Source organism: Pseudophryne corroboree, unplaced genomic scaffold (genome assembly GCF_028390025.1).
Source record: "Pseudophryne corroboree isolate aPseCor3 unplaced genomic scaffold, aPseCor3.hap2 scaffold_2141, whole genome shotgun sequence".
In the NCBI taxonomy this organism is placed as follows: Eukaryota; Metazoa; Chordata; class Amphibia; order Anura; family Myobatrachidae; genus Pseudophryne; species Pseudophryne corroboree.
Genome location: NW_026968786.1, coordinates 9389 through 70000, shown reverse-complemented (window position 1 = coordinate 70000; position 60612 = coordinate 9389). Strand labels below are relative to the sequence as shown.

At 47.3% G+C, this 60612-nt stretch overlaps 1 protein-coding gene across 1 annotated transcript; it reads right to left on the bottom strand.

The window, feature by feature from the left end:
• Positions 1-10154: 10154 nt before the first annotated feature.
• LOC135006645 (gastrula zinc finger protein XlCGF17.1-like) lies at positions 10155-42412 on the bottom strand. Its single transcript, XM_063952037.1, has 2 exons — positions 42228-42412; positions 10155-12473 (listed from the first exon to the last, which is right to left on the bottom strand). Exon 2 carries the CDS (start codon positions 12433-12435, stop codon positions 11290-11292), a length of 1146 nt encoding a protein of 381 aa, XP_063808107.1. The 5' UTR covers positions 12436-12473; positions 42228-42412; the 3' UTR covers positions 10155-11289.
• Between the last annotated feature and the right edge of the window lie 18200 nt (positions 42413-60612).

The following is a 60612-nucleotide window of genomic DNA, read 5'->3' as shown; positions in this document are numbered from 1 at the left end:
AAATTAGAACTATAGAAACAGGGGAATGTGAATAGGATGGCGCGTCTGTGCCTATATAAATGGACGTGTGGTAAATGATACGGAAAATTATATTAAACACCTATCCTAAGTTAATTATGATAACTGGAATTCCTTGATCCAATAGACATCCTCTTTCTGTGCTGTCAGAGTGGACGCACAGGTACATAGAAGACATAATGGTACGGAAATTATGTGTAGAAACTTCCAATGAAATATGTGGATGTATCTACAGTGGGGCAAAAAAAGTATTTGGACAGCCACCGATTGTGCAAGTTGACCCACCTAAAAAGATGAGAGAGGTGTGTAATTTCCATCATAGGTCACTTCAACTGTGAGAGACAGAATCTGGAAAATAAACAGGAAAACATATTGTACATTTTTTAAACAATTTACTTGTATTTTCTTGAGGAAAATAAATATTTGGACACCTACGAAGCAGCAAGATTTCTGGCTCTCACAGACCTGTTACTTCTTCTATAAGAAGCTCTTCTATCCTCCACTCATTACCTGTATTAATGGCTCCTGTTTGAACTGGTTATCTGTATAAAAGACACTTGTCCACACCCTCAGTCAGACTTCTACCTCTCCACCATGGCCAAGACCAGAGAGCTGTCTAAGGACACCAGGGATAAAATTGTAGAGCTGCACAAGGCTGGGATGAGCTACTCGACAATAGGCAATCAGCTTGGTGAGAAGAGATCAACTGCTGGCACAATTATAAAAAAATGGAAGAAATACAAGATCACTGACAATCTCCCTCGACCTGGGGCTCCATGCAAGATCTCACCTCGTGGGGTATCAGTGATCTTGAGAGTGGTAAGGAATCAGCCAAGAACTACACGGGGGGACCTGGTCAATGACCTCAAGAGAGCTGGGACCACAGTCACAAAGGTTACCATTAGTAACACACTACGTCATCGTGGATTGAAATCCTGCAGTGCCCAAAAGGTCCCCCTGCTTAAGCCAGCACATGTCCAGGCCCATCTAAAGTTTACCAGTGACCATCTGGATGATCCAGAGCAGGCCTGGCCAACCTGTGGCTCTCCAGATGTTGTGAAACTACACATCCCAGCATGCCCTTCCACAGTTTTAGCCTCCCCTAATAGCAAAACTGTGGCAAAGCATGATGGGAACTGTAGTTTTACAACAGCTGGAGAGCCACAGGTTGGCCAGGCCTGATCCAGAGGATGACTGGGAGGATGTAATGTGGTCAGATGAGAGAAAAATCAAACTTTTTGGTATAAACTCCACTCGCCGTGTTTGGAGGGAGAATGATCAATAGCATCCCAAGAACACCATACCCACTGTGAAGCATGGGGGTGGAAACATCATGCTTTCGGGCTGCTTTTCTGCAAAGGGGATAGGACGACTGATCCGTATTAAGGAGAGGATGAATGGGGCCATGTATCATGAGATTTTGGGAAAAATCTCCTTCCCTAAGTAAGATCATTGAAGATGGAACGTGGCTGGGTCTTCCAGCATGACAATGACCCCAAACACACTGCCTGGGCAACTGAGTGGCTCCGTAAGAAGCATTTCAAGGTCCTGGAGTGGCCTAGCCAGTCTCCAGACCTCAACCCAGTAGAAAATCTGTGGAGGGAGTTGAAAGTCCGTGTTGCTTGCCCAGTGACAGCCTCAAAACATGACAGATCTAGAGAAGATCAGCATGGAAGAGTAGGCCAAAATACCTGCTACAATGTGTGCATACCTGGTCAAGAACTACAGGAAACGTTTGACCTCTGTAATTGCCAACCGAGGTTATATTACAAAGTATTGAGTTAAACTTTCTGATTGTCCAAATATTTATTTTCCGCAAGAATATACAAATACATTGTTTAATAATCATACAATGTGATTTCCAGATTCTGTCTCTCACAGTTGAAGTGTACCTATGATGGAAATTACAGACCTCGCTCATCGTTTTAAGTGAGTCAACTTGCACAAATGGTGGCTGTCCAAATACTTTTTTGCCCAACTGTATGTTCAAGATTATTCCATACACGAGATTATAATGCGGTACTCCTTATGAAAGTGAATGATCTTTTTTTAGTAGATTAGAGGTGGCGTACCTCACTTACACAATATAATGTGCGATAACCCTTATAATGGTTTCTTTATATCTTAACCCCACAAATAAGATATGCAGGTGATCTTAGAAACAGCATACCTCACTTACATAGTGAGGAACAGTATAACACACATCAAGGTATCGTTATCATAAGGTACGTCTCAAGCGTACCATTACTCACAATGAATACAGCATAACTCCACATATAAAGGTCTCTGCGTCAAATAGACTTGTACAGTGATGCAATAAAGGTACAATTTATTTAATAAATGGTTTAAAATGGTTGAAAAAATAAACATACAAGCCTTAGGGGGAGGGGGGTTGTGCGAGATCCCAGCAAGGAAGAATATATGATTTTGTTGAGCTGAGGTCCGGTAACGAAGCTCCAAATGCCAAATATAGAGAAATAAAATAGGTCTTACCTTACATGGGAGACACACACACATCCACCTCACCTGTGCAAAGACCTCCTTTGGGCAACGCGTTTCGAGTCTGGAGTGACTTTTTCAAGGCATGCCTTGAGTCACCCCAGACCCGAAACGCATACAGAAAGAGTCCCCCTCCCCCAATAATGTCATCCCACTATTCAAATGAGCTGTCAAAATCAGACATAGCCAAAATTGCAAGTACATAGTCACTATTGGTGGTTCTGGGCTCTGGATACTTCAAGGGAAATTGCATAGTCACAATGGCAGCGTGTGTACCCACCTTTATACACCAGACGGGATATTTATACACAGCAACACTGATATTATGTGGACACAAAAGTAACAACACAAGTGACACGTTAACAGGAAATTGTTTCTGTCACCATAGCAACAATTATCTGGAAATAAGATAATACAAAGACAAATAAAAAGACTCAACGGAAATCTTTTGTTTTTAAACAACTTTATTTCATATCTTTAATAGAGATTTTAGTCTATCTATATTTCTCTGACATCCTAGTGGATGCTGGGAACTCCGTAAGGACCATGGGGAATAGCAGGCTCCGAAGGAGGCTGGGCACTCTAGAAAGATCTTAGACTACCTGGTGTGCACTGGCTCCTCCCACTATGACCCTCCTCCAAGCCTCAGTTAGATTTCGTGCCCGGCCGAGGTTGGATGCACACTAGGGGCTCTCCTGAGCTCTTAGAAAGTAATAGTCTTAGATTTTTTTTATTTTCAGTGAGACCTGCTGGCAACAGGCTACTGCAGCGAGGGACTAAGGGGAGAAGAAGCGAACTCGCCTGCTTGCAGCTGGATTGGGCTTCTTAGGCTACTGGACACCATTAGCTCCAGAGGGATCGACCGCAGGCCCAGCCTTGATGTTCGGTCCCGGAGCCGCGCCGCCGTCCCCCTTACCGAGCCAGAAGCAAGAAGATGGTCCGGAAAATCGGCGGCATGAAGACTCAGTCTTCACCAAGGTAGCGCACAGCACTGCAGCTGTGCGCCATTGCTCCTCTCACACACTTCACACTCTGGTCACTGAGGGTGCAGGGCGCTGGGGCGCCCTGAGGCAGCAATAAAAACACCTTGGCTGGCTAAAATACCTCAATATATAGCCCCAGGGGCTATATATGAGGTAAATACCCCTGCCAGAAGTCCATAAAAAGCGGGAGAATAGGCCACAAAAAAGGGGTGGAGCCTATCTCCTCAGCACACTGGCGCCATATTTCCCTCACAACTCCGCTGGAAGGAAGCTCCCTGGCTCTTCCCTGCAATCTACAGTACCAGTAAGAGGGAAAAGAGAGGGGGGGGGCATTAAATTTGGCAGTATATATAATATATTTTATTGAAAAGCAGCTATTAGGGACATAACTCAGTTAGTCCCTGTGTATATATAGCGCTCTGGTGTGCTGGCATACTCTCACTCTGTCCCCCCAAAGGGCTTTTTGTGGGTCCTGTCCTCTGTTTGAGCATTCCCTGTGTGTGTGGAGTGTGTCGGTACGGCTGTGTCGACATGTTTGATGAGGATAATGATGTGGAGGCGGAGCAGATGCCTTTAGAAGGGATGTCACCCCCTGGGGGGCAGACACCTGAGTGGATGAGCTTATGGAAAGAAATGAGTGCACGTATAGACTCTTTACATAAAAAATTTGACGACATGCCAACTGTGGGACAGCCGAGTCTTCAGCTCGTGCCTGTCCAGGTGTCTCAAGGGGCATCAGGGGCTCTAAAACGCCCGCTATCTCAAGTGGCAAATGTAGATGTCGACACGGATACTGACACCAGTGTCGACGAGGATGAGTCGAATCTAATGCCAGTCAGGGCCATTCACTGCATGATTGAAGCAATGAAAGAGGTGCTAAACATTTCTGATTTACATCCAGGTACCACAAAAAAGGGTATTATGATTGGGGAGAAAAAAATACCCGTAGTTTTTCCCCCTTCAGATGAATTAAATGAGGTGTATGAGGAAGCGTGGCTTTCCCCTGATAAAAAATTAGTAATTTCTAAGAAGCTACTAATGGCGTTCCCTTTCCCGCCAGAGGATAGGTTACGCTGGGAAACACCCCCTAGGGTGGATAAAGCGCTCACACGTTTGTCTAAAAAGGTGGCACTACCGTCACAGGATACGGCCGCCCTTAAGGAGCCTGCTGATAGAAAGCAGGAGGCGATCCTGAAGTCTGTTTACACACACTCAGGCATTATACTTAGACCAGCTATTGCGTCAGCATGGATGTGCAGTGCTGCAGCTGCGTGGTCAGATAAACTGTCAGAAAAATATTGACACGTTAGACAGAGACACGATTCTGCTAACAATTGACCATATCAAAGATTCAGTCTTGTATATGAGAGATGCACAGAGGGAAATCTGCCGGCTGGCATCTAAAGTAAGTGCATTGTCCATTTCTGCTAGGAGATGCTTATGGACTCGCCAGTGGACAGGAGATGCAGATTCCAAAAGGCACATGGAAGTTTTGCCTTATAAGGGGGAGGAATTATTTGGGGATGGTCTCTCCGACCTAGTTGCCACAGCAACGTCTGGGAAGTCAGCATTTCTACCCCATGTCCCCTCACAGCCTAAGAAGGCGCCATTTTATCAGGTTCAGTCCTTTCGGACACAGAAAAGCAAGCGGGGAAAAGGAGGCTCTTTTCTGTCTAGGGGCAGAGGTAGGGGAAAAAGGCTGCAACAAACAGCAGGTTCCCAGGAGCAAAAGTCCTCCCCCGCTTCTTCTAAGTCCGCCGCATGACGGTGGGGCTCCACAGGCGGAGCCAGGTACGGTGGGGGCCCGCCTCAAAAATGTCAGCGATCAGTGGGCTCGCTCGCAAGTGGATCCCTGGATCCTTCAAGTAGTATCTCAGGAGTACAAGCTGGAATTCGAGGCGGCTCCACCCCACCGGTTCCTAAAATCTGCCTTGCCGATTGCTCCCTCAGACAGGGAGGCGGTGCTAGCGGCAATTCACAAGCTGTATTCCCAGCAGGTGATAATCAAGGTACCCCTACCTCAACGAGGTCGGGGTTACTATTCCACACTATTTGTGGTACCGAAACCAGATGGTTCGGTGAGACCCATTTTAAATTTGAAATCCTTGAACACATATATAATAAAATTCAAGTTCAAGATGGAATCGCTCAGGGCGGTTATTGCAAGCCTGGACGAGGGGGATTACATGGTATCTCTGGACATCAAGGATGCATACCTGCATGTCCCCATTTACCATCCTCACCAGGAGTACCTCAGATTTGTGGTACAGGACTGCCATTACCAATTCCAGACGTTGCCGTTTGGACTCTCCACGGCACCAAGGGTATTTACCAAGGTTATGGCGGAAATGATGATACTCCTTCGAAGAAAGGGAGTTTTAATTATCCCGTACTTGAACGATCTCCTAATAAAGGCACGGTCCAAGGAGCAGTTGTTGGTGGGAGTAGCACTATCTCAGGTAGTGCTGCGCCAGCACGGCTGGATTCTGAATATCCCAAAGTCACAGCTGGTACCGACGACACGTCTACTGTTCCTGGGGATGATTCTGGACACAGCCCAGAAAAAAGTGTTTCTCCCGGAGGAGAAAGCCAGGGAGCTGTCTTCTCTAGTCAGAGACCTCCTGAAACCAAAACAGGTATCGGTGCATCACTGCACGCGGGTCCTGGGAAAGATGGTAGCTTCGTACGAAGCAATTCCATTCGGCAGGTTCCATGCCAGAATTTTTCAGTGGGATCTGTTGGACAAGTGGTCCGGATCGCATCTTCAGATGCATCGCTTGATAACCCTGTCTCCAAGAACCAGGGTGTCTCTTCTATGGTGGCTGCAGAGTGCTCATCTTCTGGAGGGCCGCAGATTCGGCATACAGCACTGGGTCCTGGTGACCACGGATGCCAGCCTGAGAGGCTGGGGGGCAGTCACAAAGGGAAGAAACTTCCAAGGACTATGGTCAAGTCAGGAGACTTCTCTTCACATAAATATTCTGGACCTAAGGGCCATCTACAATGCCCTAAGTCAAGCAAAATCCCTGCTCCTACATCAGCCGGTGCTGATCCAGTCAGACAACATCACGGCAGTCGCCCATGTGAATCGACAGGGCGGCACAAGAAGCAGGATGGCAATGGCAGAAGCCACAAGAATTCTCCGATGGGCGGAAAATCATGTACTAGCACTGTCAGCAGTGTTCATTCCGGGTGTAGACAACTGGGAAGCAGACTTTCTCAGCAGGCACGACCTCCACCCGGGAGAGTGGGGACTTCATCCAGAAGTCTTCCAAATGATTGCAAATCAGTGGGGTCGTCCACAGGTGGACATGATGGCGTCCCGGCTAAACAAAAAAACTAGAGAGGTATTGCGCCAGGTCAAGAGACCCTCAGGGGATAGCGGTGGACGCTCTGGTAACACCGTGGGTGTACCAGTCAGTTTATGTGTTCCCTCCTCTGCCGCTCATACCAAAGGTATTGAGAATAATAAGAAAGTGAGGAGTAAACACAATTCTCGTGGATCCGGATTGGCCAAGAAGAGCGTGGTACCCAGAACTTCAAGAGATGATCTCAGAGGACCCGTGGCCTCTGCCGCTCAGACAAGACCTGCTCCAGCAGGGGCCCTGTCTGTTCCAAGACTTACTGCGGCTGCGTTTGACGGCATGGCGGTTGAACACCGGATCCTGAAGGAAAAGGGCATTCCGGAGGAAGTCCTTCCTACGCTTATTAAAGCCAGGAAAGAAGTTACAGCAAATCATCACCGCATATGGCGAAAATATGTTGCATGGTGTGAGGCCGCAAAGGCCCCAACAGAGGAATTTCAACTAGGTCGATTACTGCATTTCCTGCAAGCAGGAGTGAATATGGGCCTAAAACTGGGTTCCATTAAGGTACAGATCTCGGCTCTGTCGATTTTCTTTCAGAAAAAACTAGCTTCAGTACCTGAAGTTCAGACATTTGTAAAGGGAGTGCTGCATATTCAGCCCCCGTTTGTGCCTCCTGTGGCACCTTGGGATCTCAACGTGGTGTTGAGTTTCTTAAAATCACATTGGTTTGAACCACTAAAAACCGTGGATCTGAAATATATCACGTGGAAAGTGGTTAGTATCAGAATTGGCGGCTTTGTCTTGTAAAAGCCCTTATCTGATTTTCCATATGGATAGGGCAGAATTGAGGACCCGTCCCCAGTTTCTACCTAAGGTGGTGTCAGCGTTTCACCTGAATCAGCCTATTGTGGTGCCTGCGGCTACTTGGGACTTGGAGGACTCCAAGTTGTTAGACGTGGTCAGGGCCCTGAAAATTTATGTTTCCAGAACGGCTGGAGTCAGAAAATCTGACTCGTTGTTTATCCTATATGTGCCCAACAAGCTGGGTGTTCCTGCTTCTAAGCAGACTATTGCTCGTTGGATTTGTAGTACAATTCAGGCCTGCCACAGCCAAAATCTGTCAATGCCCATTCCACAAGGAAGGTGGGCTCATCTTGGGCGGCTGCCCGAGGGGTCTCGGCTTTACAACTTTGCCGAGCTGCTACTTGGTCAGGGGCAAACACATTTGCAGAATTCTATAAATTTGATACCCTGGCTGAGGAGGACCTGGAGTTCTCTCATTCGGTGTTGCAGAGTCATCCGCACTCTCCCGCCCGTTTGGGAGCTTTGGTATAATCCCCATGGTCCTTACGGAGTTCCCAGCATCCACTAGGACGTCAGAGAAAATAGGAATTTACTCACCGGTAATTCTATTTCTCATAGTCCGTAGTGGATGCTGGGCGCCCATCCCAAGTGCGGTTTATCTGCAATACTTGTAAATAGTTATTGTTAACTAAATCGGGTTATTGTTGAGCCATCTGTTGAGAGGCTCTATTGTTTCATACTGTTAACTGGGTTTCATATCACGAGTTGTACGGTGTGATTGGTGTGGCTGGTATGAGTCTTACCCGGGATTCAAAATCCTTCCTATATTGTGTACGCTCGTCCGGGCACAGTATCGTAACTGAGGCTTGGAGGAGGGTCATAGTGGGAGGAGCCAGTGCACACCAGGTAGTCTAAGATCTTTCTAGAGTGCCCAGCCTCCTTCGGAGCCCGCTATTCCCCATGGTCCTTACTGAGTTACCAGCATCCACTACGGACTACGAGAAATAGAATTACCGGTGAGTAAATTCTTATTTTTAAACTTAAAATATACTTTACTCTGCACATGGATAAAATATCCTTTAAAGCACAGAAACAATTCAAGTTACGTGTTAGTATTGCAGGTAAGTAAACAGATACATATCATTCAGACACAGCCGCAATAGTGGCCCGCAGCAGTTTGCTGGTGTTGGCAAAATGCACATGTGCAGCGACCGTGCGGACACGCACATTGTGGCCACATACCTGAGGGGCGAATGCCGGCGGGCCAGGACCATTTTCCGGAGGGCATCGTGATATTACATATGCGTTCCTCTTTAACCCCCTATAACCTTCCAGAGTGCACCTCATATCTCATCTTTTCCAAGTTACTACAAATGATATGAGATCAGTAGCAGCACTACTTTCAGGATTATTACACAGAACACACATAAAGGCTGACACAGCAAATAACAGTAACACATACAAGGGATTAATTAGAAATAAGGAAGCATAATAATCATTAAGTCTAATTATCAACTGGTTCTGTGCGGGACCCATACACCTCTTTACTGCCTCCAGCAGCCCCTGGTACTGTACTGTGACCATCCGCCCTGTCCCCCCCCCACTACTGCCACCACCCTGGCCCCCCAACCTCTTTCCCCTACTACTGCCACCACCCTGTCTCCCCCCTACTGCCACCACCCTGTCCCCCCAACCTCTTTCCCCCACTACTGCCACCACCCTGTTTCCCTCTCACTACTGCCACCTGCCCTGTCTCCCCCCCACTACTGCCACCCACCCTGTCTCCCCAGACTGCCACTGCCCTGTCTTCCCCCACTACTGCCACCGCCCTGTCTCCCCCCCAACTACTGCCACCCGCCCTGTCTCCCCCCACTAATGCCACCCGCCCTGTCTCCCCCACCACTGCCACCTGCCCTGTCTCCCCCCAACTACTGCCACCTGCTCTGTCTCCCCCCACTAATGCCACCTGACCTGTCTCCCCCCACTACTGCCACCCACCCTGTCTCCCCCCGCTACTGCCACCCCCCCGTCTCCCCCCGCTACTGCCACCCACCCCGCCTACCCCCACTACTGCCACCTGCCCTGTCTCCCCCACTACTGCCACCCACCCTGTCTCCCCCCACTAATGCCACCTGCCCTGTCTCCCCCCAACTACTGCCACCCGCCCTGTCTCCCCCCACTACTGCCACCCCCCCCCCGTCTCCCCCCGCTACTGCCACCCACCCCGCCTACCCCCGCTACTGCCACCCACCCCCACTACTGCCACCTGCCCTGTCTCCCCCACTACTGCCACCCGCCCTGTCTCCCCCCACTAATGCCACCTGCCGTCTCCCCCACTACTGCCACCTGCCCTGTCTCCCCCCAACTACTGCCACCCGCCCTGTCTCCCCCCACCTCCCCCCGTTACTGCCACCCACCCCGCCTACCCCCACTACTGCCACCTGCCCTGTCTCCCCCACTACTGCCACCCGCCCTCTCTCCTCCACTACTGCCACCTGCCCTGTCTCCCCTCACTACTGCCAACCTCCCTGTCTCCCCCTACTGCTCGCCACCCTGTGCCCCCCCTCTTCCACCTCAGCACTGCTTGGGGACAATATTACCTATAGACAGTGCCTCTGGCAGCCCCCGCTACAGCAATAGTGCCACCCACCCTGTGTCCCCCTGACATCTCAGAACTTCTTGTGGATTCTTGGTACTGCTGGTAACAGTCCTTCATCTGCAGGTGGAAGTAACCAGGGCAGAAAGGAGGCAGAAGCTGCTTCTGGTACCATGGACATTGGGACTCTGGTCATGTAGGGCTGGGAGAGTCAGTAAGATTATGTAATAGTCACCATCTTACAGGCAGCCGGTGAAGGGAGCAGAGAATGGGTGTTATGTGGCAGGAACGGGCTGGTTAGGTAACAGCCTGGCTGCTGCATTCTGTACAAGCTACAAGGGGTGCAATTCTTTTGCTGGGAGACCCAGGTAGAGGACATTGCAGTAGTCTTTGTATGATGATACAAGTACATGTATGACTGTAGGTAGATCTTCTGAGGGAAATAAGTGCTGGAGTCTGGCTATGTTCCTCAGATGAGGATCTGTTTGTGGCAGATACTAATGTCTAAGTGTCACTCCACCATCCAGGAGACCAAGATTCCGCACATGATCAGCATTTTGTGACTCTGAACCCCCAAGCGTTTGTATGGTTGGTAACAAAGCTGAGCTGTCACCCTGCCCTTTGTTGGTGAGCTTCTACCATATGGACCTGTTTCACCAGGACTGAGTCACAGCCAACTGGCATCACCCACACCTGGAGCTCACCTAGACAACCATTTAGGATTGGGACTGGGTTCTCAGTACCTGTAGCAAAAGACAGGTCATCTGTACAGCAGTGGTAGATGAGGTCATGACATCTGATTATTTCACCCAGTGGTAACATGTATATTGCAAAAAGCATAGCAAATAGAAGAACCTTGAAGAACAACGCATGGCATTGATGAGAAAACTCCAGAAGATTAAAATGGTTCCTCACCTGAGTGATGTCTATTGTGCTGATTTATTTCTCAGAGTATGGAAATGGCCTCTCACCTGTGACTTCGCTGAAGTGTAACAAGTTGTGATTTCTATGTAAAACATTTTGCACACTCAGAACATGGAAATGGCTTTTCCCGTCTGACTTCTCTGATGTGTAAAAAGATCTAATTTCCGTGTAAAACATTTCCCACATTCTGAGCAAAAAATGGCTTCTCACCTGTGTGACTTCTCTCATGTTTAATAAGATCTGATTTGTGTGCAAAACATTTCCCACACTCAGAACATGGAAATGGCCTCTCACCTGTGTGACTTCGCTGATGTGTAACAAGTTGTGATTTCCAGGTAAAACATTTCCCACACTCATAGCAAGAAAATGGCTTCTCGCCTATGTGACTTCTCTCATGTTTAATAAGATGTGATTTCTGGATAAAACATTTCCCACACTCATAGCAAGAAAATGGCTTCTCGCATGTGTGACTTATCTCATGTTTAATAAGATGTGATTTCTGTATAAAACATTTCCCACACTCAGAACAGGAATACGGCTTCTCACCTGTGTGACTTCTCTGATGTGTAACAAGAGCTGAGTTCTGTGCGAAACATTTCCCACACTCAGAACAGGAATATGGCTTCTCACCTGTGTGACTTCTCTGATGACAAACAAGATCTGGTTTCGATGAAAAACATTTCCCACACTCAGAACAGGAATACGGCTTCTCACCTGTGTGACTTCTCTGATGTCTAATAAGAACTAATTTGTATGCAAAACATTTCCCACACTCAAAACATGGAAATGGCTTCTCACCTGTGTGACTTCTCTGATGTCTAACAAGAACTGATTTCTGTGTGAAACATTTCCCACACTCAGAACATGGAAATGGCTTCTCATCTGTGTGACTTCTGTGATGTATAATAAGATCTGATTTGCGTGCAAAACATTTCCCACACTCAGGACATGGAAATGGCTTCTCACCTGTGTGACTTCTCTGATGTCTAATAAGAACTGAATTGTATGCAAAAGATTTCCCACACTCAGAACACAGAAATGGCCTCTCACCTGCCTTACCGGTCTGTGGGTTAATAGGCTTTGTGTTCTGTGTAAAACATTTGGCATCTATAGAACAGGGAAACACTGTATTTACTGTCAGAGCTGTAACAGATGCACCAATATCAGAGTGATCAGGAGAACATTTCCCAGGATCAGAGGGATCAGCTGATAGAGCTGGATGTATAATTGGGGTAATGGGGTTATCTCCTGGAGAATCTGGTCTACTGTCATTATCTTTTGTTTCACAATCCGAGGATAACATTAGATGTCCTTCTGTGATATTCCTGCTTGTGTGTCCATCTGCTGGAAATAAAATACATTATGGGAATGTGACATTTTCTGTAACAATATTAATCTTGTAAACAATAGGAGAAGACGACTCTCTGGGGCACTTAATTGTAAATGTGTGTGTATAATAAAACATAACTTTTAATGAAGGCTTTATAATATTGTGTCTCAGAGTATCATTGTGTCCACCCTCCTGAGAACACTCACAATAACAAATGTAATATTATAATAAGACTTAGATATATCTCTCTCTTGTACTGGTAACTAACCATGAAGTATAAATGGAGATGTAGTCACTCGCCAAGTCCTATGTCAGCACCAATGTAAAACAATGGATGGGGAATATATTGTATGAACTGGAGATTCTAGATGAACAATAATATCAGTCATATGAGCTGATGGATCAGAGAAATGTCTCCTAACATTACTCCTGGAAGCATTGGTAAGGTAGCATTCCTTTATGTGTGTGCTCATACGCTGGTAAGCCTGTACATGTGTTACTCACCCTTATATAAGGTATATTGCTACAGCAGAGTAGGTGTGGAACAAGGTACTTTACATGCAATACACCATATAATACACTGTAATCATCATCATCTGCTAGGCTAAAATCTACTTTCTCTTACGTCCTAGAGGATGCTGGGGTCCATTTAATACCATGGGGTATAGACGGGTCCTTTGGGAGCCACTGGCACTTTAAGAGTTTAATAGTGTGGGCTGGCCCCTCCCTCTATGCCCCTCCTACCAGACTCAGTTTAGAAAACGTGCCCAGAGGAGTCGGTCACAGCTAGAGGAGCTCCTAGGAGTTTTCTTAGTTTTTTATTTTCTACAGTTAGTTAGGTTACAGGAAGGCTGCTGGCAACAGTCTCCCTGCTTCGTGGGACTTGGGGGTGGGGGGGTCGGAATAGGAACCAACTTCCTAAAGAGTTAATGGTTCTCTACTCCGCTGACAGGACACTGAGCTCCTGAGGGTGCTGATCACAAGCCCATGAGGCGACTGCTCACTCCTGCAACACGGCCGCCACCCCCTAACAAAGCCAGAAGAAAGAAAAGTGGCAAGTATAGCTCCGGCGTCCCGGTTAGCGGCAGGGTATGGCGGCACAAGCGTGGGAGCGCAGCTCTGACAGGCTGCGCTCCAGGAAGGCTCAGCAACACACAGTGTAGGCGCTTTGAGGGGCGTCCTGAGCCAGCACGGATAAACCCTACACTGGTCACGCAGATAACAGGGGCTAATCCCCCTGTTAGCACTAAAATCCTCAGGCCAGTAAAAACAATTAGTGCAGGAAGCCGCTCGACATTACAAGGGGCGGGGCTTCCTCTCAGAGCGGATCCAGCACTCACCAGCGCCATTTTCTCCCTGCAGATCATAGGAACTAGGACGCTGACAGGGAGCGCTGCCCTCCCTATTAAGATCAGTCAGCACCGGGCTTTTATCATAAATTCCTACAGGGGCGCTGTGTGGCTGGCTCCTTATACTCTGTGACTCTCTGAAGGTACTCTGGGGGAAACTGTGTCCGACATTTTCCGGTCTGTGTAAGTGTGTATATCCACATTACCATGTCTAAGGACTCTGTGTCCTGTGCTGCAGAGTGTGTATCTTCTCCTGAGGAGTCTATTCCATATACTCAGGACTGCAATGTGCTGTCTCGGCCTTCTGAATCCGAACCCCCATGGGTGGATTCTTTAAGGGGAATGATATCCCAGATTTCAACATGGATGTCACATAATAAGAGACGCAGTTTTTGAGACAATCTGTGGAGTGTTTGAAATATTCAGCTCCCACTACTTCATCTAAAATCCCACCTACATACCCCAAAAAAGTACACTTGCCCAGATAATGCAAGCTGACACTAATACCGACTCTGATACAGGGGACGGTGAGGGGGATATGCAGGGGGAGGATGCATCCCTTGCTAAAGGGGTGCAGCTAATGATTGAAGCCATTAGGGATGTTTTGCATATTTCTGAGAAGGTCCAGAACAAGTAGAGAAATCTTATTTTACAGTAAATAAGAAGTCCTAACTTACCTTCCCTGCTTCTAAGGAGTTAAACTCCTTGTTTGAAAAATCCTGGGAAAACCCAGAGAAAAAATTACAGATCCCTAAAAATTCTCATTGCTTTCCCTTTCCCTGAAGAGAATAGAAAAGTGGGAAAACCCCCCTATTGTAGACGCTTCTGTATCTAGGCTGTCTACAAAGGTGGTTTTACCTGTCCCTGGTTCAACCGCCTTAAAGGAGCTGGCTGACCGCAAGATTGAGACTACGCTCAAATCACTATACACTGCTACAGGCATGGCTTTAAGGCCCACTATTGCTTGTGCGTGGATTTCTAAAGCCATAGTAAAGTGGTCAGGCACCTTACTAGAGGACTTAGATACTATGGATAGGAGTGACACTGACTTGTTTTTACGTCACATACAGGATTCTGCAGGCTTCATGGTGGAGGCCATGAAGGACATTGGCCTGCTACTTCCATGGCTGTCTCGGCACGCAGAGGACTCTGGCTACGCCAATGGACTGCGGATGCAGAATCCAAGAAAAGTGTGGAGAACCTGCCATTTACAGGTCAGGCACTATTTGGGGACGCATTGGATGCGTGGATTTCCACGGCGACTGCGGGTAAGTCGACATTTCTTCCCTCTGCAGCAGCCCTAGCTAGGAAATCGTATCCTACACTGCAGTCCTTTTGGACTGCAAAATGTAAAAAATTCAAACCCCCTCACACCTTCTTTAGAGGAGGTCAGGGAAGATCCCAAAAACCTGCACCAACAGGTTCCCTGGAACAGAAACCAGGTTCTGCTTCCTCCAAATATTCAGCATGACGATGGACCTATCAGCCTGGACATCAGGCAAGTGGGAGCGAGACTAAAAGATTTCAGTCACGTCTGGGCGTCATCATGCCTAGACCCCTGGGTGAAGGATATTGTTAACCAGGGGTACAGACTGGAGTTTCAGGAACTCCCACCTCACAGATTCTTCAAATCATGCTTACCAGCTTTGCTGACAGAAAGTGCTATCCTTCAGGAAGCCATTCAAAAATTGGTACAAACAAATGTCATTGTTCCAGTTCCACCTCACCTAAAAACCAAGGGTTATTACTCAATCCTGTTTGTAGTACCAAAACTGGGCGGTTCGGTAAGGCCTATATTGAACCTGAAGACGTTGAACCCCTACTTGAGGGTTTTCCAATTCAAGATGGAGTCTCTGAGAGCGGTGATCTCAGGTCTGGAACAGGGGGAATTCCAGGTATCCCTGGATATCAAGGATGCGTACCTTCACATTCTGATCTGGCCACCTCACCAGGCCTATCTACGGTTTGCACTACAGGACTGTCACTACTAGTTCCAGACGTTGTCATTTGGCCTCTCCACAGCACCGAGGGTGTTCACCATGGTCATGGCAGAGATAATGCTCCTCCTACGCAAACAGGGAGTGAACATAATTCCATATCTGGATGAACTGCTGATAGAGGCATCTTCCAAGGAGAAGCTGTTGCAGAGTATTGCGCTCTCAACTCAACTACTCTGGGATCATAGGTGGATCCTGAACCTTCCAACGTCACATTTGGAACAGACAAGGAGACTGCCCTTCCTGGGGATGATACTCGACACGGAAGTGCAGAGGTTGTTTCTACCGGTGGAGAAAGCGTTGGTGGTCCAATCAATGGTCCGGGATGTCTTGAAACCTCCCCGGGTAACGGTTCATCAGCGCATTCGCCTTCTGGGGAAGATGGTAGCCTCCTACAAGGCTCTACAATACGGAAGATTCCATGCACGGTTCTTCCAGCTGGATCTCCTGGACAAGTGGTCGGGATCACATCTTCACATGCACCAGCGGATATGCCTGTCGCCAAAAGCCAGAATTTCAGTACTCTGGTGGCTGAAAACTTCTCACCTGCTCGAGGGCCGCAGGTTTGGGATTCAGAATTGGATTCTTCTAACCATGGATGCAAGCATCAAAAATTGGGGAGTAGTCACCCAGGGGGAAAACTTCCAAGGAAAGTGGTCAGGCCAGGAATCTGTCCTTCCAATAAACATCTGGAACAAAGGGCCATATACAATGGCCTTCTACATGAAGCTCATCTTCTGCAATATCGAGCCATTCAGGTTTAGCCGGACAATGTCACAGCGGTGTCCTACATAAACAGGCAGGGTGGAACGAAGAGCAGGGCTGCAATGTCAGAGGTAACAAGAACCCTCCTCTGGTCAGAAAGACACGTGCTGGCGCTGTCGGCGATCTTCATTACGGGAGTGGACAACTGGGAAGCGGACTTCCTCAGCAGACATGATCTACATACAGGAGAATGGGTCATCCACCCGGAGGTATTAACAGAGGTAACACACCGATGGGGTGTATCTCAGATAGATATGATGGCCTCTCGCCTCAACAAGAAGCTTCGGAGGTACTGTTCCAGGTCACGAGACCGACAGGCAGTGGCGGTAAACGCCCTTTTGACACCCCGGGTGTCTTACAGTCATTGTATGTGTTCCCTCCACTTCCACTCATCCCAAGGATTCTCAAACTAATAAAAAGATCAAGAGTTCCGCCGATGATCATTGCTCTGGCCTGGCCAAGGCGTGCTTGGTACACGAATCTTCTGGCATTACTGCTGGAGGATCCGAGGCCTCTTCCTCTTCGCGAGGACCTTCTACTGCAGAAGCCGTTTGCCTATCAAGACTTACCGCGGCTACGTTTGACGACATGGAGGTTGAACGCCAGATCTTAGCTCGGAAGGGCATTCCAAATAAGGTTATTCCTACTCTGATCCAAGCTAGGAAGGGGGTAATGTCTAAGCATTACCATCGGATTTGGAAAAAGTATGTGTCTTGGTGTGAATCCAAGATGTTTCCTGCAGTGGCGTTTCAACTGGGACATTTCCTCCTCTTTCTGCAAGCAGGTGTGGATGTTGGCCAACGCTTGGGCACCATCAAGGTCCAGATTTCGGCATTGTCTATTTTCTTCCAGAAACAATTGTCTGCTATCCCTGAGGTTCAGACTTTCTTGAAAGGAGTTCTGCACATCCAACCTCCCTTTGTGCCTCCTATGTCACCGTGGGATCTTAATGTGGTGCTGCAGTTCCTGCAATCAGATTGGTTCGAACATTTACAGGAGGTGGATGTAAAGTTTCTTACTTGGAAGGCGTTATGTTGTTGGCCTTGGCTTCTGCCAGAAGTTTGTCAGAATTGGGGGGCATTGTCGCACAAGAGCCCCTACTTGATTTTCCATGAGGATAGAGCTGAGCTCAGAACGCGTCAGAAATTTCTCCCTAAGGTTGTTTCGGCTTTTCATATCAACCAACCTATTGTGGTGCCAGTGGCTACTGACACCTCAATTACCTCAAAGTCCTTGGATGTTGTGCGGGCTTTGAAAATCTATGTGAAGAGAACTACACGTCACAGGAAGTCGGACGCACTATTTGTACTTTATCATCCCAACAAGATTGGGTGTCCTGCTTCTAAGCAGACAATTTCCCGCTGGATCAGGCTTACTATCCAGCATGCTTATTCCACGGCAGGATTGCCAATTCCAAAATCTGTTCAGGCCCACTCTACCCGTAAAGTGAGTTCTTCCTGGGCAGCTGCCCGGGGTGTCTCAGCTATTCAGTTTTGCTGAGCAGCTACTTGGTCAGGGTCGAACACATTTGCTAAGTTTTACAAGTTCTATACTTCGGCCTCTGAAGACTTCAAGTTTGGTCAATCAGTTCTGCAGGAACCTCAGCACTCTCCCTCCTGTACTGGGAGCTTTGGTACATCTCCATGGTACTAAATGGACCCCAGCATCCTCTAGGATGTAAGAGAAAATAGGATTTTAATTACCTACTGGTTAATCCTTTTCTCGTAGTCCGTAGAGGATGTTGGGCGCCCCCGTCCTGTGCTTTGTATTACTGCATTTTGTTACTTGGTTCAGAATTGTTGGTTTAGCCGTTGCTGAAGTGTTCCAAGTTGGTGAGTTTGGCTTTTTTGTTATGTGTGAGCTGGTGTGAATTTCACCACTATCTGTGTATTTCCTTCTCTCGAAGTATATCCGTCTCCTCGGGCACAGTTTCTAGACTGAGTCTGGTAGGAGTGGCATAGAGGGAAACTAGCCCACACTATTAAACTCTTAAAGTGCCAGTGACCCGTCTATACCCCATGATACTAAATGGACCCCAGCATTCTCTACAGACTACGAGAAAATAGGATTTTATTTACCGGTAAATCTATTTCTCGTAGTCCGTAGTGGATGCTGGGAACACAACTAAAGAAAGCTTTAGGACTACCTGGTGTGCACTGGCTCCTCCCACAATGACCCTCCTACAGACCTCAGTTAGGATACTGTGCCCGGAAGAGCTGACACAATTAGGAAGGATTTTTGAATCCCGGGTAAGACTCATACCAGCCACACCAATCACACCGTACAACTCGTGATACTATACCCAGTTAACAGTATGAAATACAATGGAGCCTCTCAACAGATGGCTCTCAACAATAACCCGTTAGTTTAACAATAACTACATACAAGTATTGCAGACAATCCGCACTTGGGATGGGCGCCCAGCATCCACTACGGACTACGAGAAATAGATTTACCGGTGAGTAAAATCTTATTTTCTCTGACGTCCTAAGTGGATGCTGGGACTCCGTAAGGACCATGGGGATTATACCAAAGCTCCCAAACGGGCTGGAGAGTGCGGATGACTCTGCAGCACCGAATGAGAAAACTCAAGGTCCTCCTTAGCCAGGGTATCAAATTTGTAGAATTTTGCAAAAGTGTTAGACCCTGACCAAGTAGCAGCTCGGCAAAGTTGTAAAGCCGAGACCCCTCGGGCAGCCGCCCAAGAAGAGCCCATCTTCCTCGTGGAATGGGCTTTTACAGATTTAGGATGCGGCAGTCCAGCCACAGAATGCGCAAGCTGAATTGTTCTACATATCCAGCGAGCAATAGTCTGCTTCGAAGCAGGAGCACCCAGCTTGTTGGGTGCATACAGGATAAATAGCGAGTCAGTTTTCCTGACTCCAGCCGTCCTGGAAACATATATTTTCAAGGCCCTGGCTACGTCCAGTAACTTGGAGTCCTCCAAGTCCCTAGTACCCGCAGGCACCACAATAGGTTGGTTCACGTGAAAAGCTGATACCACCTTGGGGAGAAACTGGGGACGAGTCCTCAATTCTGCCCTATCCATATGGAAAATCAGATAAGGGCTTTTACATGACAAAGCCGCCAATTCTGACACATGCCTGGCCGAAGCCAAGGCCAACAGCATGACCACTTTCCACGTGAGATATTTCAAATCCACGGTCTTAAGTGGTTCAAACCAATGTGACTTTAGGAAACTCAACACCACGTTGAGATCCCAAGGTGCCACTGGAGGCACAAAGGGGCTGAATATGCAGCACTCCCTTAACAAAAGTCTGAACTTCAGGAAGTGAAGCCAGTTCTTTCTGGAAGAAAATCGACAGAGCCAAAATCTGAACCTTAATGAAACCCAATTTTAGGCCCATAGTCACTCCTGACTGTAGGAAGTGCAGAAATCAACCCAGCTGAAATTCCTCCCTTGGGGCCTTCCTGGCCTCACACCAAGCAACATATTTTCGCCATATGCGGTGATAATGTTTTGCGGTCACCTCTTTTCTAGCCTTAATCAGCATAGGAATGACTTCCCCCGGAATGCCTTTTTCCTTTAGGATCCGGTGTTCAACCGCCATGCCGTCAACGCAAGGTAAGTCTTGGAACAGACAGGGCCCCTGCTGCAGCAGGTCCTGTCTGAGCGGCAGAGGCCATGGGTCCTCTGAAATCATTTCTTGAAGTTCTGGGTGCAAAGCCCTTCTTGGCCAATCCGGAACCACGAGTATGGTTCTTACTCTTCTCCTTCTTATTATTCTCAGTACCTTGGTATGAGAGGCAGAGGAAGGAACACATACACCGACTGGTACACCCTCGGTGTTACCAGAGCCTCCACAGCTATCGCCTGAGGGTCCCTTGACCTGGCGCAATATCTATTTAGCTTTTTGTTGAGGTGGGACACCATCATGTCTACCTGTGGCCTATCCCAATGGTGTACAATCATTTGGAAGACTTCTGGATGAAGTCCCCACTCTCCCGGTTGGAGGTCGCTCCGGGAATGAACACTGCTGACAGTGCTAACACATGATATTCCGCCCATCGGAAAATCCTTGTGGCTTCTGCCATCGCCATCCTGCTTCTTGTGCCACCCTGTTGGTTTACATGGGCGACCGCCATGATGTTATCTGACTGGATCAGCACCAGCTGATGTTGAAGCAGGGGTCTTGCCTGACTTAGGGCCTTGGCCTTCTCCTCCGGGAGAAACACTTTTTCCTGTTCTGTGTCCAGGACCATACCCAGGATCAGTAGACGCGTCGTAGGAACCAGCTGCGACTTCGGAATATTCAGAATCCAGCCGTACTGTTGTAGCCCTTCCCGAGATAGTGCTACTCCGACCAAGAACTGTTCCCTGGACCTCGCCTTTATAAGGAGATCGTCCAAGTACGGGATTACTATAACTCCCTTTTTTCGAAGGAGTATCATCATTTCGGCCATTACCTTGGTAAATACACTCGGTGCCGGGGACAGACCAACGGCAACGTCTGGAATTGGTAATGACAGTCCTGTACCACAATTTTGAGGTACTCCTGGTGAGGAGGGTAAATGGGGACATGCAGGTAAGCATCCTTGATGTCCAGTGATACCATGTAACCCCTTCGTCCAGGCTTGCAATTACTGAGCGATTCCATTTTGAACTTGAACCTTCGTATATAAGTGCTCAAGGATATCAATTTTAGAATGGGTCTCAACGAACCGTCTGGTTTCGGTACCACAAACATTGTGGAACAGTAACCCCGACCTTGTTGAAGGAGGGGTACCTTGATTATCACCTGCTGGAAGTACAGCTTGTGAATTGACATCAGTACTACCTCCCCTTTCTCCAAGGGCAGCAGGCAAGGCTGATTTGAGGTAACGGCGAGAGGGAGTCGCCTCGAACTCCAGCTTGTATCCCTGTGATACTACTTGCAGAACCCAGGAATCCACCTGTGAGCGAGCCCACTGGTCGCTGAAGTTCCCGAGACGCGCCCCCACCGCACCTGGCTCCACCTGTGGAGCCCCAGCGTCATGCGGTGGACTCATAGGAAGCGGGGGAAGATCTTTGATCCTGGGAACTGGCTGTCTGGTGCAGCTTTTTCCCTCTTCCCTTGTCTCTGTGCAGAAAGGAAGCGCCTTCGACCCGCTTGCTTTTCTGAAGCCGAAAGGACTGTACCTGATAATATGGTGCTCTCTTAGGCTGTGAGGAAATCTGAGGTAAAAAAATTTCTTCCCAGCAGTTGCTGTGGATACGAGGTCCCAGAGACCATCCCCAAACAATTCCTCACCCTTATAAGGCAGAATCTCTATGTGCCTTTTAAAGTCAGCATCACCTGTCCACTGCCGGGTCCCTAATACCCTCCTGGCAGAATGGACATTACATTAATTCTGGATGCCAGCCGGAAAATATCCCTCTGTGCATCCCTCATATATAAGACGACGTCTTTAATATGCTCTATGGTTAGCAAAATAGTATCCCTGTCCTGACAGGGTAACAGACCACGCTGCAGCAGCACTATCCATGCTGAGGCAATTGCAGGTCTCAGTATAGTACCTAAGTGTGTATATACAGACTTTAGGATAGCCTCCTGCTTTTTATCAGCAGGCTCCTTCAAAGTGGCCGTATCCTAAGACGGCAGTGCCATCTTTTTTGACAAACGTGCGAGCGCCTTATCCACCCTAGGGGATATCTCCCAACGTGACCTATCCTCTGGCGGGAAAGGGTACGCCATCAGTAACTTTTTAGGAATTACCAGTTTCTTATCGGGGGAACCCACGCTTCTTCACACACTTCATTCACTCATCTGCTGGAAAACAAAACACTGGCTGCTTTTTCTCCCCAAACATAAAAACCCTTTTGTTTTAGTGGTACTTGGGTTAATGTCAGAGTGTAACACATTTTTCATTGCCGAGATCATGCTACGGATGTTCCTAGTGGATTGTGTATATGTCTCAACCTCGTCGACACTGGAGTCAGACTCCGTGTCGACATCTGTGTCTGCCATCTGAGGTAGCCGGCGTTTTTGTGCCCCTGATGACCTTTGAGACACCTGGGCAGGCACGAGCTGAGAAGCCGGCTGTCCCACAGCTGTTACATCATCCACCCTTTTATGTAAGGAGTTGACACTGTCGGTTAATACCTTCCAACTATCCATCTACTCTGGTGTCGGCCCCACAGGGGGCGACATCACATTTATCGGCATCTGCTCCGCCTCCACATAACCTTCCTCCTCAAACATGTTGACACAGCCGTACCGACACACCGCACACACACAGGGAATGCTCTGACTGAGGACAGGACCCCACAAAGTCCTTTGGGGAGACAGAGAGAGAGAGAGTATGCCAGAACACACCAGAGTGCTATATAATGCAGGGATTAACACTATAACTGAGTGATTTTCCCAATAGCTGCTTGTATACACAATATTGCGCCTAGATTTAGTGCCCCCCCTCTCTTTTTAACCCTTTGAGCCTGAAAACTACAGGGGAGAGCCTGGGGAGCTGTCTTCCAGCTGCACTGTGAAGAGAAAATGGCGTCAGTGTGCTGAGGGAGATAGCCCCGCCCCTTTTTCAGCGGACTTCTCCCGCTTTTTTATGGATCTCTGGCAGGGGTATTTTACACATATATAGCCTCTAGGACTATATATTGTGTAGATTTGCCAGCCATGGTGTTTAATATTGCTGCTCATGGTGCCCCCCCCCAGCGCCCTGCACCCATCAGTGACCACAGTGTGAGGTGTGCATGAGGAGCAATGGCGCACAGCTGCAGTGCTGTGCGCTACTTTGGTGAAGACCGAAGTCTTCTGCCGCCGATTTTCCGGACCGTCTTCTTGCATCTGGCTCTGTAAGGGGGGCGGACGATCGAGGTCGGGCCCTGTGTTCGATCCCTCTGGAGCTAACGGTGTCCAGTAGCCTAATAAGCCCAAGCTAGCTGCAAGCAGGTAGGTTCGATTCTTCTCCCCTTAGTCCCTCGTAGCAGTGAGTCTGTTGCCCGCAGATCTCACTGAAAAAAAACCCCTAAATAATACTTTCTTTTCTAGGAGCTCAGGAGAGCCCCTAGTGTGCATCCAGCTCAGCCGGGCACAAGATTCTAACTAAGGTCTGAGGAGGGTCATAGTGGGAGGAGCCAGTGCACTCCAGGTAGTCATAAAGCTTTCTTTAGTTGTGCCCAGTCTCCTGCGGAGCCGCTATTCCCCATGGTCCTCACGGAGTCCCAGCATCCACTTAGGACGTCAGAGAAAAGGATTTACCGGTAGGTAATTAAAATCCTATTTTTACACCCCCATCATCAGTGTCTTACCTCTATTCTCTCAATAGTAATAAGGATGATGTGTGTACGGTAAGTATGATACAGAGAATTACATATCAGAATCTATACAGCTGCCGCCATACTTCTGCTTCTCATACGTGTGCTACTGGCAGCAGTGAACATCTGAGTGAGAGTGCAGGGAAGACAGCAGAGTCTGATGAGAAAGAGATTGGATCTGCCTTTGGAGGGATGTACCACACCTTTCACCCCTTTAAATAAGAGGGGCCTGAGTCCATCCAGACGTGCTTTCTGGAGCTCTCCTCACTAAGTGGCTTCTTATCTACCCTACCTAATAGCTCTCAGCCGCTGCTGGAACCAAGACCCTATTTATTAAGTCCCCCACTCCTACTGCCCTAAAGCAGCTCGCTCTGCTCACTCCGAGCACTGTTCACTGGTGCAGCCTAGTGACGCCGCTGAAGACACGGGCTGAATTTTGGGGATAAGTGCGCCCAGTCTTTCCTGCACGCTCCAAACACCTGACTTGGAGGCAATTTTTCCTCAGGTGGGAGCAAATGCTCTCCCACTCACACGGGTGCGCAGCTCCCACTATTGCTGGGGACAGAACGGTCTGCCCACAGTCACCGAGCCCGGCAATGATATTGGGAAGTGAGGTGGCTGCCATTTTGAATCCTGGTACCCGCCCATTGCATGCTTTGCCTTCAATAAGGTTTAAAATTGATATAAGCTGCTAAATAAGTGTCCTGATGGCTGGACCGGGGTCACTACACTAGAATTTGTTGGCAGATAAGAACCACTTGGCCCATCTAAATTGAAGCATTTGCCTGGAGGTGAAACTACCTTCTATTTATATGGTACCACTATAATCTACTTCCTCTCAGTCTACATGCAGAGCCCAGTATCAAGTATCGTCTGAGTACAGCTCATTACACTCTGATTACAACCTCACAGTATATTATTTTGTGGATTTATTCACTGAATATATTTTGCCATTTGTGTCTCTCTGTGCTGAGTACTTCACGTCTGTGATCACGCTGACCTCTAGTGGAATATCTCGCTCATTACTGTGTTATTTGAGTTGCATTACATCATGTTTACTTGAAATTTTGGCTCAGATACCCCTGTCACCCCGACTAAGAATGTCATTTTGAACTGAGTCATCTTGATGTAACCTCCTGACAGCGTACTACTGCTCCTTTTATTTATAGATCGTTTGTATTTTCCTATCTCTGAGAGGTCAGTCTCTTTGTAGTCAGCTTACCATGCCTCCAAAAAAGGTTAAAAGGTACCAAATCGGCCCCGCCTGTCCATCTCTTTAGTACCTCGAATTCAGGTGGTACTTCTGAGACTGCTACAACATCATCTGCTTCTTCTTGTCAGATGCACAGCCCAGCTGTAATGGCTGAAGACGTCTTAAGACTCTCTAGATGATCCTGTTACTCTACGATCTATACATTCTATGTTATCTACATTTAAGGACTGAAATAACCTCAGAACTTAACTCTAATATTCAAGCTTTGAGGTCAGATATCAGTGAGATTGGCACTCGTACAGACTAAGATGAGATTGTTGCGTCTCACAAAGATCTGATTTCAGCACGACACCCTTCAGGAAGACCCGGTCTCTATTCATGATAAAGTCATTGATTTAGAAGACAGGTCTCAGAGAAATAATATCAATAATGGGCATTCTGGATTCTTTTACAAATGCTGAGCTTTAAGTTTATGCCATGGTCCTCTTTTCAGAAACTTCCACCGAAGGCTTCTGCCGCGGACCTTCTTATTACTGACAGGATCTATAGACTCCCAAAGTCCAAACAGACCCCTATCCAAGCACCAAGGGACACTCTGCTCAGGGTGCACTTTTTCATCTTAAAGAAAGCATTCTATGAGCCACTGTCTTCCTGATCCACAGCTGAGTGCCTGGATAATCTGCGCTATTTCCAAAAACTTCTCCTGCGACGCTGGGCAAAAGGCATCTGTTCCACCCAAGGAAATGTGCAATACAAATACAAATGGGGCTTTCCTGCTAAGGTTATAGTAATGAGAAATGGTGCCTTCACAGAGATACCTTCACCTGAGGATGGTCCTGCTATTCTGAAAAAGTGGGACATTCCTGTTGACAGTACTTCATGACACTTTACCTAAACCAATCCCGGAGGCGTTGTTTTCTGTCTTCAAGTAATATGCTAAAGGAGTAAGACTGTTAGAGACACTCAGAGTTTGTTTCCTACTGTAACATGTGCCAACTGGGACTAAGTTACTGGGCATGGATCTATTTTTGGGCCAGATTTATTTGTTCTTGTTATGTGCTATTTAATTGCTATATGGTATATGGTCTGATATTCTTTCCACTGTTACGTTTCATAATACCTTTCTAGAATGTTTGGGTGTTCAGGTAAAGCATGACTGATTCATGTAACATCCTGTTGCCCTTATAACTGTGTTGGTGGAACCTACATTGGATATCAGGCCATGTTCTTGGCCTTTACCTCCTTTGGATACATTGGTTACATTGAGATTTGATATATCTTTGTACAGTTGTTACTATGATGACTAGATTTTGCCTCTCGTATGGCTACTTGGAGTAGTCGGTGAGTTTCCCTCTTAGGCCCGACCACCACCTTTTTCTATCTTTCTGTCACGGTTCCCTAGTGACGGAATCTCTAGCTTCTTTATGGACGCTATTTCTGTTTGTCTCCCATTTTTGTTCCCTATTTTATTTTTTCTGTTATTTGATAGTTTGAAGTATGCACACGCCCTACAGACTCTATTGGACTTTACACAGATGATCCTAGATGTTTCATACCATGATCTGATCTCTCTCTATCACGGTGACGTTTTTAAGTCTTAATGTAAAAGGTCTTAATTCTCCCCGTAAGAGACGTCTTGCAATAAAATATTTTGCTGACCAGAAGGCGGCGGTGGTAGCCATTCAGGAATCACATGATCCATTGCACTCTCCCCCTCAGTTTACCAATAACTACCCAGCATGCTCTATCTCCTGTGGTGTAGCCATCCTTTCTAATAGATCCTGCCCCTTTCACCTGGAAAGCAAGTGGGTGGATTGCAATGGTAGATATTGGATTCTAGTTGGGAAATTCATTATAAATATGTCCCCCTTACTTCTCTCTATACCCCTAATGCCAGACAGCCCCAATTTCATAAATCTTTTTTATTCAATAGCTACAAGAAATTGCACTTCTCCTTATGGGAGATGTTACTCTTGCTCCAGACCCTCATCTTGATAGATCCTCCACTACTGATGAACAGACCAGTAATGCCGCCCGTTCCTCAGCTTCCTCATGCTCCCTTTATTAGCTGAATTTGACCTTTGACCGAGTGTGAAGGACATAGTGAGTGGGAAGAATATACACAGATTTTAGGCTGGCTGATTATAATAGATATATGTTCCTGTTATCAGTATCTCAGATGGAAACGGTCTGGTAAGATGTTTGGCGTATTGTATTCATAAGTAGGTGAAAGGGGACAGTTGTCCAGGATAAGATAAATTATGTTATACTGAATGACTACTGCACCCAGCATCACAGACCCTGAATGTAATATCTGGTAAGACAATGTCAGCGTATATCCTTGCAGGGTATAAAGCCTAGAGACTTACACATAGCAGCTTCGTTCTGATTGAAGCTAGGTCTGTCTGCAGCAGATATAGACTTCATAACCCACCTCAGTTTAATACATTCAGACAGAGTTATTAAAGAAGGACCCTGAGGGTGCCTGAACTATATTATTTAAACTACGTAATCGATGACCATCATCTGGGACAGATCATGAAACATTTAGATAAGAGTGGAGTATTCTAATTTGTTCTTCCTATTACTGTAGCTGAGTATAACTTGTTATTTGCAGGTTCTCATTGTTGTAACTTAGAGAAATAAATGCTTATCCTTTATAATATGTCCTGTGTCAGTCTCCATATTTATCACAGTGTGTCCCAGAACCTGGTCGCTTGAATTTTTCTACCGACAACAATTTCATGGCCTGATCACACCCCTCTGATAGGGTCCTGGTCGCCTTTTCCCGCTACTCCTCCTTTACCACCTTGGAGATTGTAGAATTATATATTAATGGATGCTGAAGGCACCAGAAGTTTGCAAGAGGCCTTGTCCTCCTACTTAGACGTGAACGCTCCTGAAGATACTTCCATTACGAACCACTGGTGTGCCCTTAAGGCCATGGATCAGAAGCCAGAGAAGGCCATCATCCAAGTGCCAGGGGACAGGTAATCAGCAGGGAATGTGCAGGACTCTGAATGCTGGTTCCCGTACACAAGCTCAATAAATGTATTATATACCTAAGGCGACGGTAGCAAGACTCAGGTGCTGCCAACTCAGTAACAGGAGCCGTTCATTAGCCAATTCCCTGAGGCCGGCTGTTACAGGAGCATGTGGATACATGACAGGACCTGCGCCATATATTTCCTAAGCATTGTGTCACGTGGCATGAGGAGCCCCGAGCCTGTGCCCCAGCAAGCAGCCGCACCATGCAATAATACACATCCATAGTGTATATAATATAGCATGTAATATACGTAGTTATAGTAGACTTACCATCAATAACTCTATTTCTCTTAAGTCCACAGTAACCACAGGATATACATTGGGATATGAGGTAGCATCAGAGGATTGGCACCAACGATCAAAAGCTTTCGACCTCCGAGAATGCAATGAGCCAGTCTTCTATATCCCCACCTCCTGGTTCAGGCAATTCAGTTATTTTCCAAAGCTCAAGGCAAGAGCATCATAGAGAGCCCTAACGAGGCGAGAAGAAGAACACACATGCACACCCTTCCGTACAAGAAGGAAGAGGTTAGTAGGTGTAAGAATCATTAAATCAGGTGCGTCAGGTTGGAATCCATGTGGATAATGTGGACTTAGGAGAAATAGTTATCGATGGTAACTCTACCATAGTTACGTATTTCTCCAGCAGGGTCCACAGTAGTATCCACAGGATATACATTGGAATGTCCCAAAGCAAATTTAGTGGAGGGGACGCTCCTGATTGGACAGGAAAATCCTTCGCCCCAAATGAGAGGCAAAGGTATCAAAGGCATAATGCCTAATGAATATGTCGATGGAAGACCATGTGGCTGCCTTACATATCAGTTCAGCTGAGGCACCATGGCATGCTGCCGAAGATGGACCTACTATACAAGTAGAATGAGACATTAGCTGGAATATAGGGAGATCAGCACGAGAGTAACCTTCCGAGATAGTATTTTGAAGCCACCTCGCCAGCGTTTGCTTGTCTGCAGACAATCCCCTCTTGTGGAATCCATAGAGTACAAAGAGAGTTGGATATATTCTTGCCACACACAGTAATAAATAGAAGCAGAAGATGGTTTCCTTGTTCTAAGCATTGTTTAAATTACCTATTGAGAAAATCCTCTAGCTTTAAGGATGGACGTCTCAAGAACCACACTGTCAAAGACAGAAAATCCCAATGCCTGTGACAACAAGGACCCTGCAACAGTAGATCTGGACATTGATGCAGTAGCCACGGAGTGTCCACTGATAGCCTCTGTATATCTGTGTTCCAGTGTCTTCTGGGCCATGCCGGAGCTATTCAAATCCTGGTGCCCTTTCCTTGTTTGGCCTTCCGAATCACCCCGGGTAGCAGGGCGATTGGTGGAAACACATAGCTAGCTGAAAGTCCCATCTTACAGAGCATCCATGAAGATCACTTTGGGATCCTTTGTTCTTGACCCATATGCGGGTACTTTGAAATTCTGCCGAGAGGCCTTGAGGCAGCCCCCACTTGTCTACCAGACTCTGGAAGACCTCGGGGTGTAAAGCCTATTCACTTGCATGAATGGCGTGTCGACTAAGAAAATCCGCTTCCCAGTTTATGACGCCTGGAACAAATACTGCGTACAACGCTGGATGATGAAGTTCTGCCCTTCTTAATGTGTGGCTTAATGCCTTCATTGCCTTTTGACTGCGCGTTCCTCCTGGATGATTGAGGTACGCTACTGCTGACGCATTATCCGAACAAATTAGAACCGGTTTCCCCTGAAGGAAGTCCTTTGCCTGAGTGAGTGCCTTATATACGGCCCAAAGTTCCAATATATTTATCGGCAGGCAACTTTCTTCCTTGATCCACAGCCCCTGGAAGCTACCTTTTTACGACACTGCTCCCCAGCCCTGAAAACTTGCATCCGTAATCAGCACCTCCCAATCTGAGATCCAATAGGGTCTCCCTTTGGTCAGATGGGACACCAGGCTAATAACTTCCGTACTTCCAGAGGAAGGATCATAGTTTGAGTTATTATTGTCTGATGTAACCCATTTCATTTGGAAAGGATCAGACATTTAGGAGGACTTGAATGGAATTGAGCATACTCCACCATGTTGAATGTCGACACCATTGATCCCTTCACACACATAGCTGCATAAATGAATACCCTTTGACTTTGTAGCAGATCCTGAATCCTCAACTGTATTGTAGATATTTTGTTCAGAGGTAAAAACACTCTCTGAAGACTGGAATCCAATACAGCCCCCTAAGTGCATCATCTGTTGTGACGGACCCAGGGACGACTTTCCCCAATTTTTGAGCCGTGTCTCTGTAAACAAGCTATTGTCTGTTGCAGATGACACTGAAGCAATTCCTGAGATTGTGCAAGAATTAATAAGTCGTCGAGGTATGGAAAAATCCTTATCCCCTGTCAACGGAGATAAGCCGCCATTACCACCATATTTTTGGTGAACACTTTTGGAGCTGTGGCCATTCCACATGGTAGGGCCTGAAACTGAAAGTGTTACTCGAGGATGGTAAACCTGAGATAGCACTGATGGGACAGTGCTATAGGAACATGCAGGAAAGCATCCTGGATATCCAAGGATACCATAAAAGCCTCCAGCTCCTTGGCCAAAATAATGGAACGTAAAGTCTCCATATGAAATTGAGGCACCCAAATGTACTTGTTCAGCACCTTGAGACTGAGTATAGACCGAAACGACCCATTTGGCTTCTGAACTAGAAACAGGTTGGAATAGAAACCTTGTCCTTGTTGCGCAGGAGGAACTGGAATTATCACTCCTGATTGAAGCAACCTCTGAACTTCCTCTTGTAAGGCCCTGGCCTTTGTTTCTACTGCAGATAGGCTGGTACAAAAAAACCTTTGTGGAGGGTGCTTCTTGAAGGCAAACGCATAACTGTGAGATAATGCTTCTTGTTCCCAGGCATCTGTGGTGGACTGCTGCTAGATCTGTGCAAAATGAAGAAGTTGGCCTCCCACCCTGGGGTCCTCCAGGTGGAGGCCTGCACCATCAGCCTGATGGCTTATCTTCTGGTTTGGAGGCAGGCCTTCTGGTAAGCCCAGTGCTTTTTAGTCTTTCCAGACTTGTCTGATTGGGACTGTTTGCCATAAACTTTTCCTTTCGCTTTTCCTTGGGTCCGAAAGAACCGAAAAGCTGAAAAATTAGGTTTAGACTTGTAAGTAGAAGGAAACTTCGCTTTCTTAGAGTCTGCTTCTGACTCCAATATACTGTAATTCTTTACCAAAAAGAATATCTCCAGTAAAGGGCAAAGACTCTAGAAACTCCTTGGACTCTGAGTCAGACTTCCATGTATGTAGCCAAACCGACATGTGAGCGGCTACTGCTGAGGCTTATGCTTGAGAGGCAATAGTACCCATGTCCAAGGCTGCTTCTTCCATAAACATAGCCGCCTGTTTAATATGTGCAAAATGGGATTTTTGCTCTCTAGATGCCAATGCCCAGCGGCCATTGCTTTTGCCATCCAGGCTGAAGCCATGGCTGGTCTCACAATTGCCCCAGACAAGGAGAAAATGGTTTTTAAAAAAACATCTATTTTTCTATCCGTAACATCATTTAATGATGTTGAAGGCAGAAGTAATGTATATTTTCACACTAATCGAATGACGTGCGTATCTATTTTGGGAGCCACCTCCCTTTTTAAACAGTCCCCAGCTGGAAGAGGATAATGGGAATTCCATTTCTTTGGAATTCTAAACTTCTTAGTGGGTGTTACCCAAGCCTCTTGCATAATCTCCGTCAGCTGTTCTGACCCCAGAAATTCAGTTCTGACTGTTTTGGGATGTTTAAACACAGGAGCATTGGATTTTAACAAAGGCTCTGCTGCCTCCTATAAGGATAGAATGGCTTTCATAGAACTAATTAGCTCAGGTATAACCACTGAGCTGGGACCTTCATCCTCGTCTCTGTATGCAGACCCAGAATGTGAGGAATCCTCATCCTCCCAAGTGTCTCCTTCTGAAACATGTGTAGACTGTGAGGATGTTGTTTCATGTCTGTGTGATTTATTTTCCACAGGCCTTTCAGCCTGTTTTTCTTGTAAGGGTTAACAGGGTAACCTATCCCTAGTATAGGAGCTGGCATTATCCACTCAGCTATATTGTATAATGTCTGTGCAAAAGAAGCCCACGGGGGTTCAACTTGAACCTGTGCCTGCCTTGGATTATTCAGGAGGCTTTGGTGAAAGCTAAAACAATTGGTTAAAAAGACTCAGGGTGGGACTACCCCCTGTTGAACTGTATGTTGGTTTGAGATAAAAAGATGAGGCCTATGAGCTTCAGAGGTGGATTAGACCATTTTCACTCTGCTGTAAACAACTTGCTGTATTGCAGTTGCCGGTAGCAATAGGGAACAGTCTTTTTTAAGACTGGGTAAATAAAACATCTTCTGCTTCAAGACGACTGCTTCATCTTGTGACTTGCAGGGCTAAGCGAAACTTAGCTCCGTTTTTCGGCTCTCCAGGGTACACCCAGCATCTCCAAGCTCCGCCTTCCACCTGCTACCGTGCCGTGCTTGGTCAAGCAACTATTGGAGATTCGTCAATACCACACAGGGGTGGTAAGACAGCGTGTTGACGCATACAGAGCAGAGCAGTGGTTCCAGACCCAACTAAATAGGAGTCTGGTGGTGGCTGCATAGAATCCGCCCACTGCGTAGTGGGTGGAATCAGTAACAGGCGGTTACTGACGGTAAGCGGGAATCCCCTATTTGGCCAGGTCCCGTGTGACCTAAACTCCATTCTGTGACTGGGGCCGGGACGCAAGGCGGTGAGGGCTTTCGTAAGCACCGTCCGATCACAATGGTAAACAAATCACACACCTGTACGGTGTTAACTACACAATTTGTGACTGAAATCACTTTAACAAGCTATAAAGTGACATACGATCTGATACTTCCCTGCTTTGCACCAGCATTGAGGATTGAAATATACCCAAAAACTGACAGAAATAGTAAAGTCAGCAATCACACTAGCAATTAGTCACAGGTTATTAATTAGTATTATATGCAATATGATCACATAATCAACTACAGATACATTTCAAGTATGTAGGAGAAACATATTACTGCATTTCCTTGTATAGGATATTTAACGTATTCAGTCGCAAAGTGAATGAAACAGCAGTAATAGTTTACAGACTCATATGCATCAGGCACTTATCTAACTCCTCGTACCCAATGGTACGCTGAGGGGATCCAGACGCAAATAGTGTACACCAATGCTCAGTGAACGCAACAGTGAACACATATGCTCCAGTCACACAGCCGCCTATACTGCGACCGGGTCCTTTTAGATACACAGCGTCTCAGACGGAAGCGGGAAATCAGTTCATGAGGGGAAACTCAGAGGAAACTGGTCATGAAGCGGGGGGATGGGTGACCAGGGGAGCGTCTTACTCCCCACTGCTGACATCAACCCCAGGGAACGGCCTCACACTAATCCCTGGAGCCTATGATCCCTGGGGCCTAGTGCTGGTGCACCCGAGGTGGCAGCCGCATCAGCGACTGTTCAGTAGTCCCCACCCCGAGAACAGTGCGGCTGTGTCTCGCATCTCCCCCACTAAGCAGAACTGACGCCTGACCTTCTTCCCATTCTCCGGCCGCAGCCTGGTAACGTCAGCTGGACTTGCTAGTACATCCTACACAGGTGCCCGCTGAAACAGCACTGAACACGTGCGTAAGCGTTGTCGTGACCGGGCGGGAAGTTGTTGGAGCGACTCATTCTAAGGTGGCGTGTAAGACGCTTTTTAGAAAACTCGCTCAAAAAAGTTAAGACTACAAAAATAAATTTAATAACGAGCTTAGGGATTCCAAAATCAGCAGTCCAAAGATTGTGGTCCAGCTCCTGCCGCACCAACAAAAAAATAAGAATTTACTTACCGATAATTCTATTTCTCGTAGTCCGTAGTGGATGCTGGGACTTCCGTAAGGACCATGGGGAATAGCGGCTCCGCAGGAGACTGGGCACAAAGTAAAAGCTTTAGGACTAGCTGGTGTGCACTGGCTCCTCCCCCTATGACCCTCCTCCAAGCCTCAGTTAGGATACTGTGCCCGGACGAGCGTACATAATAAGGAAGGATTTTGAATCCCGGGTAAGACTCATACCAGCCACACCAATCACACCGTACAACCTGTGATCTGAACCCAGTTAACAGTATGTTAACTTTAGGAGCCTCTAAAAAGATGGCTCACAACAATAAACAACCCGATTTTTTGTAACAATAACTATATACAAGTATTGCAGACAATCCGCACTTGGGATGGGCGCCCAGCATCCACTACGGACTACGAGAAATAGAATTATCGGTAAGTAAATTCTTATTTTCTCTGACGTCCTAGTGGATGCTGGGACTTCCGTAAGGACCATGGGGATTATACCAAAGCTCCCAAACGGGCGGGAGAGTGCGGATGACTCTGCAGCACCGAATGAGAGAACTCCAGGTCCTCCTCAGCCAGGGTATCGAATTTGTAAAATTTTGCAAACATGTTTGCCCCTGACCAAGTAGCTGCTCGGCAAAGTTGTAAAGCCGAGACCCCTCGGGCAGCCGCCCAAGATGAGCCCACCTTCCTTGTGGAATGGGCTTTAACAGATTTTGGCTGTGGCAGGCCTGCCACAGAATGTGCAAGCTGAATTGTATTACAAATCCAACGAGCAATCGTCTGCTTCGAAGCAGGAGCACCCAACTTATTGGATGCATACAGGATAAACAGCGAGTCAGATTTTCTGACTCCAGCCGTCCTGGAAACATATATTTTCAGGGCCCTGACTACGTCTAGTAACTTGGAGTCCTCCAAGTCTCTAGTAGCCGCAGGTACCACAATAGGCTGGTTCATGTGAAACTCTGAAACCACCTTAGGGAGAAATTGAGGACGAGTCCTCAATTCTGCCCTGTCTGAATGAAAAATTAGGTAAGGGCTTTTATAGGATAAAGCCGCCAATTCTGAGACACGCCTGGCTGAAGCCAGGGCTAACAGCATTACCACTTTCCATGTGAGAAATTTAAAGTCCACAGTGGTGAGTGGCTCAAACCAATGTGATTTTAGGAACCCCAAAACTACATTTAGATCCCAAGGTGCCACTGGAGGCACAAAAGGAGGCTGTATATGCAGTACCCCCTTGACAAACGTCTGAACTTCAGGCACTGAAGCCAGTTCTTTCTGGAAGAAGATCGACAGGGCCGAAATCTGAACCTTAATGGACCCCAATTTTAGGCCCATAGACAGTCCTGCTTGCAGGAAATGTAGGAACCGACCCAGTTGAAATTCCTCCGTAAGGGCCTTCTTGGCCTCACACCACGCAACATACTTCCGCCAAATGCGGTGATAATGTTTCGCAGTTACATCCTTCCTGGCTTTGATCAGGGTAGGGATGACTTCATCTGGAATGCCTTTTTCCTTCAGAATCCGGCGTTCAACCGCCATGCCGTCAAACGCAGCCGCGGTAAGTCTTGGAACAGACAAGGTCCCTGCTGAAGCAGGTCCTTTCTTAGAGGTAGAGGCCACGGTTCCTCCGTGAGCATCTCTTGCAGTTCCGGGTACCAAGTTCTTCTTGGCCAATCCGGAGCCACGAGTATAGTTCTTACTCCTCTCCTTCTTATGATTCTCAGTACTTTGGGTATGAGAGGCAGAGGAGGGAACACGTACACCGACTGGTACACCCACGGTGTTACCAGAGCGTCCACCGCTATTGCCTGAGGGTCCCTTGACCTGGCGCAATATCTGTCCAGTTTTTTGTTGAGACGGGACGCCATCATGTCTACCTTTGGTTCTTCCCAACGGTTTACAATCACTTGGAAGACTTCTGGATGAAGTCCCCACTCCCCCGGGTGGAGGTCGTGTCTGCTGAGGAAGTCTGCTTCCCAGTTGTCCACTCCCGGAATGAACACTGCTGACAGTGCTATCACATGATTTTCCGCCCAGCGGAGAATCCTTGCAGCTTCTGCCATTGCCCTCCTGCTTCTTGTGCCGCCTTGTCTGTTTACGTGGGCGACAGCCGTGATGTTGTCCGACTGGATCAATACCGGTTGACCCTGAAGCAGAGGCCTTGCTTGACTCAGGGCATTGTAAATGGCCCTTAGTTCCAGGATATTTATGTGAAGAGACGTTTCCATGCTTGACCACAAGCCCTGGAAATTTCTTCCTTGTGTAACTGCTCCCCAGCCTCTCAGGCTGGCATCTGTGGTCACCAGCATCCAATCCTGAATGCCGAATCTGCGGCCCTCTAGAAGATGAGCACTCTGTAACCACCACAGGAGAGACACCCTTGTCCTTGGAGATAGGGTTATCCGCTGATGCATCTGAAGATGCGATCCGGACCATTTGTCCAGCAGATCCCACTGAAAAGTTCTTGCATGGAATCTTCCGAATGGAATCGCTTCGTACGAAGCCACCATTTTTCCCAGGACTCTCGTGCATTGATGCACTGACACTTGGCCTGGTTTTAGGAGGTTCCGGACTAGCTCGGATAACTCCCTGGCCTTCTCCTCCGGGAGAAACACCTTTTTCTGGACTGTGTCAAGAATCATCCCTAGGAACAGTAGACGTGTTGTTGGAATCAGCTGTGATTTTGGGATATTTAGAATCCACCCGTGCTGACGTAGCACTACCTGAGATAGTGCTACTCCGACCTCTAACTGTTCCCTTGACCTTGCCCTTATCAGGAGATCGTCCAAGTAAGGGATAATTAAGACGCCTTCTCTTCGAAGGAGAATCATCATTTCGGCCATTACCTTGGTAAAGACCCGGGCTGCCGTGGACAATCCAAACGGCAGCGTCTGAAACTGATAATGACAGTTCTGTACCACAAACCTGAGGTACCCTTGGTGAGAAGGGAAGATTGGGACATGGAGATAAGCATCTTTGATGTCCAGAGACACCATATAGTCCCCTTCTTCCAAGTTCGCTATCACTGCTCTGAGTGACTCCATCTTGAATTTGAACCTTTTTATGTAAGTGTTCAAGGATTTTAGATTTAAAATTGGTCTCACCGAGCCGTCCGGCTTCGGTACCACAAACAGTGTGGAATAATACCCCTTTCCCTGTTGTAGGAGGGGTACCTTGATTATCACCTGCTGAGAATACAGCTTGTGAATAGCTTCCAAAACAGCCTCCCTGTCGGAGGGAGACGTTGGTAGAGCAGACTTCAGGAACCGGCGAGGGGGAGATGTCTCGAATTCCAATTTGTACCCCTGAGATACTACCTGCAGGATCCAGGGGTCCACTTGTGAGTGAGCCCACTGCGCGTTGAAATTTTTGAGACGGGCCCCCACCGTGCCTGAGTCCGCTTGTAAAGCCCCAGCGTCATGCTGAAGCTTTGGCAGAAGCGGGGGAGGGCTTCTGCTCCTGGGAAGGGGCTGCCTGGTGCAGTCTTTTCCCTCTTCCTCTGCCCCGGGGCAAAAAAGAGTGGCCTTTTGCCCGCTTGCCCTTATGGGAACGAAAGGACTGAGTTTGAAAAGACGGTGTCTTCTTCTGCTGAGAAGTGACCTGGGGTAAGAAGGTGGATTTCCCAGCAGTTGCCGTGGCCACCAGGTCCGATAGACCGACCCCAAATAACTCCTCCCCTTTATACGGCAATACTTCCATATGTCGTTTGGAATCCGCATCCCCTGACCACTGTCGCGTCCATAAGGCTCTTCTGGCAGAAATGGACATCGCACTTACTCTTGATGCCAGGGTGCAAATATCCCTCTGTGCATCTCGCATATATAGTAATGCATCCTTTAAATGCTCTATAGTTAATAATATACTGTCCCTATCCAGGGTATCAATATTTTCAGTCAGGGAATCTGACCAAGCCACCCCAGCACTGCACATCCAGGCTGAGGCAATCGCTGGTCGCAGTATAACACCAGTATGTGTGTATATACCTTTTAGGATATTTTCCAGCCTTCTATCAGCTGGTTCCTTGAGGGCGGCCGTATCTGGAGACGGTAACGCCACTTGTTTTGATAAGCGTGTGAGCGCCTTATCTACCCTAGGGGGTGTTTCCCAACGCGCCCTAACCTCTGGCGGGAAAGGATATAGTGCCAATAATTTATTAGAAATCAGCAGTTTTTTATCGGGGGAAACCCACGCCTTATCACACACCTCATTTAATTCATCTGACTCAGGAAAAACCACAGGCAGTTTTTTCACACCCCACATAATACCCTTTTTTGTGGTACTTGTAGTGTCAGAAATGTTCAACGCCTCCTTCATAGCCGTGATCATGTAACGTGTGGCCCTACTGGACATTACGTTTGTCTCCTCACCGTCGACACTGGATTCAGTATCCGTGTCTGGGTCTGTGTCGACCACCTGAGGTAGCGGGCGTTTTAGCGCCCCTGACGGTGTCTGAGACGCCTGGACTGGCACTAATTGATTTGCCGGCTGTCTCATGTCGTCAACAGTTTTTTGCAAAGTGCTGACACTGTCACGTAACTCTTTAAATACGACCATCCAGTCAGGTGTCGACTCCCTAGGGGGTGACATCACTAACACAGGCAATTGCTCTGCTTCCACATCATTTTCCTCCTCATACATGTCGACACAATCGTACCGACACCCAGCACACACACAGGGAATGCTCTGATAGAGGACCCCACTAGCCCTTTGGGGAGACAGAGGGAGAGTTTGCCAGCACACACCAGAGCGCTATATATGTATAGGGATAACCTTATATAAGTGTTACTCCCTTAAATAGCTGCTTATATTATTATTTTGCCAAATAGTGCCCCCCCTCTCTTGTTTTACCCTGTTACCATAGTGTAGGACTGCAGGGGAGAGTCAGGGAGCCGTCCTTCCAGCGGAGCTGTGAGGGAAAATGGCGCTTGTGTGCTGAGGAGATAGGCTCCGCCCCCTTCTCGGCGGCCTTTTCTCCCGCTTTTTTCTGGAAAACTGGCAGGGGTTAAATGCATCCATATAGCCCAAGAGCTATATGTGATGCATTTCTTTAGCCACATAAGGTTTTTATCATGTTTTATTGCGTCTCAGGGTGCTCCCCCCCCAGCGCCCTGCACCCTCAGTGACCGGAGTGTGAAGTGTGCTGAGAGCAATGGCGCACAGCTGCAGTGCTGTGCGCTACCTTATCTGAAGACAGGAACGTCTTCTGCCGCCGCTTTCTCCGGACCTCTTCGCTCTTCTGGCTCTGTAAGGGGGCCGGCGGCGCGGCTCCGGGACCCATCCAGGCTGAACCTGTGATCGTCCCTCTGGAGCTAATGTCCAGTAGCCAAGAAGCCCAATCCACTCTGCACGCAGGTGAGTTCGCTTCTTCTCCCCTTAGTCCCGCGCTGCAGTGAGCCTGTTGCCAGCAGGACTCACTGAAAATAAAAAACCTAATTATACTTTTACTTAAAAGCAGCTCAGGAGAGCCACCTAGATTGCACCCTTCTCGGCCGGGCACAAAATCTTAACTGAGGCTTGGAGGGTCATAGGGGGAGGAGCCAGTGCACACCAGCTAGTACTAAAGCTTTTACTTTGTGCCCAGTCTCCTGCGGAGCCGCTATTCCCCATGGTCCTTACGGAAGTCCCAGCATCCACTAGGACGTCAGAGAAAACTGAATTCCCTGAGCCAGGAGGCGGGATATAGGAGACTGGCCTGTTGCATTCTGGGAGGCCGAAACCTTTTGATCATTACTGCCAATCCGCTGACGATACCTCATATCCCAATGTATATCCTGTGGATACTACTGTGAACCGTGCAGGTGAAAACATAGGTACCACACAGTGACATGATGTGAGGGGGAGAGAAGGAGTATAATAGGGGCTGATGGCTCCTGATGTACGAGATACACCAGAGAGTGTGGGGAGGAGACTGGTCAGATCTCTGGGCTGGTAACACACAGTGACATGATGTGAGGAGGAGAGCAGGAGTATAATAGGGGCTGATGGCTCCTGATGTATGAGATACACCAGAGAGTGTGGGGAGGAGACTGGTCAGATCTCTGGGCTGGTAACACACAGTGACATGATGTGAGGGGAGAGCAGGAGTGTAATAGGGGATGATGGCTCCTGATGTATGAGATACACCAGAGAGTGTGGGGAGGAGACTGGTCAGATCTCTGGGCTGGTAACACACAGTGACATGATGTGAGGGGGAGAGCAGGAGAATAATAGGGGCTGATGGATCCTGATGTATGATATACACCAGAAAGTGTGGGGAGGAGACTGGTCAGATCTCTGGGCTGGTGACACACAGTGACATGATGTGAGGGGGAGAGCAGGATTATAATAGGGGCTGATGGCTCCTGATGTATAAGATACACCAGAGAGTGTGGGGAGGAGACTGGTCAGATCTCTGGGCTGGTAACACACAGTGACATGATGTGTGGGAGAGAGCAGGAGTATAATAGGGGCTGATGGCTCCTGATGTATGAGATACACCAGAGAGTGTGGGGAGGAGACTGGTCAGATCTCTGGGCTGGTAACACACAGTGACATGATGTGAGGGGGAGAGCAGGTGCATAATAAGGGCTTATGGCTCCTGATGTATGAGATACACCAGAGAGTGTGGAGAGGAGACTGGTCAGATCTCTGGGCTGGTAACACACAGTGACATGATGTGAGGGGGAGAGCAGGAGAATAATAGGGACTGATGGGTCCTGATGTATGAGATACACCAGAGAGTGTGGGGAGGAGACTGGCTAGATCTCTGGGCTGGTAACACAGTGACATGATGTGAGGGGGAGAGCAGGAGTATAATAGGGGCTGATGGCTCCTGATGTATGAGATACAGCAGAGAGTGTGGGGAGGAGACTGGTCAGATCTCTGGGCTGGTAACACACAGTGACATGATGTGAGGGGGAGAGCAGGAGTATAATAGGGGCTGATGTCTCCTGATGTATGAGATACACCAGAGAGTGTGGGGAGGAGACTGGTCAGATCTCTGGGCTGGTAACACACAGTGACATGATGTGAGGGGGAGAGCAGGAGAATAATAGGGGCTGATGGCTCCTGATGTATGAGATACACCAGAGAGTGTGGGGAGGAGACTGGTCAGGTCTCTGGGCTGGTAGCACACAGTGACATGATGTGAGGGGGAGAGCAGGAGTATAATAGGGGCTGATGGCTCCTGATGTATGAGATACACCAGAGAGACTGGAGAGAAGACTGGTCAGATCTCTGGGCTGGTAACACACAGTGACATGATGTGAGGGGGACAGCAGGAGTATAATAGGGGCTGATGGCTCCTGATGTATGAGATACACCAGAGAGTGTGGGGAGGAGACTGGTCAGATCTCTGGGCTGGTAACACACAGTGACATGATGTGAGGGGGAGAGCAGGAGTATAATAGGGGCTGATGGCTCCTGATGTATGAGATACACCAGAGAGTGTGGGGAGGAGACTGGTCAGATCTCTGGGCTGGTAACACACAGTGACATGATGTGAGGGGAGAGCAGGAGTATAATAGGGGCTGATGGCTCCTGATGTATGAGATACACCAGAGAGTGTGGGGAGGAGACTGGTCAGATCTCTGGGCTGGTACCACACAGTGACATGATGTGAGGGGGAGAGAAGGAGAATAATAGAGGCTGATGGCTCCTGATGTATGAGATACACCAGAGAGTGTGGGGAGGAAACTGGTCAGATCTCTAAGCTGGTAACACACAGTGACATGATGTGAGGAGGAGAGCAGAAGTATAATAGGGGCTGATGGCTCCTGATGTATGAGATACACCAGAGAGTGTGAGGAGGAGACTGGTCAGATCTCTGGGCTGGTAACACACAGTGACATGATGTGAGGGAGGAGCAGGAGTATAATAGGGGCTGATGGCTGCTGATGTACGAGATACACCAGAGAGTGTGGGGAGGAGAGTGGTCAGATCTCTGGGCTGGTAACACACAGTGACATGATGTGAGGAGGAGAGCAGGAGTATAAAAGGTGCTGATGGCTCCTGATGTATGAGATACACCAGAGAGTGTGGGGAGGAGACTGGTCAGATCTCTGGGCTGGTAACACACAGTGACATGATGTGAGGGGGCGAGCAGGAGTATAATAGGGGCTGATGGCTCCTGACTCCCCCACTGGGAAAATACATATTCCTCATTAGTTTGTACTGACAGAGGAGGGTGTAGTATAAGAGATTGCTGTAGTGACTGAGCAAGGAGAATATGTGACTCTTATCTGTAATAAGTGTTTATTACTCACCTGTGCTGATATCTGTAGGGATCTCCTCCTCCTTACACTGCTGATCACCCCTCACATACGTTTCTTCTTCTCCCTCTATACTTTCTGCCTTTATATCAGTCACATACGTCTCTTCTTCTCCCTCTATATCTTCTGCCTTTATATCAGTCACATACGTCTCTTCTTCTCCCTCTATATCTTCTGCCTTTATATCAGTCACATACGTCTCTTCTTCTCCCTCTATATCTTCTGCCTTTATATCAGTCACATACGTCTCTTCTTCTCCCTCTATATCTTCTGTCTTCATATAAGTCACATACGTCTCTTCTTCTCCCTCTGTATCTTCTACCTTAATATCAGTCACATACGTTTCTTCTTCTTCCTCTATATCTTCTGCCTTTATACGAGAAAGACGTTCTACCTAAATAACCCAAAAAATACAATGACATTTGCATACTGTTTGATTAAACTGAGGTGAAACAGTATAATATCAGTGTATAAGACACACAAATCCTCTACAGATCATATAGTGACAGTCACTTAGGTTTATTGGGGAGAACCTATAGCCCACCTACCTGATCCTCCTGTGGGATCCTGTGATTCTCCTCTGTACAATCCTGGGAATACAGAGGACGGGGACATCTCTCTGGGGTATCTCTGTTACTGGGCCCATCTGTAGGAGACACACAGTGACTGAGTACAATGTATATATGTGATTATCAGATGATTTGTGTATATAGGGGCCCCCATACCTGCTCTTCCCTGTACAATACATGACAGTCTTCTCTTACCCAGTGATGTGAGGGGCCGGTGATTCTCCATCATCACGTCCTCATACAGACCCCTGTGTTCCTCTATATACTCCTCCTCCTGCATGGAGACATAGACAGTGACATCCTGACACCTTATAGCAGGGCTGGCCAAACCGGTCCTCGAGATCTACCAACAGTTCATGTTTTCCAGGCCTCCTGGAGATCTGTAGAATTGTCAGTTAGGAATGAATTCAGCACATCTTAATTAGTAATGACTACACCTGTGCACCAGCTAGGTGGTCTGGAAAATGTGAACTGTTGGTAGATCTCGAGGACTAGTTTGGCCAGCTCTGTCTTATAGGAACCTGACACACACAGTGATACAGTCATCACCCAGACACATCCCCTGGTGTTACTGTATTATGTCCCATTCCCAGCAGTCACCTCTCCAGTCATCACCCAGACACATATCCTGGTGTTACTGTACTCCCAAGTCTCCTCAGACCCCAGTCATGTCCCTGTATTATTACTATAGATAGAAGTGACGTTATTGTGACGCTCCCAGATCCCCTCACCTCCCGAGTCATGTCCCTGTATTATTACTATAGATATAAGTGATGTCACTGTGATGCTCCCAGAGCCCTCACCTCCCCAGTTATGTCCCTGCATTATTACTATAGATAGAAGTGACGTTATTGTGATGCTCCCAGATCCCCTCACCTCCCCAGTCATGTCCCTGTATTATTACTGTAGTACTCTAGTCATTTGAAGGCCTTGGGACACTATGAGGGGGCAAATCAATTAATGAATGTGTAGATCTATAAGGTAATAGAGATGCTGCCAACTGATGTATACCATATATGTGATAATAACTTGGATCTTTCTAGTGATCCAATAATGTATAGTGTTTATGCATGTTATTATTCTGTGCCTGCTGAAGGTGAGGGGACTCTGGTAAGCGCGCAGTGCGGGGGAGATCACGGAGAAGCTTCCAGAGGTCCCGTGTGCTGAGAGAGGTGGCTGGGCGCGTGTAGTGGCGGTTTTGTTGGTGGGCTGACTAAGGGGAGAGAAAAAGGCTGGCGGCTGAGACAAGGGAGCTTACAGGAAGGCGGTTCCCTGCGAGTGAGAGAGCCCCTGTGAGGGAAAGGAATTGGATGTCTTCCGCTGTGGGTGAGAAGCGCTGTGTTAATTTCCCCTGGTGGACGCCGAGCAGGGAAGTCCCGTTGCCTGGTTGTCACCGAGAGTGCTGGGAGGCGGAGCGCTGGCGGGGCAGGCTAGTACATGGAAGGAGATCGCAGTTCGGGCAGCAGCTACCAGGAGTCCAGCAGTAGCAGACAGTTCCCCCCCTCCCCCCGAGGCAGAGCTGTGCACCTCATCCCATCCAACCCGCAGGAAGACAGGAAGAGCCCGGTTGTTGGTGGAGGCGGAGTCGGGGGGAGGTCCAGACCGGGCACACTATCACTGTAAGTGCAGGATGCCCCCATATAAATCCTGCTAATCTGCATACTTCCCTATCATCCTTTAACTATTAAAGTACCACACCTAGCACAGGGACCAGCAGCATCGGTGGATCTGAGGAGTATAAATAGCACCTCTAGAGACTCCATATCCATTAGATAATGACCAGCAGGGTAGCAGTCATAGAGTGCGGGGTGTATAATGATGAAAGCAGCTCGGAGAGGGCGCAGGGTCACCTAAACTTGGAAATTATACATTACAGAGACTAAGCACCCCTTACCTATCAGAGACAGGTCCCAATAACCGGGACTTCTGTATGTTCTGGAGCCACACCCATGGATCTACAGTGGGGCTATGCTTATACTGGGACAGGTAACACAGATCATCACCCCACTATATGTAACGAGTAGACCACGGGTGTCAGGGATTCCAGGGTGGAGAGCTCCACGTACTACCTTCCTGTTTCAGGTTGTCTAGGAGCGCTACAATTAGAACTTCCATGGAAACCATGCTATTCATTGCCGTAAAGTAGGCATTGCTCAACAATCATGAGGACAATTGCTCCAAGTGTATACCCATATAACCCACAGTACTTCTTATACACAGACACGAAAGGGCCCCAACCGTGCACGATTATAGTAAGAGAACCCGGGTGGTTTTTCAAACGCAGCCCCACAACTTTCTTATGGAATCGTATGCTCTGTATTGCATGCATTACCTTATGTATAGGTGGGGTATATTATTATGTATAGGTGGGGTATATTATTATGTATAGGTGGGGTATATTATTATGTATAGGTGGAGTATATTATTATGTATAGGTGGGGTATATTATTATGTATAGGTGGGGTATATTATTATGTATAGGTGGGGTATATTAGAAGAACGGTTCATGGTTTGAGTATTATATGATATAACTGTATAAGGTGGCCTATAACTTCTTACATATTAAAACTAGTATACTTAAGGGTGGAACTGTCTCCGTATCTGTGGAAGAGCCTGAAATCACAAAGGAAAGGTACGATAGGTAAATGTGCATAGTCCTATCTGCTTACATCACATACTAATGTTATAGGCAGGGGTAGGTTATTTCCTAAGCGATTAGAGTATTGGGCTCTACATAGCTTGGGTGGAGGCACATTGCACATATACACTGTACACCCAGGTAAGGAGGAGTTACATTACTAAAGATATGTGATGTCACTGTGACGCTCCGAGATCCCCTCACCTCGTCAGTCATGTCCCTATATTATTACTATAGATATAAGTGATCTCACTGTGACAACCGCAGATCCTCTCACCTCCCCAGTCTTGTCTCTGTATTATTACTACAGATATAAGTAATGCCACTGTGACGCTCCCAGATCCCCTCACCTCCCCAGTCATGTCTCTGTATTATTACTATAGATATAAGTGATGCCACTGTGACGCTCCCAGATCCCCCTCACCTCCCCAGTCATGTACCTGTATTATAACTATAGATATAAGTGATGTCACTGTGACACTCCCAGGTGTGTGATATACATTTGCTTCATACTGAGCAATATTTTCAATCCCCACAATTACATTTAATACATTTTATAATAATGACACTAAAGGCTGCACCCCAGTATAAAAATAATAATAATAACAGATGTCTTTAAAAGCAGGACACCTCAGGCCATTCATCCAGTACTGTAGGACATCACCACCACTCACAATGTATAATAATAACACCAGGACACCACAAGCTGCTGTTCCTGTATAATAATAACCGTACACAAACATCTGCTCCCTCTGTATAACAGTAATAACAACAGGGCACCACAGGCCACTCCCCATGTATAAAAATAATAACAACAGGACACCACAGGCTGCTCCCCCTGTATAATAACAATAACAGGACACCACAGGCTGCTCCCTCTGTATAATAATAATAATAATAACAACAACAGGACACCTTAGGCCGCTCCCCCTGTATTATAATAATAATAATAATAATAATAATAATAACAGGACACCACAGGCTGCTCCCTCTGTATAATAATAACAACAGGACACCACAGGCCGCTCCCTCTGTATAATAATAACAGGGCACCACATGCTGCTCCCCCTGTATAATAATAACAACAACAACAACAGGACACCTTAGGCCGCTCCCCCTGTATAATAATAATAATAATAATAACAACAGGACACCACAGGCTGCTCCCCCTGTATAGTAATAATAACAGGACACCACAGACTGCTCCCCCTGTATAGGGTTGGTTCTATATCTACGTCGCCAGGGGAGGAGCTACGGGCGAACAGGGTACCCGAAATTACTAAAGGTAATAGTTGGTGGCGTGGACAGTAGAGGAACTATCCCGCTGTCGTAGCTCCTCCCCCAAATGGAAAAGGTCCCTTAGCCCACTTGTATACCCCCTGTATAGTAATAATAACAGGACACCACAGGCTGCTTCCCTGTATAATATTAATAACAGGACACCACAGGCTACTCCCCCTGTATAATAATAACAGGACACCACAGGCTGCTCCCCCTGTATAGTAAGACGCCATTACCTGATCTCCACGGACACTGGGTGGCTGCAACAGTCGATGAAAACTCACTTCCTGTATGTGGACCGCACAATACGGAAGTAAGCTGGAACGCACAGTCCGGAAGTAGGGCATGATTGGCACAGGCTGCTTATTGGTTACTGGCCTCTCCCCTCCTTCAACCCGCCCACAGCCCCGCTCTCTGCTAATGAATATTAACATACATGTCCTCAGTGCAGGAGGCCGGCGGCCATTTTCTTGTAGACCAGTCCGGCAGCAGCAATAGGTTTCCTGGCCGTGTAGTGACGTCAGGAGCGGCGGCCATTTTCCCCTGGTCTGAGCTCCGCCTTCCTTCTATCATTCCCACAAGGCAGCAGGAGCAGAGAGCAGCCATTGCTGTGTCTGGCAGCAGGTAATGATATTATTATTATTATTCTATAGGCTGAGCAGCTCTGGTGTCAGGTTATGTACTACAGGGGGAGCAGCCTCTGGTGCCTTGTTATAGTGCAGCTGGAGCAGCCTCTGGTGCTGCATTATCCCTGTACAGATGGCTGACACTCTAGTGTCCTGTTACTGTAATACAGGTGGCGCAGACCCCGCCGTTACCGTAATACAGGTGGCGCAGACCCCGCCGTTACCGTAATACAGGTGGCGCAGACCCCGCCGTTACCGTAATACAGGTGGCGCAGACCCTGCTGTTACCGTAATACAGGTGGCGCAGACCCCGCCGTTACCGTGATACAGGTGGAGCAGACCCCGCCGTTACCGTAATACAGGTGGCGCAGACCCTGCTGTTACCGTAATACAGGGGGCGCAGACCCCGCCGTTACCGTAATACAGGTGACGCAGACCCCGCCGTTACCGTAATACAGGTCGCGCAGACCCCGCCGTTACCGTAATACAGGTGTCGCAGATCCCGCCATTACCGTAATACATGTCGCGCAGATCCCGCCGTTACCGTAATACAGGTGGCGCATACCCACCGTTACCGTAATAGAGTTGGCGCAGACACAGCCGTTACCGTAATACAGGTGGCGCAGACCCCGCCATTACTGTAATACAGGTTGCGCAGACCCCGCCGTTACCGTAATACAGGTGGTGCAGACCCCGCCGTTACCGTAATGCAGGTGACGCAGACCCCGCCGTTACCGTAATACAGGTGGCGCAGACCCCGCCATTACAGTAATACATGTGGCGCAGACCCCGCTGTTACCGTAATACAGGTGACGCAGACCCCGCCGTTACCGTAATACAGGTGGCGCAGACCCCGCCATTACAGTAATACATGTGGCGCAGACCCCGCTGTTACCGTAATACAGGTGGCGCAGAACCCACCCTTACCGTAATTCTATACCCGGGACATTACAGGTGTTGTGTCCTGTGGCATTGTGCTGTACAGGGGGAGCGACCTGTGTTGTCATATTATACAGGAGGAGCAACCTGTGTTGTCATAATATACAGGAGGAGCATCCTGTGTTGTCATAATATACAGGGATAGCATCCTGTGCTGTCATAGTATACAGGGGGAGCGGCCTGTGTTGTCATAATATACAGGGGTAGCATCCTGTGTTGTCATAGTATACAGGAGGAGTGGCCTGTGTTGTCATAGTATACAGAGGTAGCATCCTCTGCTGTCATAGTATACAGGAGAGTGGCCTGTGTTGTCATAGTATACAGGGGGAGTGGCCTGTGTTGTCATAGTATACAGGGGGAGTGGCCTGTGTTGTCATAATATACAGGGGGAGCAGCCTGTGTTGTCATAATATACAGGGGTAACATCTTGTGCTGTCATAGTATACAGGGGGAGTGGCCTGTGTTGTCATAATATACAGGGGGAGCAGCCTGTGTTGCAATAATATACAGGGGTAGCATCATGTGTTGTCATAATAGACAGGAGGAGCAGCCTATGGCATCCTGCTCTACAGGTGGAGCAGCCTGTGGTGTCCTGATGTTATTATAATTATACAGGAGGAGCAGCCTGTCGTGTCCTGTTGTTATACAGAGGGAGCAGCCTGTGGTGTCCTGATATTATTATTATACAGGAGGAGCAGCCTGTCGTGTCCTGTTATTGTTATACAGAGGGAGCAGCCTGTGGTGTCCTGTTATTATTATTATTATACAGGAGGAGCAGCCTGTCGTGTCCTGTTATTGTTATACAGAGGGAGCAGCCTGTGGTGTTCAGTTATTATTATTATACAGTAGGAGCAGCCTGTGGTGCCCTGTTAATATTATACAGAGGAAGAATTATTATTATTTCAATAGGGGGAGTAGCCTGTGGTGTCCTGTTGTTGTTGTTGTTATTATTATTATTATTATTATTATTATTATACAGGAGGAGCAGCCTTTGTTGTCCTATTATTAATATTATAAAGGAGTAGCTATTGGTGTCCACTTATTATTATTATTATACAGGGGCAGCAGGCTGTGGTGTCCTGTTATTATTAGTATACAGAAGGGAGCGGCCTGTGGTGTCCTGTTGTTGTTATTATTATTATTATTATTATACAGGAGAAGCAGCCTGTGGTTTCCTTTTATTTTTATTATTATTATTATACATTGGGAAAAGCCTGTTGTGTCCTATTATTATTATTATTATTATTATTATTATTTTGCAGAGGGAGCAGCCTGTGGTGTCATTTTATTATTACTGTAAAGGGAGAGCAGAATGGGGTGTCCTGTTGTAATTAGTATAATACGGGGGGAGCAGGTTTTTGTGTATGGTTATTATTATACAGGGACAGCAGCTTGTGGTGTCCTGGTATTATTATTATTATTATTATTATTATTATTATTATTATTATACATTGGGAGTGGTAATGATGTCACAGTGACATCACTCATATCTATAAGTAATTTTTCCTTAAAGTTCAGGGGAAATTTAAGGAAAAATTACTTCACAGAAAGGGTAGTGGATAAGTGGAATAGTCTCCCATCAGAGGTGGTAGAGACTAAGACTGTAGAGCAATTTAAACATGCATGAGATAGACATAAGGATATCCTTACAAAGAATTAAGGTTCAAAAAGGGTTGAGATTACCTAAAGGATTAAAAAAAAGGGGCAGACTAGATGGGCCAAGTGGTTCTTATCTGCCGTCAAATTCTATGTTTCTATAGTAATAATACAGGGGCATGACTGGGGAGGTGAGGTGGTCTGGGAGCGTCACAGTTACATCACTTATCTATAGCAATAATAAAGGGACATGACTGGGGAAGTGAGGGGGATGGGGAAGCGTCAGATTTACATTACTTATATCTATACTAATAATACAGGGACATGACTGGGGAGGTGAGGGGATCTGGGAGCATCATAGTGACATTACTTATATTTATAATTGTAATAATAATTCAGGGACATGACTGGGGGGTGAAGGGGTCTGGGAACATCACAGTGATATCACTTATAGCTATAGTAATTATACAAGGTCATGAATGGGGAGGTGAGGAGGTCTGGGAAAGTCACAGTGACATCACTTATATCTATAGTAATAATACAGGGACATGATTGGGGGGGTGAGGGGATATGAGAACATCACAGTGACATCATTTATATGTTTAATAATAATAATAATACAGGGACATGACTGGGGGGTGATGGGGTCTGGGAGTGTTACAGTTACATTACATATCTATAGTAATATTACAGGGACATGACTGGGGAAGTGAGGGGATCTGGTAGTGTCACAGTGACATCACTAATATCTATAGTAATAATACAGGGACATGACTGGGAAGGTGAGGACATCAGTGACATCACTTACATCTATAGTAATAATAAAGGGACATGACTGGGAAATGAGGGGATCTTGGAATGTCACAGTGATTTCACATATCTATAAAAATAATACAGGGACATGACTGGAGAGGTGAGGGTATATGAGAGCATAACAATGACGTCACTTATATCTATAGTAATAATAATGGGACATGACTGGGGAGGTATGGGAATCTGGAAATGTCACAGTGACATCACTTATATCTATAGTATTAATATAGGGACATGACTGGGGAGGTGAGGGGATCTGGGAGCATCAGAGTGACATCACATATCTCTACTAATAATACAGGGACGTGACTGGAGAGGTAAGGGGATCTGGGAGCGTCACATTGACACCACGTATGTCTCTAGTAAGAATATAGGGACATGACTGGGAAGGTGAGGGGATCTGAGAGCATCACAGTGACATCACTTATATCTCCACTAATAAAACAGGGACATGACTGTAGAGGTAAGGGGATCTGGGAGCATCATAGTGACATCACTTATTTCTTAAATAATAATTATAATAATAATAATACAGGGACATGACTGGGGGGTGAGGGGGTCTGGGAGTGTTACAGTGACATCAAATATCTATAGTAATAAATACAGGGACATGACTGGGGAAGTGAGGGGATCTGGGAGTTTCACAGTGACATCACTAATAGCTATAGTAATAATACAGGGACATGACTGGGGAGGTGAGGGGATCTGGGGGTGTCATAGTGACGTCACTTATATCTGTAGTAATAATACAGGGACATGACTGGGGAGGTGAGTGATCTGGGAGCATCACAGTAACATCACATATCTATAGTAATAATACAGGGACGTGAGGGCGAGGTGAGGAGATCTGGGAGCTTCACAGTGAAATCACTTGTATCTATAGTAATAATACAGGGACATGACTGGGGAGGTGAGGGTGATCTGGGAGCATCACAGTAACATCACATATCTATAGTAATAATACAGGGACGTGAGGGCGAGGTGAGGAGATCTGGGAGCTTCACAGTGAAATCACTTGTATCTATAGTAATAATACAGGGACATGACTGGGGAGGTTAGGGGATCTGGGAGTGTCACAGTGACATCACTTATTTATTTTTCATCCACTAGGGGGCACTGTAGTACTCTTGGGATATGGACAGTGCGATAGCAGGGATAGGCACATTTAAATATTTAAATGTGTAACCCTCTTCCCCCCTCCATACTCCCAAGATGCCTCAGTGTTTTTTGTGCCTTCACCAGGGAAGGTCGCATCCTGGAGTCATTCCAGGGTTTACTTTTAATTTTTCTAAATATTTTTTTTTTGTATCAATCACACTCCCTTCCCAGCTTATTAAGAAGCGTGGGTCCGTGAGTGTGTGCTGCTGTTGTGCAGCGAAGGCTTGTTGGTGCTTAGACAGAGAAGACCCGCTATAGACCTTCATCAGCGTTAGCTGATTCAGACATGGCTGCAGGAGCTGGACGGAGCTTAGAGAGAAGCCACGTCGGAGCCTCCCCATTACACTGAGGTAAGGAGCGGGTGGTCAGCTTATGCCGCCACCCCATTGGGCCTGTTTGTTGCTGTGATAGTGGGGCAGTCAGCTCCTGCTGCCGCCCCTCCATGTGCGGGAAACGTGTTTTCCACAAGCTGCTTACTAAGGTATAGCTTTACTGGATCAGACTCCCCCTCTTCCCGGCTCCCACCAGCGGTCAGACACATACTGCCACTGGGCGCCTGTGTCGCTCCACACCTGCCCGCTCCCCGGCAGCGCAGCTCCAAACAGCGCTGCTGCTGGCCTCTACAATCTGCCCCTCTAGACAAGTGGGAAGCGGCTTCCAGCAGTGGCCAAATAATGCTGCCGCTGGGCACCTGTCAGGCTACACCTCACTGCTCCAGAGAAGCGGCTCCCGGCAGCGCGGCTCGCAGCAGCAGACAGATCACACTGCCGCCGCTGGACGCCCGTCACATTACACATCTACCCGCTCTCCGGCTTCCACCAGCGCAAAGACCACGGTGGGTAGCTGAGGCTGCTGCAGGGTGCCGTCACTCATAGCTGGCGCACGGTATACAATGCGGGGTGGGGGGGATGGGGTGGAAGAAGCTAGGCGCGGCTCACTGCTTTAAGCATTGGGGGAGGTCATGGCGGTCCCTAGTTCAGCGGTTCCCCCTAAATATAAGGGATGGTGGCCAGGGATATAAGGGACATAACAGGCTATTAGGCCTAGGTTATAAGTGCTTTTGGGGGTACATAGGTTATAGTCAGATGCACATGCTGGGACGCCATTTTCACACAAAGGTTACACACCTACTTCCCGCTTCTTCCTACAGCAATATGTCAGTCCTACAACACACGGCCACTGGAGGGGGCAGGGGTGTTTAGTAGGTGGCACAGTGACCATCATAGATTTCCTCTATAAGACAGTGCGGTGCACGCGGTATTATAGACACTACAGTTATTATCACTGAGTTGTGCGGACGTTGTCTCACTGTATTATTGTCTGTCTGCATGACAATATGAGAAACAGCAGCTTGTCTGTGATAACTGTGAGAATGCCTGATTTGCAGTCAGAGTTGTCCACTGCACGAAAAGACAGGGAGGCGGCTAAGTCTGATTCGCGGATAAAACCGTGTGAGCAGCCAATGTGGGCTCAGGATGTTTCTAGAACTTTGCTGGGTTACAAAGTCCATGTATAGTTCAATTTCTAAGAATGGTCATCGTTTGTCTCATAATTACATTCTGACGATTCAATCAGTCTGATATCTCAGCATTGGGTCAGGGGTCAGATAGTGAGGTCACTAATAGCCCGAGCTATGATGATCTCATTAGAGCGGTACGCCAGCTGCTAGGTTGTACTGAAACATATGAGGTTTTATTGCTAGCAGACTATGGGCGACTGTGTGTTTTTCCTATCTCTTAATAAGCAGTTAATAGAAGCATGGCTAAATCCAGTTAAACACTTTTCTGGGACAACACGATTTCTGTCTAAATATCTTTTCCCACAGGCTATGACAACTAAATCACCATCGGTGGAGTCTTCAGTTTCTAAACTTTCACTAAAATTTACTATTCCAGTCCCAGGTGCAGCTACGCTTAAAGACCCCTCGGAGAGTAAGCTGGAGGCCATGCTAAAGTCCATGTATACAGCAACAGGGGTGATGCTTACACCTGTTTGAGTTGGAGTTTGGGTTAACAAGGCTGTAGTTGCATGGCGAAACAGCTCAGGTTAGGCCTACAACAAGGTTTTTCCTCAGATCAGCTTATATTTCTTACCGATCGCATTTGTGAATTGGTTGAGTATTTAGGTACGGCTTCATTGGATGTCGGACAAGTTTGTTCTCGGCTTGCGTCCCGACAGACGCTGTGGTTTAATTCTTGACAGGCCGAGGCAGAGTCAAAATGAGGAATAGAGGCGTTGCCTTCCACTGATGTTATCTGGTCCTGAATTGGACAAATGGAATTCTCAGTCAACGGGGGAGGGGAAGAATCTGTTTTCCTGCCATTGCCTGCACCAGTTCCTAAAAGGAAATGCGCTGGACCAGCGTTCAAATCTTTTAGACCTCAGTCCTTTCGATGCTGGGCTGGAGGAACAACCATGCAGAGGGACGTGGTTTTCAACAAACCACTAACCGTCGTCAGGACACAAAGGCCGCTGACGAGCCAGTGGCATGACGTTCTTCCAGCCCATCTCGGCTCTTCAGTTGTGGGAGCACACCTTCAGAAGTTTTACTTTGCGTGGTTTCAGACATCACAGACAGATGGATCCGCAATTTTGTTTTCAAAGGTTTCAAAATAGAGATTGATTGTCTACCACCGATGCGGTTTTTTGAGCAGGTCTGCAGGCCGCTAATCAGTCTCTCATACATTCAGCAGTTTTGGTTCAGGTTCCAGTACACCAGCAAGGTCAAGGGTTTTATTCCAATTTTTTTTGTAGTACCAAAGCCGGATGGCTCAGTCACACAGATATGGAACCTAAAGGGGTTCAATCGGTACATTACTTACTACACATTCAAGAACCACAGCAATTCATGATTTTGCGGGATCTCAAGGATGCATACTTACACATTCCAATTTGGCCACCGCATCAGGCGTACTTAAGTTTGCAGTACAACAAGCGCCTCGGGTATTCACAAAGGTGATGTCTGTGATGATAGTTCATCTCAGATCCCTGGGAGTGATAATCATTCCGTACTTAGATGACCTTCTCATCAAGGCTTCGTCTCAACAAATACTTCATAAACATGCCTTACTGTTGTACAGTCTACTAGTTCAGTACGGATGGATTGTCAACTTTAAAAAAAAAATCAAGTCATGTCCCGTGTCAAAGAACTCAATTTTAGGAATGATTCTGATTACGGTGGATCAACGCATTTACCTGCCATAACAGAAAGTACATGCTATTCATCATCTAGTACTGCTAGTGCTCAAACTACGGACAGTCTCGGTGCATTTATGCATTCGACTGTTGAGACAGATGGGGGCATCTTTCAAAACACTCCAGTTCGGAAGATTTCACTCACGTCCCGTTCAACTGGATCTTCTCGCATAGTGATCCGGCTCTCGTCTACAAATTCATCAGATGGTGCGCTTGTATCCAGGGCCAGAGTATCACTACTCTTGTGGCTCCACATACACAATCTCACTGCGGGAAAAAGGTTTGTAGCCTGGAATTGGATAATTCTGATGATGGACGCAAGTCTCAAAGGTTGGGGAGCAGTGGTCCAACATTGTCAGTTTCAGGGTCTATGTTTAGACCGAGAAAGATTACTGTCAATCAGTGTCCTGGAACTCAGGGCAATTTACAACGCTCTGCGTCAGGCAGTTCACTTGCTCTTGTTTCAGACTGTTCAGGTTCAGTCGGACAACGCGACAGAAGTCGCATACATCAACAAACAAGGAGGGACTCGAAGTCGCATGGCCATGCGAGAAGTTGCTCGAATCCTCAATTGGGCCGAACATCTCCACGTGATATTGTTGATGGTCTTCATACCAGGACTGCACAACTGGAAAGAAGATTATCTCAGTAGTCAGGATTTTCCTCCAGGAGAATGGGCCTTACATCCAGAAGTGTACCAGATGTTAGTCCAGCGGTAGAGTTACCCAAAGGTGGATCTAATGGCTTCTCGCCATAATCATCAGACAGTTATGTGTCCAGAACAAGAGATCCAAAGACAGTGGCAGTGAATGCTCTCACCATAGCGTGGCCGTACAGCCTCGTGTATCTATTTCCATTTCCGCTGCTTCCTCAGTTGCTAAAGTGGATCAAACGAGAGTCCACGACCGTCATACTAGTGGCGCCTCGTTGGCCTCGGAGAGTGTGGTTCTCGGATCTTCATGGTCTACTCGCAGATGATCCCTGGCTGATTCTGCTACGTCTAGACCTACTACAGCAGGGGTCGTTCCTTTACCCCGATTTAGCGTGGCTGCGTTTTACAGGGTGGCTGTTGAGACCACTCTCAACACGAGAGGGCATTCCACAGTTGGTTATACCAACCATGTTACGTGCTAGGAAGCCAGTTTCAGCAGCTCATTATCACAGGATTTGGCGAGCTTATATAGGTTGGTGTGAAGCTAGGATATTTCCGACATCTTCTTTCACGTTATCCCATCTTTTGCTCTTTTTACAGACGGGGTTAGATGGAGGATTACGTTTCGCGACACTAACGGTGCAGGTCTCTGCCTTGTCAGTTTTCTTTCAAAGGCATTTGGCTCTTTTGCCAACAGTTCACAATTTCCTGCAAGGTGTCCTTAGAGTTCAGCCTCCATTCATTCCACCTACAGCTCCATGGGTCTTGAATCTGGTTTTGCATGTTTATTCAGTCAAGTTTTGAACCCTTGCAACACGTGGATGTTAAGTTTATAACTTGGAAAACTGTGTTTCTCCTAGCCTTAGCTTCAGCAAGGTGTGTTGCACAATTTGGTGCCTTGTCATGCAAGCCACCGTATCTGCTATTTCATACTGACAGATTGATAATTCTGCGGCACCAGCTTCTAGCTTTGGCCGTCTACTGTTACAGGTGCCAAACAGCTCTCCCGCCCCAGAGGGAAGCTTTGGTACGTCCCAAAAGTACTCCAGTGACCCCTAGTGGATGAAAAAGAAAATATGATTTTGGTACTTACCAGATAGATCCTTTTCATTGCACCCACAGGGGGCACTGGACACCCACCCAGAGCAGTTTCTCCTGGCTGGTGGTAAGTTCAGTAGTTCTTATGGTAACACATTTTCACCGACTTGTTCAAATGTTAATGTGATTGTTATCTATTGTCATGTCAATTTTTTAGTTGTCCGTTATGTTATAATGTTATATGTAATTCTCCGTTGTTCATCCTCTCTGTCGCTCCTATTTAGCTCAACAAAAAAACACTAAGGCGTCTTGGGAGTATGGAGAGGGAAGGAGAGTTACACATTTACATTTTTAAATGTGCCTATCCCTGCTATCGCACCGTCCATATCCCAAGAGTACTCTAGTGCCCCCTGTGGATTCAAAGAAAAGGATTTATCTGGTAAGTACCAAAAGCCTATTATCTGTAGTAATAATACAGGGACATGACTGTGGAGGTGAGGGGATCTGGGCGTATTTACAGTGATATTTATGTCTCCCCCATTTCACAGAGGTGTGAAGAAGACATCTGGTGAGCGTGAGACACCCAGCAGCCATCCTCGTGTGACAGGAGGACTGAGCAGGTCCCAGAGCCCCATCACGGTGCCTCCACCTCACTCACTGGTACATGAGAGACACAGTGACCAGAAGATCCAGGAACTCACCAACAAGATCATTCAGCTGCTGAATGGAGAGGTGACTGCTGGGAATGGGACATTATACAGTAACACCAGGGGATGTGTCTGGATGATGACTGGAGAGGTGACTGCTGGGAATGGGACATTATACAGTAACACCAGGGGATGTGTCTGGGTGATGACTGGAGAGGTGACTGCTGGGAATGGGGCATTATACAGTAACACCAGGGGACGTGTCTGGATGGTGACTGGAGAGGTGACTGCTGGGAATGGGGCATTTTACAGTAACACCAGGGGGTGTGTCTGGGTGATGACTGGAGAGGTGACTGCTGGGAATGGAACATTGGCCCTCATTCCGAGTTGTTCGCTCTTTTTTTCCCATCGCATCGCAGTGAAATTCCGCTTAGTACGCATGCGCAATGTTCGCACTGCGCCTGCGCCAAGGTATTTTGCTATGAAGAAAGTATTTTTACTCACGGCTTTTTCTTCGCTTCGGCGATCGTAGTGTGATTGACAGGAAATGGGTGTTACTGGGCGGAAACACTGCGTTTTAGGGGCGTGTGGCTGAAAACGCTACCGTTTCCGGAAAAAACGCAGCAGTGGCCGGAGAAACGGTGGGAGTGCCTGGGCGAACGCTGGGTGTGTTTGTGACGTCAACCAGGAACGACAAGCACTGTACTGATCGCACAGGCAGAGTAAGTCTGAAGCTACTCTAAAACTGCTACGAGGTTTGTGATCGCAATATTGCGATTACTTCGGTCGCACTTTTAAGATGCTAAGATACACTCCCAGTAGGCGGCGGCTTAGCGTGTGTAACTCTGCTACATTCGCATTGCGACCGATCAACTCGGAATGAGGGCCATTATACAGTAACACCAGGGGATGTGACTGGGTGATGACTGGAGAGGTGACTGCTGGGAATGGGGCATTATACAGTAACACCAGGGGATGTGTCTGGGTGATGACTGGAGAGGTGACTGCTGGGAATGAGACATTATACAGTAACACCAGGGGATGTGTCTGGGTGATGACTGGAGAGGTGACTGCTGGGAATGGGGCATTATACAGTAACACCAGGGGATGTGACTGGGTGATGACTGGAGAGGTGACTGCTGGGAATGGGATATTATACAGTAACACCAGGGGATGTGTCTGGGTGATGACTGGAGAGGTGACTGCTGGGAATGGGACATTATACAGTAACACCAGGGGACGTGTCTGGGTGATGACTGGAGAGGTGACTGCTGGGAATGGGGCATTATACAGTAACACCAGGGGATGTGTGTGGGTGATGACTGGAGAGGTGACTGCTGGGAATGGGACATTATACAGTAACACCAGTGAACGTGTCTGGGTGATGACTGGAGAGGTGACGAATGGGACATTATACAGTAACACCGGGGGATGTGTCTGGGTGATGACTGTATCACTGTGTGTGTCAGGTTCCTATAAGGTGTCAGGATGTCACTGTCTATGTCTCCATGCAGGAGGGGGAGTATATAGAGGAACACAGGGGTCTGTACAAGTACGTGATGATGGAGAATCACCGGCCCCTCACATCACTGGGTAAGAGTAGACTGTCATGTATTGTACAGGGGAGAGCAGGTATGGGGACCCCTATATACACACATCATCTGATAATCACATATATACACTGTACTCAGTCACTGTGTGTCTCCTACAGATGGACCCAGTAACAGAGATACCCCAGAGAGATGTCCCCGTCCTCTGTATTCCCAGGATTGTACAGAGGAGAATCACAGGACCCCACAAGAGAATCAGGTAGGTGGGATTTAGGGTCTCACCAATATAACAAAGTGACTGTCACTATATAATGTGCAGAGGAGTTGTGTGTGTCTTATACACTGTTATACTATTAATATACTATTATTAATGTATATTGTTTTATGGGCTATTTAGGATGAATGTCTCACTGACATTAAGATAGAAGATACAGAGGGAAAAGAAGAGACGTATGTGACTGATATAAAGGCAGAAGATATAAAGGGAGAAGAAGAGACGTATGTGACTGATCTGAAGGCAGAAGATACAGAGGGAGAAGAAGAGACGTATGTGAGGGGTGATCAGCAGTGTAAGGAGGAGGAGATCCCTACAGATATCAGCACAGGTGAGTAATAAACACTTATTACAGAAAAGAGTCACATATTCTCCTTGCTCAGTCACTACAGCAATCTCTTATCCTACACCCTCCTCTGTCGGTACAAACTAATGAGGAATATATATTTTCCCAGTGAGGGAGTCAGGAGCCATGAGCCCCTATTATACTCCTGCTCTCCCCCCTCACATCATGTCACTGTGTGTTACCAGCCCAGAGATCTGACCAGTCTCCTCACCACACTCTCTGGTGTATCTCATACATCAGGAGCCATCAGCCCCTATTATACTCCTGCTCTCCCCCTCACAACATGTCACTGTGTGTTACCAGCCCAGAGATCTGACAAGTCTCCTTCCCACACTCTCTGGTGTATATCATACATCAGGAGCCATCAGCACCTATTATACTCCTGCTCTCCCCCTCACATCATGTCACTGTGTGTTACCAGCCCAGAGATCTGACCAGTCTCCTCCAAACATCTCATACATCAGGAGCCATCAGCCCCTATTATACTCCTGCTCTCCCCCTCACATTATGTCATGTGTGTTACCAGCACCACAAGAGATATAGCATGTTGGGTAGTTATTGGTAAACTGAGGGGGAGAGTGCAATGGAACATGTGATTCCAGAATGGCTACCACCGCCACTTTCTGGTTAGTGAAATATTTTAATGTAAGGTGTCTCTTACAGGGAGAATTGAGACCTTTTACATTAAGACTTAGAAACGTCACCGTGATAGAGAGAGATCAGATCATGGTATGAAACATCTAGGATCATCTGTGTAAAGTTCAATAGAGTCTGTAGGGCGTGTGCATACTTCAAACTATCAAATCGCAGGAAAAATAAAATAGGGAACAAATATGGGAGACAAACAGAAATAGCGTCCATAAAGGAGCTAGAGATTCCGTCACTAGGGAACCGTGACAGAAAAGTAGAAAAGGGTGGCAGTCTGGCCTAAAAGGAAAACCCACCGACTACCCCAAGTAGCCATACGAGAGGGCAAAATCTAATCATCATAGTAACAACTGTACAAAGAAATATCATATCTCAATGTAACCAATGTATCCAAAGAAGGTAAAGGCCA

Coding starts and splice junctions, on each gene's coding strand:
- LOC135006645 (XM_063952037.1), bottom strand. CDS start 12,435: ATGTTATCCTCGGATTGTGAAACAAAAGATAATGACAGTAGACCAGAT.